Here is a 71,579-nt window from a genome sequence, read left to right as displayed (position 1 = left end):
GATTGCACTACATTTCACTACATGCTCGCCATCAAACTGGGGTTAGATAAATTATGCAGCTCAGTGGTTAATATTGTAGAGCAGATAACAAGACAGCTATTTGATAGAGACCAAAACAGAGTGAGAAACTGAATTAATCATTCATCAGTTCTTGCCCCATGTTTGTACTGAGATCAACTTTAAAGTTACAATATGTCAATTTGTAGTGCTTTGTGTGTTGTTACAGTGCAAATGATTTAAAGACAGCACAAGTCAACTTATGTGCATGCACGGAGTAAAGTGCTGAAAAAGTCATTGTCAGACCCGATGCTGCTGCATGATGCATCGAACACTTAATAGGTAGAACCATCCAGCCGTCCATTTTTCTCACACTTATCCAATTCAGGGTCGTGGATGCGTGGAGTCTATCTCAGCTGTCACGGTGCGAGAGGCGGGGTACACCCTGGACAGGTCGGCAGTCTGTCCCGGGGGTTAATGGATGAATCACTCATGCAAATTATTTTTACAGCCTCAAACAAGGAATTTGAAGATACAGCACTAGTTCAGTTAAAGTGCTTTGCCTCGCCGTAGGCCGTAGCTGACCTCATTGTCTGGGCGTGCCATGATGCTGATAGGAAAATTCATAAGCGCATTTTTGCATGAGCAACAATTACGTTGAGCCATTTTACTCCGCAACTGCATTTTATTATTATATTCTGAAGCTACAGGTCAAAAGGACACCTAAGGTTTGCTCAAAACCTGCAAACAAACAAGTCAGAACAAAGCAGCTCAGTCAAAGCACAGGCTGCCTATTAGTCATGGTGAAAGACCTTTGTCAAGGCATTGTGTGTGCACCCTGCCAAGGGGGCAAAGTGTAAATGTTGTTAACACCACCATTAACCTGCGGAGGCTTTTCTGAATTTACAGGCAGCCCCGGTTTCCGTATTGCTGTTAATCATTTCTGTTTCGCTTCTGCATCAGTGACTAATAGCTAAGAGGGAACCGCAGAGAGCCGAGTGTATTTCTCTCATTAGCTTTAAAGGTTTCAGGCTGCACAGAGACATTTTGTACAGGCTGCTCCCCCTCCAGTCAGAGGGCCTTGGCAGCAGGACGGCGAACAGCCTCCTCTTGGAAGAAAGGAGGTTAGGATGATGAGTTGGCCCTCGCTGGAGTCAGCTCATCAGCAGCCGTTCCACACCCCGCTCTCTTTCTGATGCCAGCAAGACATACCCAGCTGAGACACACGCCGCTTCAGCTGCCTCGTACAACACGCTCTTTTATCCGTAGCCTTCATTTGAAATGCTAAGAGAGGCGCAACAGGAGGAAGCGTCTCGCCTCGGATCAAAGAGCTTCTTTGATTTGTCCTCTTCCCTTTTCTCTCTTCCTCTGTGTGTGTGTGTGTGTGTGTGTGTGTGTGTGTGTGTGTGTGTGTGTGTGTGTGTGTGTGTGTGTGCAGGAGTAAAGCAGGTGATCGCCATCCTGTACTCTAGATAAATTTGTGTCTTCGGTCTCCCGTCTCCTCCTCCTTACTCTAATTGCACTGCTTTCTTGTTCCGTATTGATCCCCTTCCTCCTCCCCCCTGTCGCTGTGGCGCTAAAACACAACTTTTTGTAAACCATAATATCGCAGAGGTGCAGCAATAAAGGCCTGCTCCGCAAATTTCATTCTTGTTGTCCGTGCTTCTCTGTTTAACATCTGTCTCGCTCACAACCTCCACCCTTTAGATAACAGGAGCTATCCTGCTGGCGGTGGGAGTATGGGGGAAGCTGATGTTGGGCCCGTACATCTCTCTGATAGCCGACAACTCCACCAACGCCCCGTACGTCCTCATCGGCACCGGGACAGTCATCATTGTTTTCGGGCTGTTTGGCTGCTTCGCCACCTGCAGAGGAAGCCCATGGATGCTGAAGCTGGTGAGAGGCTGTTGGAGGAGGAGGGGGAGGGTGGAGGGGGTGTTATGTTGCAGTGAATGGTGTCGATGCTGATTAATTAGCTTCAGGTCACATTATACAGGGAATAATGGTTGACCGCTATCCCACAGAGGGGTAGCTGCAGGGCACTTTGTTCCATTAATGACAGTCAAGTAAATGTGTTGGAGTGTGTGTGTGTGTGTGTGTGTGTGTGTGTGTGTGTGTGTGTGTGTGTGTGTGTTGTGTAGTAGTACAACCATAGGCAAATGATATTCATCTAAAGCAGAGGGTTTTCACACTAACTATGCAAATCTCCCTCCTCCTTCCCTTCCCTCGCTGCAGTATGCCATGTTTCTGTCACTCGTCTTCCTTGCTGAGTTAGTGGCGGGCATCTCTGGATTTGTGTTTCGCCACGAGGTCAGTATGCATGTACCAATTTTCTTTCTTTTTTAAGACTGTAGCTCAGTAAACAGCCTTTCTCTGTTAATGCCTGTGCTTCCGATCGTCCCTAAACCGCAGATCAAGGGAACCTTCCGCAGAACGTACACTGAAGCGGTGAAGCACTACAATGCCGAGGATGAGGCGAGCCGTGCCGTCGATAACTTGCAGCACAAGGTGAGCCCTCATCCTCAAGATTAAATAAATGAGACATCGTCACTTTAAAGTGGTATTTTTCTCCACCGCCACCGTTGGAGTCTACAGATGCTTATGACAGTGGAGCAAAGGGTTAAGGATGATTGTGGAGTTCTGGGGGGTAGGGTAGGACTACTCATGAGACCCACAGGCAGTGGAGTTAAAGAGGGTGGAGGAGGCTTACATCGATTTGACACTGCAATGACAGCTGACAGCAGCAGGGGAAGGAACAGTTTTAAAAAATCTTGACAGGACTGAAATGATTGGCTCGCACATAGGGACTGTGGCAAAATCAGATTGATTTAACTGTGGAAAGAACACCCTCTGCCAGCTGATGTGATGTGTTTGGAGCAGGAAAGAAGCAAGAGATGGGATGAGAAAGAGAGAGAGGATATGAAAAAAATGGTCTTAGCATAAGCTAATAAAGAATGAATGAACAGCTAAAGAATCCAACAGCAGAAAATCAAAACACGTGACTAAAGCTAAAGGTTCACAGATGTCAGTACACGTTTTATTTTTCTTATTGCCAACAAAGCCAATGAAACGATTGTCTTTTAAGCACTGTTTGTGCACAAAAAGCCACATCACATTATAATCAGATCCATGACTCGAAGCCCTTTACAGCACAACCCACATTTGCCTGGCTTCAAAGAACCGAGGGTCAAACCGTTGCCACCCCAGTTAGTGGATGTCATGCAGTGAGAAATTAATTTCCTGTAGACCGATAAATCTTTCTAGAAAGATTTACAAAGTGTCTAAATCAGGCATAAGACTATTAACAATGGGCACTGTTGCTTAGCTGCCATACACGGCTCATGCGTTTGAAGTGTGTCGGTCTGATGCTGAACAGATGCTGAATTCACTCCTTTTTAAGCAACGTTTGCTGAAAACGAAATGACACTGCGCTGCGTGGTGGTGTGGTGGTTAACACCCATTGTCTTACAACATTACAGTGTGTATGTTCTTCCTGTGTCAGGGTGGGTATTCTGGCTTCCTCCCACAGTCCAAAAAAATGCTTGCTAGGCTAATTGGTTACACTGAAGTGGGTGTAGGTGTGAATGGTTGATGTACATAAGAAGATGTGGGAAATTGTTGAACAAAGGAAACTCGCCGTTTGACTCGCCGTTAAAGATGTACTTCTTCAATGTGGATTTATCGACGGATAATTCTGATCTTTCTCTGTTTCCGCCTCTCTTCAGCTGCGTTGCTGTGGTGTTTATAACTACACGAGTTGGATTGAGAGCGTTTATTATCCCTCAAATGGCATTCCTGCCAGCTGCTGCTTCAACTCCTCTGACTGCCACCCACAAGACCTTCGCAACGCGACTGTAGCCCCGAGCAAGGTGTACCACCAGGTCAGTTTTTGTATTCTGTTTTCCTGCTTCTCATTTGTCTGCTGTCAGATAGTCGATAAATCTCACAGGTTAGAAGGTAGCCGTGTTTACATCAGACGTCCTCACGTGCCTTTTCAAATCCCTGCCTTCTCCATATACTAACACCTGCCTCAGATACGTTCCCACATACCCTTCTTGCCTTTGATTTGCTCATATAACATGTCCCCGTACCCTCTGCGGACTAACCTGCCCCCTGTGTTTCAGGGCTGCTTCGAGTTGGTCACTTCTTTCATGGAGACCAACATGGCCATTATCGCAGGAGTGACGTTTGGGATTGCGTTCTCACAGGTAGGAGTTGAGGTTTTTGCAGGTGACGGCGTGCGTGTTTGGTGTTTGGTGTATAAATAAATCCTCAACGCACCGATTTTTCTGTCTTTCAGCTGATTGGCATGCTGCTGGCCTGCTGTCTGTCCAGGATCATCACAGCCAATCAGTATGAGATGGTGTAGCTGATGTGAGGTGGCAGGTAAGAGCCATTAAAAACCAAAGATCACCTCTCCAAATAAGTTTAAAGAAAAATGTTGTTCTCTCTATCCTACAGCGTGAACTCTTCTTTATCTTTCAGAGAGGGAGTTGAAGAGAATTAGAGACGAAGACTCTTGACACACGACCAGAGTAAATTCCTGAAACTCTACCCAACATCCGAATTGGAATTTACGTCCCTCCGTCTCTCTGCCTGTGATCTTAATGTAATATCTTAATGTATCTTACTGTAAAGCACCATTCCATGACTCACTTGCACCACAGCTTTCTATACCACACGTTCCATCGCGGCTCGATGTAGAAGTTGCTCACCGGCACATATCTCGGATCAGGACGGCCCACGGCAAGCAGGTAGACCAGAGTTGTCTTGAGTGGACAGCGGTGTTGGTCTCGGGTAGATGAGCGGGCTCAAACTTGGTTTCTCAGTTGGCTGCAGCATGCTTAAAAAAACACTGCACATGTTTGTACTAAATGACTTTACTAAAGCTTGAGAGCAATCCTTTTACTAGATAGGTTCATTTGTTGCATTTGACTTTGCTGTCGCTCATCCTTGTGTATTCCTTTGGTTGTGACACTTTGTGAATTAATTACATGCACTGAGGAGGATGTTTTGGGTTTATATGAAAAGTGAGGAAGCCGAAAAAGAAGGGGAAAGATTATTTTAACCTTAAGACAAAGCATGATATATTTTTCTTGTCTGAAATAATGTATTTAGGTAGTTTAAAAATGAATGGCACAGGTTTAATTGTATTTTGAAACTTTAGTGTGGGATACAAATACCAAACTACAAAATAACGGTCAACTTTGCGCACATTTTACAGTCTGTCATTAGTTTTGCATGGAATGAAATGCAGTTCGTTCAGCGAGTCACACCTTTGAGGTCAGTCTAAAAGGCCTGGTCACACCAATTGCCAATTAGCATATTAGTGTAGATGGCATCTCTGCATCTAAAGGACAGAGGGCACTCTTTCGAGGATGCCAGTGTTCACATGTCGGACAGAGAAGAACGACGGTTTGAAAGAGGATTTAAGGAAGCAATTTATGTCCACTGTGAACGACCAGCTTTGAACAGAGGTGGTGGTTTACGACACCAACTGTCTATAGTCCAGTTTTGAGATCCCTTCCCAGACGCCTTAACGCCCACTCACAACCTGGGCCTAGGTTTCACAGTGGGTTCACCTGAAACCTTGGCCCACACCTGTTTTCACACCTTGGCTCGTGTGATTAGGTAGAGGATCAATAGAGGTTCCATGACCTTCTTGGGGACACTCTGATAGGACTCTCTACTAGATGCTCTTAAAAGTGAAGAAGCTTCTCGGATGAGAGGTGAAACGTCTTCAAGGAAACTTAAAGACGTCCAGATGCTTGTCATTCCAAGCTCCTTAGATTAGTGTAGATGCTAACTCAATCAGTTTCTACAAAACACAGATTATACCATTGAATGCTGTCTAATAACTGTATCTACATTTTTTTGGTTGGTAGAGGAGGGTTATAGATAAATATTAAAGAAAAAAATTGGACTATCCAGTTTAAAATTAAAAAAAAAAAACCCAGAAAAACATGCAAACATCAACTAAACATCTTTTCACTACTGCAAGTTCATTTAAATGTACTGATTTTGCTTCAATACCGGTGTGACCGGGTTTTTTCAGGCTCTGAATTAGACCTCTAGTAATCAGTAATCGTTAAGGTTACTGCTCTTCAGCTTCCTTTGAGGAGCAATCAAAGGCCACATGTGCTTCAGCTGGGGTTTTTTGAGGGTCATACTTGTAAACCTGAATATGAATTAAATACAAAAAAAAGGGCCAGACTTTTACACAGTCTCTGCAAGCGCATTTAGAGTGTTGCTGATATAGAGAACAGATGGAAAACAGGATGAAAGTTGCCTGCAAGGGGAAACAAGCACTTATATGACGCATACTGACACTTTAGTGATGTTTTAGTACTCGTGTTCGTGTTATTATATGTAGAAAATGTAGAAATTACTGGCAGATTTTAGCTTTAAAGAGACCCATCTTACTTTTTGCTTCGTTCTAGTGGTTAAGAGCTCGCAGAGCAGCGCTTTACAGCTTGCAAGTGTCATGTCGAATCATTAGGGTCGCCAATTGTTTTCTGCTGGTTTGAGCTAACGTCAGCGGTCTGCTACGGCAAAGGATGTCAGATTTAGCAGGAAGACACGTGTTCATCTACTGTATTGTGTGTGGTGCCATGCAACATGCTTAATCATCGTCATCATCAGCTGTAGATATGTATCGGAAATGTAATTTATATGACATACCGTTTCTCATTCTAATATGCTAATCAGTATAAATGTTGTGTCACAGTTTTGAATCCACACTTTGTGCTGTATTTGTTTAATAGTTTATAGGAAGACCCCGCACTGAAAAAAAGAATTGTGGCCGATGTTTCGTTGAGAGTAACGCGCAGTTTAGCTGTGTATTTATTAGAGTTCGGTTGGCATTCAGTTTACACTTTCACCAAGTGGTTTTTTATCTCTCTTTCGGTATGCGTGTGCGTGTGAGACTTTGTTCCTCTGTAGCTGACTATCTCTGTAACCTTGAGCGTGCGTGTAAGCGAGAGAGTGCGAGCGTCTAGACTCTGTGGATCCTGTTGTTATTCGGTTTTGGTCAGTATTTGGTTGTGGCTTTTCAAAGCTTGTTGCTTTTGAAACTGTATATTTATTTAGTGAATGTATGTTTTCCAGCACTCTTAAACTTACTTTACCTTTCTCTGAACTGATATTTTCCTGTAAATACTAAATTGTAATACCATCCTGCTTACACATGGGGTCACTAGACACCCATAGAAGAACTGCACCATGCCGTCTACTATCGACTAAGTCACCATCAGTGGTCTTATTATCAATAAATATACAGAATAACACTTTTGTTTGCACTGTGGTCATTTTTGCTTCAACAGAAACGTAACTGGGAATTTGTTTCATTTACAGTACTGTGCAAAAGTTTTGAACCAGCCCTCATTTATTTATATGCTGCTGGGAAAATGGCAACATACATTGACAGCCACTCTTTCATTGACACCGTTTCTGATGAGTCTTCAGTAAACAACTGAAGAATAAGGTGCATCTCTAAGGTTTCTTTTGGACATTTTCCAAATTTCTTAATGTGACATGACTTTCAAATACCGTTTGCCTGCTGTAGATATTATTTGTTTTGTGACATGCTGCTTGTAACAAAATGCCTAAAGGTACGATTTACAATTTGTTCTGGTTCATCCCAATTCAGGGTGTCTTTTTTAAGCTTGAATGAGTCATGGGTCGGTGTTAAGTGGAAAGAAACATTCCTTTGAAAACGCTCAGGTGCAATGACTGCACTGGAAATGAGTGAAAAAGCAGCCAATGTCCAAAGAAAAACTTTGAAATACCTTCAGAAAGAACTGTTCCTCAAGACCACTTCAAAAAAGAAAAACTACAATAAAGTCTATTTTAGTTTTTATTGCTTTTGACTTTTAAGACTTTTGCACAGCATTGTAGCCAGTTCTGCATCATGATTTCCTGTTGTTTCCATAAGACTTCTTCTAACACGAAAAAATCCTCACTTGGTTCACTAAAAATATTCATTTTAAATTGGGAAATTATATCTAATCCATATTTGATTCACTAGATAGCTCATAATTTGACCAGTGTATAGGGTCTCGGTTTAAACGAGAAGTAGAGAAAAGATCAGATTAAAAGTAACAACATGTTAAACGTAGGCTAAATAGACGACAAGCACCTATATGGTGTTATAATAAAATACCCCCTAAAAAGTAAAATAAAAATAAAATAAATGAACAAAAATGTAAATTTCCATTAAAAGTGATCTCATCCTATAAATAATTTCGCTTATGTTCTTCCAGTCCTTTCAAAAGCTCGCTCTTCCCGCATCGCTGCACACTCGCTAACGGCGCAGGCAGGTGGCCGTTTCTTTTATCTTATCACGCCGTGCTCGTCCACATGATGGCGCCTGGTTATCAGCTCAAAACGGAACTGTGGAGAGATTTCACCGAGAGAGAGAGAGAGAGCGTGCGGAGGGAGGGGGGAGAAAACACGGAGGGGAAACCGCATTTGTCAAAGCGCCGCACACACATCCCCCGGTCTCTGTGTGTCTGTTTTCCTCCCCTGCTGCAGCTGCTGCTGCTGCGGGCTGCATCGGAAACAAGGCCGGAAAAAGCGGTGCGACGATAGGGGAAGGGAGGCTGGTACTCGCGGGGAGACCGCGCCGACCGACTGGGCTCGCTCCAATCTCGTTACGCAAATTACCGGCAGAGCGGCGCGGCAGTGGGTCCGCTAATGGAGCGTGCGTGCCGCTGCCTCCCGCGCCCTGCCTCGCCCTCGCCTCCGCCTCCCGACTGCACATAATGGGTTATAGGCTAGAGGGAGGCATACACTGGGGAAGCGCTATTACTCACACGCACAGCAGACACACAAAGCGCCGCTCCAGAGCGCGTCGGTGTGTGCGCAGTGCAGCGGGTCTAATTATGAGGAGATAAGTCTGCTTATCGTCAGTCCACTTTAAAAAAAAGAAAGAAAGAAAAGAAAAAAGAAAACACAGAACATAAGGAGAATTTAGAGTCTCTGCCTTCTGAAATGAGCCAGCAGACGGAAATGTGACCGCTCTGAGTGCGCGGTGGATCAGCAGGGCGGTCAGAGAAAACTACTGAGGTCAGGAGTTGTGGGGGCCCCCTCTCCACCCACGCCCCTCCCCCCATCACCCCCAGACTGCAAATTATAACCAGACTCTGTGGGAAAGCCTCAAGTCTCTTTTAATATCCTTTAAAGCCCGTTTGTTGGGCTGTGTTAATTAGGTCAGAGTATTGCAATAAAGTTCAATACCTGCAGCCTCAAAATGACCATACAGTTGAATCAATGTCCCTCTTAAACAGTTTAGAGCAATAACGATCATGGAAAAAAAAAGTTAACTGCTACGACTGCGTTCATTTTAGCTTAGTATAACCACGCCGCATCCTATTTTCCCCCTAAATTCGATGGTGTGCACCAGGCTCTTTCCCTATGAAATTGCATCTACCTCACTTTAAGCCTTCGTTTAAGCAGCTTGACTTGACCTAGTTATTGTAGTTTGGCAGAGACTTTTCTCAAAAGCATCGGGACACTGCCAAAGTCGGTAAAGCACAGTGACATATTTAAAACTGAGGACGGCTTTCCTCCGATGAGCTTTAGCGGTTGCATTGTCCTGTGCCGGGGACATACGTCATTGTTTTCATGGGTTTCATGTTCAGTTTACTCTGCAGAGTTTAGAGAGTTCATTGCACAACAAACAGTCATCAGTAAGATGTTTTATTCAATAAGTCAAAGACGCAGAAATCTGAAAAGAAAACCAAAAACCAATCTTAACCAAGGTCGCTGTGGCAAGGTGTTGATACATTCAGCAATCCCGAAATTCTCCCCCCTGACGCTCAAACAGCTTCATTATTTTTAGGCCTTTTAAAAACACAAAAGTCCACAGCTTTGAAATGCGTGTTAACGTAATTCTTTTGGGGTAAATAAATAGTCCAAATGTGCTTAAAATTTACAAATAAGTTACAATATTACATGAAATCCAACAACTGTACAAAAACAGGTAAATCACTCACTGCAGTATCGTTGTAAAGTTTTCAAACCCCTGTCGTGGTATCCCAAGTATCTGAAGTCCTTCTTACCTGAAAACATTATGTCATTAGAAGGTTCCCATTTATTGTCGTAAATGCTAATGTGCTACATTGGACGCTGCTCCTGATTTGTCTCAGTGATGGCTGCCAGCCTTAAGCGGCGCACGAGGTTCAGTATGAAAGACAAGTTGCATTTTTTTAAATGGCTGATTAAAAATCGTATTAAATCCACGACAGGAATTACTTTGACTGCTTTAATATGATCTTATTATGAATTTCATTTCCAAAACTTGCAGGGGGAGCACTTAAGCTTCCTCGCCTTCCTCTCACACACACAAACAGACACACACCCACACCCTACCGTCTGCACCCCACAGTGATGCCTTATTTACTGTCTTATAAAGTAAAATAGGAGGCCTGCCCCATTCCACCTGTCTGTTTGTGATGGGAGCTGTTGTCGCTGTTGTTCTCGCAGCTGTTGTTGTTCTAATTGCTGTTGCTGCTTCGCCTCAAGCTTCCCCGCTTAACTCAGACACCCCTGCCTCACACTTTTCAGCAACATGCAGTTGTGATGACAAGTACTAGAGTTCCCACTCAAGCTGCCTGTTCCTATAGCTCAGCACACCACTCCAACCCTCTCTCCCCACCACCTCCACCACCTCCCCCTCCTCCTCTATCTCCTCTCTCTCCCTTACTCTTTGAAGCCTCGGGGATGATGATGACACCCGCCGTAATCGGTGGATGCTCAGCTCCTGACATGACACACAATCGAGAAACTCTCCCGAACTGATCCGGGTTTGGTTGTTGCATTCAGACGCGGTACGTCCTCTGACAAGTGGAAAGGCCTTTCACGGGAGAATAGAGGAATTCAGTGAGGTGGGGCCCATGACTGACAGGTCTGTTGAGAAAGCAAAGCCAGCTCCAGTTTCACATCTCTCCTCTGCAGTGGTGCACATTTGCTCTGCTGACCTGCTTCTTTTTTTTCTTAACTAGATCTGGGATCAGCTAATCTTCAAAGCAGCACTAAGATTAGTTCATTTGTTTTCATGAGGCTTTGCAGTTTTGGGACAGGAGGGATGTGGGACAGGGACAAGGCTCCAAGCACATTTGCTTTTATCCAGAAAAGGTCCTTTGTTTAAGCATTCACATTTTTACTTCTTCGATATTTTGCCTTCACTCTACAGCACAGTACTGTGCAAAAATCTTGAGCCACTCTCCTTTCTTTATAGTTTCCTTCCAAGGTGCTAGACTTTCTTTTAATTTGTGATAGTGATAGTTCTCCAGGCTTCTCCAGGGTTTTTTTTTATGCCATTTAACACTGACCTATGAATCATCCATCCATCCATCCATTCACTGCCGCTTATCCTTTTCAGGGTCACGGGGGGCGCTGGAGCCTATACCAGCTGTCATAGGGCGAGAGGCGGGGTACACCCTGGACAGGTCGCCAGTCTGTCGCAGGGCTAACACACAGGGACAGACAACATTCACACTCACATTCACTCGCACATTCACACCTAGTGGCAATTTGGATTTTCCAATTAACCTATCCCCACAAGCTGCATGTCTTTGGACGGTGGGAGGAAGCCTATGAATCATTCAAGCACAAAAATTGCACCTAACTCAAGGGATGAACCAGTGTTGAGGCAACTTAGCAAAGAAATGGCGTATCATCAGGCACTTTGTTACTAGTCGCATGTTGTAAAAAGAAATCATTTGTCCCCATGTCTTTAGTTGAATCTATGAAAAACACAGTTTTACACATATCGGCATGCTGTGCAGAGTGTCCTTAAAAGATTTTCGAGGAAACTGGAAAACTGAAAGGAAAAAGAAGAAATGTCAGGCTTAAAACACAACAGATAAACAATGACAAGAATGACAATGATCCCAAACACACTGAGAATGCAGTAAAGGGCATAGATGAATAGAAAAACACACAAAGAAACACTATCAGCCATGGATTGGCCTCCCCAGAACACAGGCCTCAACATTACTGAAACAGTGTGGATCATTTTAACAGAGAACAGAACAAAAGGATTGTTAAAGAATCTCAGAGATCTCTACCTGAAGACTACTGTGTTGAAGAATAAAGGTGGTCAAACTATTGATTTTCAAGCTTGTCCGAGCTGCACAGACTCTCTCTTGGCCTTGTGTACTGTATTTCTATACCTGTTTGCACGTTTCAATAAATCTCTGCGCCTAGTTCTCATTTTCCTAGCAAAATATAAAGAAATGAAGGCTGGCTTGAGACTTTTGCATATTGCTGTCTTTAAATATGTTTAGGGCACTGAAACAGATGATAAAACACAGACTACAGTGAAAGTCAACAAAAATATACAAAAGCAGCATTAAATTAATGCTTATATGCTACTTTTTGCTCATACTGCATTTCACAGGGAAATATTGTAGTTTTGTCATGCTAACCTTTGCATTATAATTTAAAAAAGTACAAATTAGTAGTGAGTAGTTTGATTCTTATACTTTAAGTATGTTTCATTAATAACGCATACATTTTTTTCTTTACATTGCCCTATTGAAACCCTACTTAAATAGGAATACTTCCTCCACCACTGGGTGTGCAGTGAGGAACTGTGATGGAAACGATATGACAAGGGACATAACAAAGAGAAGCTGTAGGTAGATTACAAAACACAGAGAGACAGAAACCCAGCAAACAGGTTTTTGTCTTCACATTCTCACAATTCTTGCTGAGTGAGACTTCTTGAATGCTGATGCATTTACAAAGAATCTAGAACAAACCGTGCCCGCATACATCATCTCCAAGACACACAGCATGATTCAGGCCACCCCTTTATCCGTGCTTTAACTTCCGACTCATCCTAATATCGTTGATATGAGCTTATCCCTGTTTTGATTTAACACATTTTGATTTAACGCCTGTCAACATGGCGGAATTTTATTTTTGCTGATGGTGGTATGTGGAAAACGTGTTTGTACAGTTTCACCTTGGCCAGAAGTGTTTACCAAAGCTCAGATTTCAGACTCCCACCGGGTGCACCTAGTGTATCAAGTACTAATGCTGGGCTATTTCTGATGCAGGGGCTGTGTGGGAGTTCCCCTGTTTACCAGCAGCTGAAGGGCAGACGAAAATCAGCTACCCACCACCACTGCTGGAAACCGGCTGGTGCAACAGTTCAGATTTTAAGTGTAATCTCACAAACCTTGACAGCGCTGCACCTGGTTTATGGACTAAATTACCCCGAGAGGAGTTCAGCAGGCCTGTTATATTTCTGTTAGTGTGAGACTGGTACTCAGTAACGAGTAAACTTGTACTCTAATCACATTTTTTGTTACTTTAATTGCATTTTTGTTGCCATAGATACACAGTATCCATGGTATTTCTGCCTGTTATGGGTATTTTGTACACAAAATACACCAAAAAAAGAAACTGCTTTATGAAAAAACAAGTTGACAGTATTATAGACTGTAAGCAAACTGTATATGATTAGCATAAGAGGACACCAAGCAACTTCCCTGTGCTATCAAACCAAATAAAACCTGATCCACAAAGAGAAAAAGGAATTAAAATTCAAAGATAATTGAGCGATAGATGTTGCAGGACATTACTTTCCCCTCTTCCCTCTTTCTTAAAGCATTAATTGTGTAATGACTTTGCAGGTGACACACCCCAACGTTGAAACTCAGGAATAAAACACCCAACTTTATAAAGTATTTAACACGGGCTACACCCCCTCCACCTGCAACAGTAAACACTTATACTAACGTTTAATACAGATAAAGAACCACTGAATACTTCTATTATACTGCTGCTTATAATTTGCTGATGTCACTGCTGTAGACTTGCTGCCTGTGCTTTTTTTTACTCCAGATCATGAACCCAGTGACTCTACATTAGTACCAGTTTTACCCGAGTGTCTTTCACATACAGAAAACAGGCACTACGTGGTCGAGCTCTCAAGGATTCCAATAACTATACTATAAATATACATCGTTGGAAAGACTTCATCCACGTGTTGCTTCTGTGCTCTTTGCACGACTACCGTCTCCTCATTGGTCAAACTCGGACTTGTCCCGCCTCCGGGTCATGATTGGTTTGCCTGGAAACCAAAGTGATGGGCTGATGGCTTGGATAATGAATATTCATAATACCGGTCCGCACGCTACAGCCTCACCCTACGTGCCTCAGCTGTGTGCTTCATCGGAACAGAATGTGGGATGTGGTGATGTAATCTCAGCGACTTTTTTACCGGAAGACAGCGGTACACTGTAGGTTTACAGGACGGCACGTTGCACAGTAAGTGAAGTTTGGGATGAAATTGTTACGCGTAAATACGCACGGTGAAACATCGCGTGTAGTCGGCTTTAATTGACGTCTGAGCTCGATTTTGAGCTTTTTCTCGAGCTTTGCATCGGTGTTTGAGGTTTACTGTGGAATGTGTTCTAGTCTACCTGTCAACGTAAAGCCACGCCTTTTCTAGAAAAAGTGCCAAACCTCTGTTCTCTGCTCTGTGCTATTTCAGGTCATTTGGGTCCAATTACTCTTGGTAGAACTCGACAAACAGGTTGTGGCACCGCCTTGAAACTACCTGTGTGTATATATATATCCCAGCGCTTTCGACACGTTTCAGAACGATCGAGAAGAGCAAGCAACTGAGCGATAAAGCTCAAGAACCGAGCACGACTACCAGAGCAAGTCGCGTGATTGCTTGAGGGCAGCCAATCTTCGCTGGAGCATTAACAGAAAAGCAGCCTCTGCGTAAAGCCGATCAGCGCGGTATTACAGCTGGGCACACACAGAAGAGACCAAAGCGAGACAAGACATTCGGATCATTGCTTTCACGTTTGGAGGAAAAAAACAACTACCGCCAAGATGATGATGCAGTTGCAAGAAACCACAACCCAGAAAAACTCCCTCTTCAACGCCATGAACAGCTTCATCGGGGCCGTAAAGAACATGGACCAGACCATCCTGTTGCCCAGCCTGCTGCGGGACGTCCCGCTGGATGAGGACAGCCAGATGAGCTCCCTGAAATCAGAGGAGGACGAGGGGGACATGTACAGCTACTACCAGCTGCTTAAATCTATCCGCGGGGAGATCGAGTGGGGAGTCAGGCACGGCACCTCCGACGAGACGCGCAAAGAGAGCATGAAAGTCACTCGCTCTCACTCCTCGATGTCGATGTCCTCCCTCTCTTCAGCCTCATCATCCGAGGAGGAAGATGAGATTGAAGACGAGAATCTGCAGAGCCAGTTCCAGTACCATCTCACCGGGCTGCAAATGGTGCTGTCCAAGCTCACGGACCAGGCTAACTCTCTCACCAAGCGCTACAAGAAGGAGCTTGGCATCGGAGGTTGGGGCCAGTAGAATCCCAGAGCCCACATAAACTTTGACGCACAGACTCTTTTCGTTAACTGAATGACAAAAGTGTCTTCTTTGAATAGGCCTTCATGCTGCTGCTGCTGTTACTACTGATGAAATTCATGGACAAACATTTGAATGGTAGAAAAGAAAGCAGCTATTTTTATCTACAGGCCTAAATGGTGTTGGTCTACTCTGTGGTCTTGACTGTAGATGTGTTGATCTTGGAGAAAGCATTTGCGTGCTCATCACACTTGACTATATTTTTGCACTCCAAAGTGTCACACGCAGAATGCTTTCAGTTCAAGTGATCCACAGATGAAACGTATTTAAGCCTTTTATTTAATGTGTAATTTAATACCTCACTCTGTATGTTTAAGAGCCAGATTTTATTTCAAAGTTGGAGAAGAAGTGGTCTGTTGGATCTTAGACTGTTCTTCTGAACCGCCTCACTGACAGGGATACTGACAAAAGACTTAGCGTCCTATCTGCGATGCTGATGATGTTAGTGTGTTCAGATGAACTGTATGTATTGACTGTTGTTTTAGTCTAATGTGTCTCATGTAAAGTTCTTTGGAAGGAGGCAGATGCTTATTGTAGCTGCCCATGATCGCCTCATGTCCTAAATGGTCAATGAACTGGAAACGATGGATAATTCTTCTGGATGGAGAATAATGAGGTTTTCCATGAGATGCATTAGTTATTGTAATTTTACCCTGTTATGTCCATCTGTCAATTTAAGCCAATGCTTTTGTATGCACCTTATGCCCCATTTTTGTACTTGGTAATATTTGTCTTTAAAATAAACTTTTATAGAAACTTATTGCACTTGTTGTGTTTTGTTTTTTCTTTTTGTAAAATCACTGCAGTTTTACATTTTAGATAAAAAGTGGGAGATTATTATAGTGTATTATTTTGTTCTGTCTCCCTCCCCTCACTCCCAACCTTTGTGGCAGATGGTCGCCCTGCCTTGAGCCTGGTTCTGCTGCCAGTTTCTTCCTGTTAAAAGGGAGTTTTTCCTTCCCACTGTCGCCAGGCACTTGCTGATTGTGTGATTGTTGTGGTTTCTCTATATTATTGTAGAGTCTTTACCTTACAATCTAAAGTTCCTTGAGTTGACTTTTGTGACCGGATACTATACAAATTGAATAACTATTGAGTAAAGAAGGCAAAAAAAGGAGTTATTTCTTGATTTTTACTTGTGATTTGCTTTAAAGCTAAACACCTAACACAACTGATCTTTCCTCTTTTGATCACAATGAAAGCCTGTAGGCTATTCTTAAACATTCAGAGTGTTGGTAATGTTAAGAGTTGCCACGAATTATGCATTATAAACTTGAACCATCTTTTTAAAAGAATATGCAACATGAACATGCATCCAGAGATGGAAAGAGCCAGGTTATACATTACAAAACAGAGAGAATGGAAACATCCAGACTTCCTGGTTGCATTCAGCTTCAACCCTTGACTTTTAAAAACAAATGGTTATCTCACAGTTTCATTTGTGATGATGGTTGTGTAAAGTCATTGTTCTGAGCTCTTATCAGCTGGTGACAGATAAAGTATGAGTTTTGTTCTAGTTATTTTATCATAACACCCAAATATTTTGTTGCTCAATTGCACTTTTGTTTTGTTTCTTTTTCTTTTTTGATCATTTGTGTTGCTGTTGAATAAAAAAACAGGTTATGACACTGTAGCATTGTCTGCATTTTCTAAAGACAATCTCCGGGGAAAGGTGGATCTCAAAACCAGCAAGGGAATTAGTTGATCTTTTTGTATTTGCAGTCAATAGACAGCCAAAATACGCAGCCTGACCCAACAATACTGCAGTTTTGTCCGTGCTATGATAACCTCTGAGGTTAAAAACCAAAAGATTCACAGAAAGGCATTCTCACCTTCAGATTTACCATAATTGCATTCAGCCATTTGGAATTTAAAAACATATTATAGAGTAGAAGTAGAAGGAATGCTACCTGTCAGTTAAGTTTCGAGTGACAACACCTTAACCCAACTGGGCTCTGAAACTAGTTAGCGTGTGAGAAAAGGCTGATAATATTACATGTCTTTGAATGCATTGAAAAAGACTTGTTACTTCCTTTTCTTAAAATCTCATCGTTTCCTCTGGATATTTCCAACTAACTAAGTGTATGACACAGAAAGAAAATATGTAAAATATTTTAAATTACACTGTTCAATCAGCATTTTCCTGCAGTCTGGGAATACATGTGGCAGTTAAGTGTGCTCTGTAACTACTTTCATCAAACTAACATTTTATAGTATGTAAGCATTTTGGAACGCATGAAAAGGAGTGCCAAGTCTGTTGTGAATATACACGTGTTACACATTGTTACACACTTATGTAACACCCAGAAAACACCCAGAAAACAGATTTCCTTCACTGAGGCAGTGACAACCTTAAAGACCAGCAGGTACAGCTGGAATTCCAGTGTAACCATAGGTCAACAAAAATGCACACACCCACTTTCCACTTTGATTCTCTTTCTCATTCACACTTGTGTAGAACTGCAGAAAACAAAAAGCCACAATCATCGGCAAATTTCTCAGCTAATAAGGCAATTTCAAAGGAAAGGTGACATTGGAGGAATATGATGCAGCCAAGCTCTCTACAGCTAACTGAAATAAAGATGTTTTCTTTTGACTTTTGTTTAACTTGTATATTTAATTATACCCAATGCAATGCATGAACAAAATCTACAATAACTAATAGAAAGCTACTAATGGCTACCACACTGGGTATCTCTGCCTGTTTGATATGGCAGATGTTCTTCCTGATGCAGTCCCAAAAGGAAAAATTCCTCCTACGAATGAACTGGGAATCATTAGGTTGTTAAGTGAATGTGTAAACCACTCCAATATTGAGACACAAAACTTAGAATGAAATGAAAACATTGCTTAATTTTCTCTTGCCTGTCTTGTTTCAGAGAAACATTAAATTTACACATCCTTAAAAATGTATATAAATAGAGCCTAGTACACAAAAAAATCTTCAAACAGACACACCTTGAAAATACATCTCAGAGTTTTGGCACAAAATCTAAACCCTGCCCATGCGAAGGACAAAGGTAACATGCTTTGCTACATTTATCGGTAGTCTAAATGAGCTGGCAGTTTGTAAAAACATCCGCTGAGATAGTACAATCTTATCTTAATCTCAACCTTAAAATGGCTACCAGAAACTACCAGAAAGGCTTTTGTCATCAGTCACCAGACAGTAATGCTGCAACATGCTTTAATGGAATCACAAGGTCATGTTTTGTGGGGTGTGCTTGTTTATGTTTGTTTAATTGTTTGTGCCTATAATCACGTTAGACATGGGGGACTTTGAGACCTCTTAGTTGTATACTACAGGTTAACTGGTATGAGATATCTTGCTTAAATAAACATAACAATGCAAAACTTTGTTCATGTGAACATTCACTAGCTTACTTAGCGTAAAGGTTCTTTTAATTTTGGGGAGATGTTATGCTATAATAAAAACAATCTTGTTATTTCATCATATTTTTATGGTCATATAAACCTTACACATTTCACCATAACACATCAGGACAGGTAATGTTTCTGCTTTATTGTCCCTTTGTCAAACTGGAGAACAGAGGTATTGTATTGTATTGTATTGTATATTTATTTTGAACATATTAAAATATTACAACAACAGAGAAAAAAAGAGACACAAAAACTGAGCAAAACAAAACGGAAACCCCCCCCCCCCAATAATACTTATAAATAACTTGCATGTTCAAAAGGGAGTAGGAGGAAGCATAAGCTCATTTAATCCCACCCCTTTCCAGTATTTGATAACTAATCGTCAACACTTTTTCTTTCTGTTTATGCCCCATCCATCATAAATTCTTCCTTTGTTGCATGTATTTGCATTTATAACCCCACTAACACGCCAAAAGATATACAAATTTACAGATATATACATATATAAACATACTCCTGCACACACACACACACACACACACACACACACACACATATACAATCCCTAATTTGAAAATAGTGGGTCAGAACACCTGATCAAAACCTTACCTCATCACTGTACTTTTCAAAAACCATATTTTTGTATGGCTTTCAGAAACATGGGCTACAAAACCTCTGCACTCGATTTTTTCGCAAACAGTATCTATCAGTTTTGTCCCCTTGCGCACACGGTAGAAACAGGAAGTCCATGGAAAGCGACAGCAAAATAAAAGCAAATCGAAGCGAAATTGGCTGAAAATCGCTGCGAATCAAAAATGGCCAGTCCAGATCCAAAGTCAATAAGTAACGATTCACGCTGCATATTTTTTAACACTCATTCAGGAGACTATCAATGCGTAAGTAGTTGACGTCAGTTAAACTTCAGCTTTTGGCTAATTAGCTAGTTAGCCGCGAAACGTTTTTTCTCTTCTGGGGGACTCTGCTGATTAAAAGAGAGTAAAAGAAATGACCCATCCTGTTTTTAGTTAATGATTAGTTGATAAACAGAGACCTAACCCCTGCTTGGTTCCCGCTGCTAAGCTTTGGCACTTCACCCGATTTCATAGGCATCTCCCATGCTAGCTGCGGCTAATCAACGTTAACGTCATTTCAGAAACCTACCTACTGTGAGGTCCACTGGCTCATTAAACGATAACTGCACTCACCCACACTTAACCATCCTTACACTGTGAAACACTACTGTCAATACGTATTGTTAACATATCTTAGTTTATATCTAAGCCGTAGGCTTGGAAAGAGTACGTTCATATGTTGGTCTATATAAAAAAATAATACGTGAGCCAATTTAGTAATTTTAGATGTTAATTAGAATTTAAATTCATTCAACTCATTTAAATTTTCTTTTTCAAATGAGTGCCACCACTCATAGATTTCTGAGGAAGCTCTGGATCGTTCGTGGAAAACAATTTAGGCCTAAAAAACGTCTATTTAATTCATCAATTTATGGTATATGTTTAAGGGAAACAAATAAGAAAACAGTTAAAAAGATTTGTCCAGTTGGGGCCTCAAAAGTACAGTTTTTAATGCGATATTTTAATTTTTGTGTGCTATCATTGGGCTGCTCGTTTACTAAAACCAAGTTTGTTTACTTTACCAAAACTAGAAAAAGTCGATTTTGAAAAATATTCCTTAAATAATCCTGACCACCAAGTTAATGTAAGTAAAAGATAGTCATCATTATGCTGAATACTCATTCAAATTCAATGCAAATTCAGACAAGGCTTAATTTATATTATTGTAAGCAACTTTTCAAATTGTCACACCTTTTATTCTTTCTTTCAGATTTTCACAATGTATACACAAGTCTTTGTTCAAATACATTTTATAATTCAAACTATACAGAGGCAATAGATTAAACGCTTTTGAGATTTGAGATAAACTATTGTTATTAATTAAAATAATATAACAAGGTTTAAATATACTGAATTTTTAACATTTATTTGCAGTGAGTTTTTGTTTTTGTTTTTTTAGATTTACGGTAGTGCTAGACCTAGAATTAGTGCTTTCTGAGGAAAGGATGCCAGCTAAATGGAGTTACCTAAACAAAGGAAGGAAACTGAAATTAATTTGTCTTGTTTTGGTTATTTTGGTAACGGAGTTGCATTGGTTAGAGCGACAGTCTCGATCTGATCAGGACAGAAACACAAAAGACTGACTGACCTTTGTGTTACCCGTGGTGTTCGCACATGATCCGATCATATCACATTCTGTTTGTTATGTCATATCACTGTTTGTTCTCTTCCTTTTAAACGCTAAATAGGTTTTGGTAGCAGGGTTGCACATGGGGTCATGCATAACTACTGTTCTTTAAAATAGGTTGGTGTCAAATAAAATTGTTTAACAATTATAAGAGACATGTATGAAGAAATCAAAGCCACATAAAAATTGGATTTATAACAAATTTTACCTCTTGACATGCAGTTTGGGCATCAAGAAGTTGGGACAAGACAACAGGTCATTTTTGGGGTTCTCAAGAGCTATTTTGTATTTTAAATAATATTTTGGAACCCCTTTATAAAGCTAACTTTACATTTTGTTGGAGAGCAAGTGTAGTTTACACAGCAAATGCATGTTTTAGTATTTTGTGCATGGAATATTTTCAAGTTCCTGGGTGGGACCAGAAGTGTCCTTGTAGAATGGCTCAGTAGCTTTTACTCCACAATATTAATTTATTAGCAGCGGCTGTTTATCCTCCTATAAATGAAAGTACCCAGTCTGTTTGAAGCAGTTAATGTTTGTACAACATGAAGGTAGTGCTAACATGTTAATACATCAGTAGTGATTATGCAGTGATAGAATAATGTAACAGAGTTTTATGCAGATATTGGCAGCATATCTGTGGTCAGTGATCCAGTTTTATATTCTGAATGTCTGATTGTTGTTCATTGCCCTCACAAAACCCACCACCTCTTTGAATATTATGGTGTTTGTATAGTGTCAAAATGTGTCAGAGAGTTGTGGGGGGTTTTTTTGTTTTGTTTTTTCTATGGCAACAGCAGTTGCTTCAGGAAGATCAGTCTCTTCCTCAGCAGGGGGTTGGCAAAGGGCGTCATCTGTCTGAACTGCTGAATCTCCTCTGCCTGCCACCAGTCCTTTGAAGCTAATTAAGAATACTGCTGGTGTTTAACCTCCTCAAATTTCCCCATATCACTTCACATCTTTGTTCCTGTTGCTGGCCCTCTGTTCTTTGCTTAATCTGGATTGAAAGCCTGATGGTAGGCTACATAGAAACTTCTCCTCTTATCTCTAATCCAAGGCCAAACCCTGCACTCTGGCGGCTCAAACTCTGTGTCATTCCTCTGCTGCTTTGGGGCTGTAGTGGTGTTGAACTGCCTTATGACATAGACAGAAAGTGCAACTGTTAAGACAGCATCTATCAGCCCTGTGCTAATATTTACAACAAAAAAAAGAGACAGAGAGACATGGCAAACAATGACCCTAAATTTAAAGCGGCTTGAGGGTTCAATCAGCACCTCTCTGCAAATTCAAGTGCCAAACCTGGATACTATAAGGCACTAAACATACAGGTAGTATGGAGTGTGCACTCTTTAAAAGGTCATTGATAAATAAATTTATCAGGCGTAGCTTTCTGCCTAAACCAAAGTTGACATGAGCTTGGGAGATTAGATTGGAAAGACAAAATCAGTACTTTTTCTGGTACACTGAACTTGCTTGTGTGAGAAGGTGTGGGTCTTGCGTGCCAGCAGTATCAGGCTGCAGGTTATCATCAGTTCTTGCAGCAGCTCAGCTGCGCTTGATAAAGTGTGCTGCAGTAGGGCTGTCTTGTGCGGTGCCCAGATCAGTAATGATGCAAAGGTAGCTGCAATTTCCGGGGAAATAGCTGACTAACCCACATACAGATGTTCCTGAGTGAAGAAGGCAGCTATCTGAGTTTTCGGACAGTTTTTATTCATCGATTTCTTACTTTATCCTCTCATTATTAAAGATTGTGGGAAAGATGTTAATGCACATGTTTTTGTTGGCTCAGCAACACCTTGACTCATCATCTACCATGCTGCCCCATCTTGACTTTTTTTTTTTGCGTATTTTGTCTCACACAAATGTTTCAGATCAAATTATAATGTCAGACAAAAATAACCCAGCTACATGCAAAATACAGTTTTTAAAGTTAGCTAAACCTGCCTATCCCTGTGTGGAAAAAATATTTGCTCAATAAACCTGCTTGCTGCAGCACGAACTGCAGTCAAGCATTTGCAATGACTGGCAATGTTTTCACTGAAAGTTCATTACTTTGTCAGCTTTTAGTAGGAATGAGACTCAGAGGTAAAGCTCACAACTATGATATGAGGAGAAAAAAAAATAAAAAAAATGGAATTATGAACTTTTGTACCCTGAGCGTTGTTAACATTCCTGCAGTGCTACATTGGAAGTCCTTCACATGAAACGAAGACAACAGGAAGGCCACACAGACAAAAAAGAATGTTTGAAGAATATGCCTTTAAGTAAATGAAACCTTTGAAAGCCTTAACTTCTAAGTTATGCATTAAAGGAAGACTTAATTTTTTGCAGTAAATTTCCTTCTTTTTTTGAAAGGGCCGGATATGACGCAGCATTTGTTTTTTGCAGAAGTGATTATCAGACTGATCGAAGGAGCTCCTTGTTATTGTTGATGTGTCCCTTCCGAGAATACACGTGTTGGACGTGTGGAAAGGGCCAGTGCAGCGATGTTGCACGTTGGATTGTGCGGACGTGCCGTTGTCTGTTTTGTATGCAAGGCTTCTGCTGCTGGCTCCTTCATCTACCCAGAAGCTTACAGGACTGACTCGCATATAATTCATTCTCATCATTCTTTCGCTTTCTGAGATCAGTTTCAGGTTGCACACAGCTTTTAGCAGAAAATGTAGAGTGTCAGGTTCTAGCTGTGTCTGTGTTTCATTTCCCAAAGCTTCCTCAGAAGCCCTTTCTTTATAGTGCATTAAAATAGGTTGAATAGGTTCATGGACACTGTAGATGTGTCAGGTGCCTACAGTTTTGATGCCCAGGTTGCCTTAAGTGTATGCAAATCCTGTTCTTTTTTTTTTTTTTTAGCTTGCACGTTTGCATTTATGTACACAAACACAGAGAACACATGCTAGAACAAATGGCAGATGTGTAGCCTGAGCTTATCAGGCACAGCGTTTGTACATCTGATGCTGTACGTGCTTCTAGTGCTTTCCAGTGCTTCCAGTAGATCATACAGAGTACACTACAAGGAGTATGCATAAGTCAGCTGAAGATGTTTATATGTTGTTTTTATGATTAGTGCACGTGACCTGGACACTAATAGATTCATTTTTTTTGTTTTGCAGGGGGTGATTTTAACAGTAAAGCGAGCCACAGGAACCTTCTCCTTAGTAGGATGGTGAATATATTTTGACTTATATCTTCCTCCAAATATTCTTTGTGTTCAGAGGTTGATTTTTTTTCTACATTGCTAAGTATTTAAGATATACAGCCTGAGTGATGTGAGAATTTTGAAGACCGTTACCAATATTGGTGTTTGGCAATATAAAAAAGAAATTTGATTTTATTTTTCTCTTTCAGACACAAAAAAATATTTCTTATGTGTCGTTTATTTACTTGTTTACACCCTGCCTGATTTGCACGGATCAGCTGGTTGCTTTGTATTTGGTGTTCCAAAGGTGTGACAAGGAAGTTGCAGTGTGCCCTCTGATGGATAAATTATGCAATGTCAATACTCAAAACATGGTTGAAGGGTGTTTCTCAAATTAAGGATGACAAAAAGATGATGTATGCATCGCATTTGCACTGCTCACACTGATCTAAAATGTGTGCTTTTAACCAGAGCCACAGAGTTGAAGAAGGACTTGATGACTTGATGAAAATTAAAAAAAGAAAAGAAAAACAAAACAAAACAGGCAACACATGGGGCAGATTCCATAACACGAGGGATGACTGCAGTATTTTGAGCTACTTTGACAATGAAAATGAAATTGCAGTGCTTGTGTTCTCAGACTTAGCAAACTTGTAGATCAAACCCAAAAATCACCCTTCTGCGTCCTGTTTGCTTGACATTTCTTTAAGAGTATTACTTACTCATCTATGAATAGATAAATTAAGGTAATCAAGTGGCCATCAGTGCATTATGTAGTACAGTCAGTGATATTTTCCAACACAGTATGTAGGTGTTAGTGGTATTTGATGTTGGTGATAATTTGCTTAATAGGTCAGTGACCTTTCCACAGTGTTACATATTTGGCTAAGCTGCTAATTAGATATCCAGTCATATAACATTTATAGAATATAATTAAGAGTGCTTGATGATCTTTTTTGCAATCATTATTGGAGATGTGGGTTGTGTTGGGGTGGATGACATTATAACAGCAAAAAATTCAGTCACCTTTTATAGGAATAATACTAATAATGAACACTGTCCATGTAAAGCTTTCAGTGAGCCTTGAGGTTGCTTACGTAGGTAGAAAAAAAAATCATTGAAAATAGTAATGAAACTAAATAATTTATATCAAATTTTCTGAACCCCCCAGGCTGGTAGCATTAAGAGTTTAAGTGGACAATTATTTTAGTTAGCAGTTCATATATTGGACTCTAGCATTCATACTGCTTTGACTTTACAACATTTAACCCTGGTGGTCCTTTGTTGACACGGATTAGGCCCTCCACACGACTCTAAGCAAGCCTGGGCGGTTTAGTTTTTATTAATTTCAGCCTAAACAAGCTTTCATGCTTAGTGATCTTACTACAAGCTAAACAGTATTAGCAGTTAAGGGTACAAGAGAGCCCGCAGGGTTACGTGCTGGAGTTGTGATGATGTATAGAGCAGTAATTGGTCTGTAATGCTCAAACCGGTGCCCTTGTAATTAGCCAGTCTCACTGATGTTTTTCTTCTCTCTCCTCAGCGTTTTCATGCTGTTTGTAATCTGGCTGCTTCGCAGGTATCACTCTTTGGCGCAGGTAAATTTGTACCTACGGTGTTCAGTATGTGTTTGACACTTCTTTTCCATTCCTGTTTGCTTCATTGCCAGCAGAAAGATGTTTAATTAGCCATGGCAAATCTTGGCATAATTGAATCCAATTAAAATGCACCAGATTAATGAAATGTGGAGTTAATTGACTTAATGGTCATTCTGCGATAGTGGTTGCCGTCTTGGTTTTTTTTTCTTTATATTTGTTTTTTCTCTCTCCAAATGAAGAAATTTAAATATATATAAAAAATGTTGGCTAGCTTTTTCTCCACTTTTTGATTCGTCGAGTCACAGGGATTTAGTTTTTCTGCAGTATGCTGTTCTTTCTGTTTTGTGTTTTTGAGACCATGTGGAATTTTTTGTGTTTTTTAAAGCCGGTCCAGCAGGAATGCCAGGTTTAGAAGCTGTGCATATTATCCTCTTAATCTGAAGTAAATGACAGCTTAGTGTTGGGCTCTGATGGATCCTATTACCTCTGGAGCAGGTTGCAGGGAGCGACCTCACATCCCTAATGCTCTTCCTCCTCCTCATCCTCCTCCTCTGCTCCTCTTATGCCACATAAACCTTCTCCTGTAGTCCATCCACTTTCAAAGGTTATCTGTCAGTCAATAGTCTTTAGTGCTCTCAAGGCCCTCCTGCACTCTTTTCCTGTCTCCACCTCTCTCTGTTCACCCCCATCCTCCCCACCCCTCCTCCTGCTCTGTAGCCTTGGCCGGGTCACTGTGGGACGCAAATTGATAAAATACTCTGTGTGTGTGTGTGTGTGTGTGTGTGTGTGTTTGTTCATTTGTCTTTTTGTGTGCAGCCACTTCCACACTGCGTTACCACCTTTACAGGCAGAATTTAACTAACATCTGGCGAGCACCACCTTCCCTCTGGAAATTCTGCAGCGTACAGATTATTGATTCATTTCATATAAAATACAATGATTTTGCTCTAAAGCGAGTGGAAATACAGAGACTCTCTCGTATCTGATATTTTCACTGAGTTGTCACCAGGGATCCCAGTCTGTCAGTTACATCAGTGATCATTCGAACAATAATTTGCCCCTTCTCTCTAAGTGAATATAAATACGCAGTCTTTTTTTTCCACCTTGGATGTTTTCTTAGAGAATAATCCTTTGTCTTTTTTTAAATTTCCACTGTACAGAAGATGATTCTTAGCCTGACTGTAGCCGCCGCCTTTGACAGCGTAGCATATGTCATGGTGAGTTACTCTTGTGTCTTCCACTAAACACACACGCAGGCTTTTTTTGTTTTCAGCGGTTGTAAAAATGTAAAACCGTGCTGCTTTTCTTTCTCTGCCCAGGGTGAGTCCCAACCAGATGGATCACTTTGTGATTTCCAAGCCTGGTGGCTAACGTATTTTGGTAAGAACAGTTTAATTGAGTGTTTATTGGTGCAGTTTGCATGACAAGCATGTGTAACAATAGACATCGAGCAAAGACATCAGATAATCTCCTGATATATAAATATAAGGGGAGTTGTTTGTGCATTCAAGTGAGCTTTCCACTGTTGATCAAATAACTGCTACAACCCTGCTTTTCTGTATTAAAATAGATCCTTAAATCAGAAGTATTCATTACTCAGAAATGCTTACTCATATGTTGGTAATCAGTCTGTTTTTTCTCAATCATAATATGAATGGATATGTGCTTTTGTTGCATTTGGCATTGTGATTGTGGTTATTCTGTTTTATGCTATGGATTTAAAATTAATTCAGGGACTGTGTCATAGATAGCCAGATAATATTCCGTTAATTTCCACCCAGCGTGTCCTACCCTGAGTTCTCCAAAAAAGGCAATGATCATTGTTGCTAACAAAGTGGTTAGGCCGGCTCAGCTTTTACAAGTATTCACACACAAATATGTGCCAAGTATGGGTGTGTAATATTTGTGACTGTGTTTTGTAGTCATTGGCCTGTTGCTACCTTTTTAGTGTACCTCCTTCAAACCAGAGGGCGGTACATTAAGAAGTGTATGAGGAGACGATTCTCCGCCAATGACAATACAGGACTTCTGATTTCATTTGTGACAACCGGGCACACCTCAAGGTTCTTAGTGTTCATTTGCTTCAGGATTCTCGGGTGTATTTGCTTTGCTTGCATTTGTTGCAATTAGCGTTGATTAGTTTAAAGATTCTTAGTTAGGACTGGCTGTTAATACGACGCTACACCAGGCTCGTTTTATTGGTCTCGCTGGCAGACACTCACCTACACGAACACACACACGCGCGCAAACACACACACACTCAGATTGATGCAGGGTAATGGGCGGTGAGTTAGTGCTGCAGGGTTGGTGTGTGTCACCTTGGTTTATCATGAGGATCCTCGCGCTGAGGACAAACGGGCGCACATAAACACCAGCTGAACCGGCACTTTGTTCTGTAGCACAGCGTCGAGTCTGGCGGGAGCCGCAGAGCACAGCTCCGCTTTTAACTCCCACCAATAAAATTTTATGAAATGTGTTTGAAATAGAGGAAGGCGGTAGCAGGGGCAGCAGCAGGACAGGAGGTGAAGCCGAGCTGTATGTTGTCCAGCTCGAGAAAACCTTTGGCTGCCTTCTGCTTATGTAAAATGCATTAGCTATTGCAGTGATAGTAATTTATTAAAATAATGACATAAACAGCCATTCTTCTTCTTTCTTGGCAATTGCACAGCAATCCCAAAGGTTCCCTAAATATAAGAGGAGCATGCGTAGTGGAAAATATATTTGTGTAAATGCGAAGCTGTCCTTCTAGACTCTTCCTCGTCTCTGTGTACACCCATTTTCCCGTGCTGCTGACTGTGCCTTCCTTCTCCTTTCTTTATATCTTCTTTTCATTGTTTTAACACTCGCCGTAGTCCACTCCGCCACCTCCACCCTGATTACCCTGCCCCTCACTTTACTGCTCTTTTTTTTCTCCCTCCCTCTCTAGTCTTATCTCCCTTCTGCTTTTCTACAGTTCATCATTATCTCTCTTTGAGCTCCCACCTCTCATCCATCACCCTAAGCTACAGGTTTCCCTCATATTACTGCTGAATGGGCCTTCATTTATCAAAAAGTGGAACACATGCACACACGCGCGCACACACACACGCACTCTCTCGCTCTCTTTCATACACAGGTGTATGTTTGGACACACGTTTGCAGGTGCATGCTGTGTGGCAGCGAGCTGTGTTGTAATTTGACCTTGGTGTTTTTCTGTGTGTGCGTGTGTCTGTAGACTGGAGTGCCTTGGCTTGGGTTTGCCTCATCACACTAAACCTCTACCTCAACCTGGTCAGAGAAATAAGCACCAACAGATATGAAATGTAAGTAGGGAACTACTTAAGGATCTTTTTAAATTTTATTTTATTTGTATAACTTCTTTTGATTTATCGTTTGGTTTGTTGTGTCTTTAAATGTCCTTTTTTCTAACCTGCTTCACAAAATGTAAATGTATTCAAATTGTAGTGTTTCAAGAGAGCAACGACAATTCCTCATATTGGAGAGGATGCAATCACTTGTTTATCACTTATCAAAGATGTCACTGATTGTATTTTTTTCTAATCTAGCCAGTTATTAATAATTTGATCAATTATTTAAATTTAACATAATCCGTTTATCCCTCGTGTGCATGAACAGTTTTTTTTTTCTTTCTCTCTGTGTCCACATTTGAATGTTTATTTGTGTCTTGTTTTGGGCTCTTCCTCCTTCGCGTGTGTCTTGTATGTCCATATGCATGTTTGGTCTGCCAGAGCATGTGTCTCCCCACAGAGCATTGACAGACCCCTCCTCCTCCTCCTTTTATGTTCCAGCCAGCCGACACTCTAATTGAAAAGGGAGTGAGTGTCAGCCGTTAAGTGCGTTCTAGTGTTGTGTGTCTCTGTGTGTGTGTGGGCGCGCATACCCATCTTCACGCTTTGTGGCTCTATGTCTCTATGTTGCTGTCGCTCAAACTCCCATGAGCACTTTCCATGGCGCAAGTGTGAATTTGCCTGTGTGTGTGTAATATTTTTGCATTTTTAATGCCTAATGAAAGCTTTGTGAGAGAAATGCACAATCTGAAGGGGGGAAAAAAAGACGCAACTATGTGTGCTACGTCAAGCCAAATTGTTAATGGGCGTATCCTGTTGATGTGTCTTGGTGGTCCAGAAAAAAAAGTCCCACCCTTGTGTGCGAGAGGGTGGGCCATTAAGATGTGTACGCCACCCACCACCACCCCCATGGGAGTTTTCCTGCATTGATTAGCAATACGCCAGACAATATAATGGTGGTATAACTCAAAAGGTGACGGTTTTATGGGTGCTGGCAAGGGGCAAACTTGGAGGCCAAAATGAGCTTGCTTCAGAGCCTTATCTGCTGCATACCTCTTATAAGTCCAGGGGGAGCAAAGTGGGAGGAGGATATATCTGTATATTTGCGGCTGGTCGCACATGATGTGAAGAGGGGGAAAAACACAGCGCTTTAATAGTAAGAGCGAAGCAAAGACGGCGTGTCAGTGGGGCTCTCGTGTGTTGACTCTGCGGAGAGAAGCTGCATGTGTTTAGGAGGCAGTATGTGGCTTTGCATGCATACGCAATTACGTCTCAGCCCCCTAACCCAACCTCCCACCCTCTCGCTCTCGCACTCACATTCACGGGGACAGCACAGCGTGATGGTTTATGAATGAACAAACTGCTAGAGGAGATGGAGAACGGAGGCCGGATGATCTAAGAATGATTGAAGTGGATGCAAGAGAGGATAGGAAGTGTGCACACGCGCTCATGTGTGTGTGTTTGTGTGTGTGTATGTGTGTGTGAATGTTTATGAGGATTTGAAGTAAGAATTCATGCAAACCGAATGTGCTGGGCGATAGAAGCTAAAGGGGTGGGGGCGGTAGAGGAGTGGTGTGAGGCAGTGAGAAATGAGATTGAGCCTCGAGAGAGATTTCTATATGAGCTCGTGCGTGTGCGTGTGTGTGTCTGCACACGTATGGGTGTGTATGCAGGTGTGTGAAATGCGGCACGCATAGCAGTCCTGCTGTGCCTCATTAAGCCCATGTTGAGCGCAGCTCCGGACCTCGTCATCTCCCTCTCAAAGCACTGCAAGTGTGTGATGCGTGTGTTGCAGCGTGCATGCTGGTGCATGTGTGTTTGGGAGGGTTTGGGGAGTGAGGGCTCTGTGAGCTCTCAGCATTGATTTCCTGACAAGCCCCCCCACATATGCACCAGTTGTCATGCCATGCACTGGCAGCACCGATTTCACCGTTTGTATCCTCCCGCCTTGTCTTTCTTTGTTTTGTTGTTTTCTTTCTGGCCTCTTGCTTGCTTGTTTTCATCTTTCTCACACACTTCCTTCTCATGTTCGATCTAAAGACTAACTCTGTCTGGATCCATATATTTACTATGTCTCTCTCCCGCCTACTTTTCTGTTCTATTTAAACCAGCAGCCTTCTCTTTCTTCCTGCTCCTCCCACACACTCAGGGCTGTCCATCAGCAAGAGGGTCGGGGAGAGGGGAGCGTACAGTGCGCCCCAGTGAAATAGAGTGATAAAGTGTGTGTGTGTGTGTGTGTGGGTGTGTGTGTCACAACTGGAGTGGGATTGAGCGTGTGTCAGCTGTGTCACCACTGCTCGATTGACCGTACTCGGAACAAGTCAGGGCAGGACTTCCACTCTATTGACCAGGCGACGCTGTACGCTCTATGAAGTATCGACTCCCACACAGACGCCGAAGACACTGGCGCACACACCTCGTCTGGCACACACACTCTCAAAAGGCCGTCACCGTCACTGTTATCATTTTTCATCGATAGCCTGTATGAGGCTCTCCAGCCTCCTTAACCTCCTCCCTTTGAAAGTAGACTGTTTTTATAGTGCACAAACATATTTTAGGTACACAGTTACACTTAAATTGTCCATCCACTAGGATCCGCTTGAGTGAGAATCTGCATCCTGCTTGTGGTTTTGATGCAGGGATTTCCACTGAAAATCATCTTTTCCCCAACAGTTAAGCTAATTATGGTTTATATTACCATGAGTAATTGGCTGTCTGGCTGTTATAGACATTCGTCTGGACCTGAAAAATGACCCTAGTGCGAGTGCCAACAAAGGGATGAAGTGAAGAAGAAAAGAATTGATTTATTTATAAGCTTTTTTTTTTCCAGGGAAAAACCTGCCGAACCCTCTGTGCTCATAATGAAATAAATGTGTTCCTTTTATCAGGTTTTACCATCTGATGGCGTGGGGGGTACCTTTGGTCATGGCCTCGCTGCCGCTGTTCAAGGGTTACTATGGCCCCGCAGGAGCCTGGTGGTGAGTACGCCCCAGCTAGAGTGTAGTTTTTGTGTTTTGTCAGCTAGTGACCGTGTGTTTTCCATTAAATGTCTTTTCTTTCAAGGGAGGCCACAGCACTGGCCTCATTCCAACTCTAGATTTGCTTCAACCATTATAGGAGTTTATGTGCTTAAAATTGGCAATTATCAGCACATCTGATCACAGTGCAACACCTCCTCGTGCTCTCCGGTTCTTGTGGTAAATGGGAAAGGCATTATTTGTTTGGAGGGTTGTTAAAGGGGGTGAGGAAAAGTGGAAGAGGCCGAGGAGAGGAGGCGGTGGAATGAGAATTGGGACAGAGCCTTAATCTCCGGGCTCGGCTCTCTCTTTCCACTCTTGGCTTATTAATAGCTACAGCTGCACAGCTTCTCCCCTCTGCAGTCACACAAGTCTCTCTTCCGCTCACGCTCTCCCTTTTCCTTTGTAACCCCCTCATCGCTCTCTCTCTCTCTCTCTCTCTCTCTCTCTCTTCCCCCAGCTGGATCACAGACGATCACGTAGCCTGGAGATTTGGGATGTAAGTAGACCCTTTCAGCACCGCCATCAAAGCTTCCCCCACTGGGGGAGATGGGGAGGAGGAGGGAGGAGAAGGGCTGTCTCTGCGGGGAAATGTGAAGGGTTGCATGTCAGGGGAGCCTGCAGGGTTTTTTCCCCCTTGGTGCAAGGCCAAGAAGTGTGTGTGTGTGTGTGTGTGTGTGTGCATGTGTGGATGTTCCTGTGTCTGCCTCTGCCTTGTCAGATTTAGGGGAGTTGCTACACTGTGTATTTAAGTGTTTAGGACGGCTATGAAGGATTATGCCTGTCTACTGCTTTCTGCAACTGGCCCTAAGTCTGCAAGGGCTCTGCCAATCTGCCGGTGCAGACACTTAAACACACACACACACACATACACACAACAACACTTTGCTATGAGCCAAGGTAATCGCGTTGCTGCTCGCAGCATCAGCAGGGAATCAATCTTTTTAAACAAATAAGCACACACACGTATACACACACAGAGGCAGACTCACTCAGACAAACACACACACGCACACATATATAGAGAACAACACATAGCTATCAGCTGTGCTAAACGAGCCCGTGTCTCTTTTATCAGTGCTCCTCTGCTCCCCGGGTCTTTCTAGTTTTCCACGCTGTCGTGGCCCAGGGGGACGAGCCGCTCAGAGGATCAGGGAATCTTCATTAGCCCTAATTACATCAAACCAGACGAGAGATTAGAAGCCAAGGCAGCACCCGTCAACGGACAAAAACACATGCACTCAAACACACACACAGCCTGCTGACACCCTGTGGGGGGCAGAGGCTGTAGCATTAAAGGTGAAAAGTGGAAAAGGCGGGAGGGGTAACATACAGAGTCTAGTTGGACGGAGACAGGGAATTATTCAGCACGAGAAGGAAAGAGGATCGACATTGCAGGACGGGAAGGAGAAGGGAGTCAGAGAAATAGATTGTCCTCGTGTCTGCCCACGCCCTGTAGTGTGTCTTCATCAGAGTTCAGCGAAGCGCGCAGGCAGAACAGAGGAGGCAGGGAAGGTTTGACGGAGGAGGGGGTGTGCGAAAGGGGATGAAAAAGGAAGGAGAAAGCAAAGCGGAGGACAGGGCTGTGTGATGAAGGTGCAGAGTTTCAGGGCTTGAGTCAGCAATTGGAAGCACTCGAGCTTAGCTGAGTCAACGTTCTTAGAGGTCCCCCATCGGTGTGTGCCACGGGCCCCACTCAAGCATACGGCTGAGAAATAACAGTGAAAATAACTTTGCAAGTGGAAGTTAATGGTTATGTGGTTGTTTTAGCTGCATTGCTTTATAGATGTTACAGAAGTCTGTGGATCTGATCAGTACTTTGGTCCAGATTTAAATACACAAAAATGCGTGCAGATTTTACAGAATGCATTTTTATACCTGTGATGGTTGTTACATTCTTTTGCAGCACTGACTTTCTTTACAGCAGCAGTGCAAGACTTTTTTATAATGCCCATGTTTACTTACCATTTTGTCCATACCTGAGAAGGTGTGCATAAGGGCACAAAGAGTTAGCTTGGGCTGGATACCTCATTTCTTTCTTTTAGGTCATCATTTGTTCCCAGTTATTTTTTTATTAGACATGCCCCTAAATTTGAACTTAGTCTATGCAGTAACTTCAATAAATCTCCTATTATTATAAATTGCTGTCACTTTCTCTTTTATATTGCAGTCTATGAGTTTGGATGCAACATAATTGGGGGCTTGTCCGGGATTTGACCCATACCCCTAGATCTCCTGATTGATTGATCTCCTGACTCTTTACCTCAGTTCTAACACGAGGCTACCATTTGTGGTTTAAAATAACAATATTTTAGCACTCACACGTAGATCTTATGCTTACTACAAGTATGTAAAGGTCCAGTTGGGACAGAGCGATGTTAATTTGATGATCAGTGGTAAATATGAGGCTCCATTTGAATTCATTTTGCTGTCTGTTGCTGTTGTGTTCACCCAATGATGCTGCACGCTTGTGCTGGCTTTAAGTCAAAGCACCTCTAGCTAGGCTGTAGATACCTTATGGCTTTTCCATTAGTGCGTCAAGTGAGACCCGACCTTCGCCTTGCACACACTTCTCCTCCTTCCCTGCTTCTAAGTCTCCACCTCTCTTTCTGTCTCTCAGGCCGTCCTTCCTTGCGTAAGTGGTTGATCGTGATCTTTCACTGTGTGCTAGGATCTCCCGGGTCAAAGCTGACGGCTGCAGTTGATTGTTAACCTGCATAGACAGGTCTCTGCCATGCTCTCATCTTCTAGCAGGCACTTCAATTAAGACTTCTTTCAGCCGAGCCTCATTCTTCACTTCAGAGCCATACTGGAGGGAAGGCCAGGCTAAGGCCGAGTGATTGAATTTGTGCACATCTGCGATGATCTTTCTTTCTGCCACTTTCAGGCAATCCACTCTTGCTCACTGTTGTCCTCTGAAAACCCCACTGTGGTTATCCGTATTTCTATCCATCTTTCCCTAGTCGATCTATCGGGTGCAACGAATTTCTGCTGTTCCTTTCATTCTCGCTGCGACCTTATCCCTCTGCTTGCCTTTTAATCACCCAGAGCTTCTTTCTTATTTCTGCTCTTTCTGGTCCTGAGCCGCAATCTGCAGTCATCTATCCACCTTTGCATCCTCTTCTCTATTCATCTCATCACTTTTATCATCCTCTGCCCACTCTGAATCTTCTCTCCCTCTGCTTTTACTTCTTTCTCTGTCTCTCGCCGTCTCCCTCCTGCTCTGACTCTCTCTCTCTCCGGGTAGTGCTCAGCTGTAGAGCACAGCGGACTCTAATGGCAGATCATTATCATGCTAATTAGAGCACTTTGTAGCTGCCGCCCGTCATTCTCTCCTCCTCACAGCCCCCCACACTATCGTTAAAAAGGCCATCCCTCCTTTTCCCCTCTCCACCAACCCACCCACCCCCCAAGCTCGTCTTTCCATCATTAACAGGACGTGCGCTGGCGTAATTGGACGCTGTTTATTCCGGAGAGCGGGTTATTAAATCACACCGGGGTGACGCTCGCACAGGTCTCCCCCTGAAACGCTTTCATCAGTGTCCCATGCTGTTATTGAACCTGCACGGATGCACACATGCAGATGCAGTCGTACCAGTTTTCAAAGACAGGCAGTATCCTTTGTCGGCCAGTGTTCCCTACAAGACATAAAGGAGCCTTTCCCTGAGCCTGTTTCCTGCATTGAAATAAATGCCTACTGTATCGGATTCCTCCTCCAATAAAAAGTTTAATTTAATAATGTTCAGTGAGTTTCTTTCAGTCCTCGGGCATGGAGGACAACCATGGGTGAGCACAAAATAGACAGACAAGTCAGTGTTTCCTTTTGGAGTTTGCATGTTCGTCCAGTGTCTGCGTGAGTTCCGTCCGAGTAATCTGGCTTCCTCCCACAGTGCAAAAACATACACATTAGGTTAATTTTTGATTCTAAATTGCCCATAGGTGTCATTGTGAGTGTGAATGGTCATCTGTATCTATGTGTTAGAACTGGTATAGATTGCTAGCCTGTCCAGGGTGTACCCTGCCTCTCACTCTGTGACAGCTGGGGTTGTCTCCAGCCTTTCCACCACACTGAATTGGATAAGCATAGGAAAATGCATGGATGGGTGAATTGGTGGATGGATGGATTCTGCATTTGCCTATGCCAAGGACTTTGATGATCTCTGTTGGACATTCATCCATTTTATAAGTGTGTGTCTGTAGATTTAAGGGTCTGAGACAGACTCTCTTTGTTTTAATAGTCAGCTGAACCATTTTGTCCTATCATGAGTGCTATAATTATTCTTGGTGGCCTTGTTCAATACTGTCCAGTATGTTTTGCCTGTGTCAAGTGCAGGTGCAAGCCAGAAAGTCGTATTGAAAGACTGTTTTGCATGCATAGGACAACACAGGTGGGGGATTGGCCAGTCATATTTCATGTCTGCCCTTGAGACTTCTTTAGACATGAGGTAGGTGACAAACACAACAGTTGTGACTGCTCAGGGTTACCTAGGCTGAAAAGACAAGTTGTGACCAGGAACCTGTATATCAAAGTGAGACAAAGACCTGTTTCACAATTACAGGGAGAGGTTGAAACTCCTCTGAGCTTCCCTCCCAAGAGGTTGCATAACATAAGGCTGCCATTCCACCAAAAGTAATCACCTTCATTTCCCTTGCTCGTCTTGCTCGCTTTCATCCGGCCAGAAATACCTGACATATTATTCTCTCACACCTCCCCTTTATAAAGGCAACCCTTGTCCCATAGGAATGCCATGCATTTCCAGCATTGTGACTTTGCTGGAATGATCTTTTGTTCTTCATCTACCTCTTGACTCAGTATGTAAAACTATATGGAGTGAGGTCCAGAGTTGCCTCGTCAGGTTTTTTTACACTCTTTGGTGACTGTGTACATACTGTGTGCCCTTTACGCATCAGCTGTTTAGAATAATGCTTTCTAGTGTCAGCCAGCGAAACAGTCTCACCTGAACTGGTTATGGAAAAAGTACTGATAAACCCTAACCTTTAGTTTCTGGGTTTTTTTAGCTTAATTTTTTACCTGTTAAGTTAATATAATCATCTTCTTAACAAACAACTGCCTATTTAAATTCCTTCTTATAGGGGCCTACATTATTAAGAGTAAGAGTAATAAGAGTAATGTGCCTGTCTGCTTGGTGGATGCATGTCGTATATTCACGGCCCTTTGTTTTTTCTTGGTCTTTTCCCATCCTCTGAGAGAAATAGCTGGCTCCTCAGCTTGTAAATGCTCTTAAGTGTTTACCAGCAAGTTTTTAACTATATTTCCTTTTGGTGCTGAGGAAGTAGCACGCAGTGGACTTCAAGACATTTTTGTCCGAAAATGCAACACTGCTGCAAATGAAACTGGTGGCCAGACAGCTAAAAATTGAACTGCAGAGCTCTGTAAAGCTAAGGAAAGCAGCACAGAGGTGGTCATTTGCTGTAGCTTCTTTCCTCCAAGTGATGTCGTTTACTTTATCGTAATGTTTTTACATAGTCATGTCATAAATGTATGTTATATAAATTTGTAAGTTGGTGTATACACTCATATTGATAACGCTGCCTAGAATGAAATATAATGTATCTGTAGGCAGATCATGAGCAATAATTTTATGCGACACGCCAGCTAAAAATAAGCTTTTATTCAAGTCTGGACTAAATCCTATAGCAACAGGACACGTGGCTTGCTTTTGTGTTTTCCTAAGGTGTGAATTCCTTAAGAATGCATAAGAGTATATCACAGTAATCATAACTTTTGATATTGTTCATGTGATTTCATGTCACACTTTCTACAACTGAAGCAAGGATGCTAAAGGAACAACCTCCACCGACAAAACAGCAAAAATGATCTTTTAATAATGTTTCTCATTTGGAGTTTTGTTATTGATCTGTTACACCTGTGCTTTGCAGATGGTACGTGCCTCTTTTCGGCCTCATCTTCCTGATGATCTTCTGCTACGCCAGAATCATCTGCGTGGCCAATAAGAGAGTGAGTACTCAATATACGTCTATTTCAAGACAACTTAGCCGAACGTGACGGCGCTGTGAGCTTTTAAAAGCTGACATTAGTGGAAGCTCAGAGAGGACTGCTTTGTGGGTGTACAGATGGGGTGGGGGGTAAATGTTCTCACTGAAGTACAGATATAAGATAAAATTCCCCAAAACACTATGCACTATGAAACGATCCTATCCTGTTGATCAAAAGTCATTTAAAGGATAAATGTGGTTTGTGGAGATTTGAGAACGTGTGGCATATATTTAGCAAAAGTACATGAATTCAGACAACTAGACACATTTAAACAATTGTGATAATTTCATAGTTTGCTTTCGTTTTCATTTTCGCTTCCAGTGCATTTGGAAAAGGTAATAATGGCTGTTTGAATGTCAAGCAGCTCTTTAAGGAAGAGAAATGACTACAGGTCAAAACTGCTGAGATACAGTTCTCAAGAAGCTTGCAATATTGTTTAAAGGTAGCAAGGAATAATCTCATCTAACTTTTTGAGTGTAGAAATGTGTTTCGAGATGCATTTCTGGGGACTTTTTTCATACTAGAGTAACAGTGTCATAAAATGTCATCCTGGTTCTATACAGTCACTTAAACTAATTTATCAAGCAAGAATACCTTTCTTTCACTTGGTGCAGCTGCTACATTGTGCCAATTTCTGCTTTTTTATTCATTTTAAATTGGTTTTTAAACTGATGCTTGGACAAAACATAAAATATAATGGCTTTAATTTATTAATTATGCTAACATTTACTTGGTCCAACTACTAGAATATGAGGGTTTCATGCTTCTCTAATTTTTATGTGACTCTAAATTGTCTACTTTGGCTAATTGGAATTGATGTTTGGGCAAATAAACTGTCTGAATTGATATAATTGTGGACTTTCAGTTCTTGTGTGATGGGCATTTTTTACCGTATTCAATATTTTGTACTGCAATCCATTAAATGGTGCAGGAAATCAGATAAGTTCATTTACCACTTAGTTGATGTGCTCACCATGGTAGCTTGTTTTGCGTGGCTCTTCATCGTGCTCGGTGCTGTAGGAGCCCAGGGGCAGCATTCCACAAAGTTCGCATAGCTGCCATTCCCCTGATCTGACGACACCCCACACTGCGGCCGCTGGAACAGCGACGGTAGACTTGCGTTGCCACAGTATGCTCGTGAGCTTTTGACGTGAAGGGAGAACGAGGCCAAAGCCTCATCAGACTCACAGTCGTTGTGTTGCTGTTGAATGTTAGCATTCATTGCTTGGGCTGCACAGGGAACGGTGGAGTGAGAGAGATTCTGCAGATAGCCAGGCTGCAGGAAGACGACAACGGAGACAGACAGCAGGTAGCTGAGAGGCAGGGAACGGGAAAGAGACTACACTCTTTATCACGCCTGCGATAAAGAGAATGAATGAATGTCGCTGGTTTTCAACCTGCATCTCATAACTCATTCAGCTCACAGTATTCAGCTATCACTCCCTCTACCTCTTGTCTCTATATCTGTTTCCCACCTTCCTTATTCTGAATCCCTTTTTTGCATTCATTTGTCACTCTCTCTCTCTCTTTCTCTGTGTTCCCGCTCATTTTCTCTCCCCCCCCCCTTTTCCTTTCCCCCTCCATGTCTGTCTCCCCCTTTCACTCTGCCGTTTTGCTTTCTCTGTCGTATTTATGAAGAGCTCAAGCCTTATCTCTTTTCAGCTGCAGGCTGTCTCACTTGAAAGAATTTCAAAAGCTTTGAAAGCAGGGTAGGTGGCGACGCTATGGAGAAAAGGATAGAGACGAGGAGGCTGAGTGAGGAGAGGTGGGATGTTAGCTGGACGGAGAAGTTTTTCCACCTTCCGATTTCCCCGAGACAGATGGGCGTGGCGAGGGAGGGGGTTCCAAGTCCTTTACACCCAGATTGTTTAAAAAAACAAAACAAAACAAAAAAAAAGAAACAGGACACATTCTGAGTGGCTGTGCGAGCTCATAATAACTGGAGGGATTTGAAGGCTAATGAGTCATTTCGGGCCACACAGAGAGCTCTGGGAGTGTGTTTGTTTTACAGATGCAATTTGTACATGTCCACTCCCTTCCTTCCAGCCCTCACCCCTCAACACGCCACTAGCATAACCGCTTCCCTTTCAGTAGCGTGGCTTAAGAGAGACTGCAACGAAAGCCGGGTACGTGGAGACCTGGCCAAAGCCTAATGATATTGCCACTTATTATCAGCGTTTGTTGATTTTGATGGATAGCGGTGCTCAGCTGGGCAGCAGAGGGCTGCTGTGGAAACAAGTTGAATCTAATGACCAAACGGCTGTCCTTTTTTTTTTTTTTCTTTTTTTTTTATCCCCGCACTGCACAAACACCACGGTCATGCATAGATTTACAATGACAATCACGTCAGCACCGAGAAACCATGGCAACATTGAGTTAATAAATAGCAGAATAGAAGAGCTGTTAGTGCATGTTGTTCATGCTGCCTTTTTGTGCATGCGTATGAAGCTCGCACAGGGCCTCCAGAGATTTGTCTCTGATGTCTTGGGTTACATAAACCTTCTGGCTTCATACAGCCCCCTCCCTCCTATCCCACCATCGCCAATCCCCAGTCCTGTGCATGGTTGTGTGCATGTGTGTTCCTGCGCCTGCCTGTTGACATTTTCCATTCATTCCCCCGAGAGAGGACGCAGAGGAAGAGCGAAAACTATTCCCACGTTCTTTCCAAAGGCCTCGTGTCTGCCATGTTTGCTCCACTTCTTTTTTTTCCCGACACTTTTTTCTAAACAAAATTCTCTTTTTTTTTCTCCCCCACGCAACCCCCTCACACACACCCCTACCCTCCGCCTTGTTTTCTTCTTCCTCTGTCAAATTGTGTGCACTGAAGCTGATCAGGGGTTTTTTTGCGAGATGCTGGGAGCTGTTTAAGAGCTCCCTTCTGCCTCTAAGCTGTGCGCTCGGTTGTGAATTGGGCAATTTTGCTGAGGCGTGTAAGAAGGTGGTGGGATTTTGCATTGATGTGGTAGTCAGTGTGATATTTGTTCAGGTTTCTCACTGCAGGCAATGACCTCTAAGCACAATATCACTCCTCACTAGGAAAACCCATCCGATTAAAATCGTAAAATCACTGCAATTTTTCTTTTTTTTTTTCTGTTTTTTAGCTGCCCTGACCTCTTTCTTCCTATTTTGTGTCTTTTCTGCACAGATGCAGTCATGGCTGGGAACTTTCAACCCAGAGCGAGAGAGGCGCAAGGTAATGGTCTGACCATCAAATTTCTTAGCACATACACGCACATGTACACGTATAAACACAGAACGTGAGGATTAGCGTGTCTGTAGGATTAGCTCTTGCCTTCACGCTGGGTAGGTGTCAAACACAGCAGGGAGCAATTTGACCTCTCAAATCTATTCCTGTGTGAGCTCTTGTGTATGTGTATATAAATGTGTGCATGCACGTAAAGGTGTGTTTAAGCTTCATTTTTAAACGGAGCAGGAGATAGGTGTAAATCAAGACAGATTGAGAAGTGCGACATGAGGAGGAGGAGAAATAAGGGGAATAGAAAAAAGGAAAATTAATTGGGGAGAGGGTTAACCTAGTCTAGTCTGAAGGGGCACTTCACTGATTTTACACATTAGTGCTGGGTTATGCGTGAACAGAACTATCTCGCGAAAGTAATTTTTCCGATCGCAGCAGGACTCACTGAAAGGCAGATTTAAAAGCCAGCCTTCTCAAAGTGACTGGAGACATAACTTTATTTAAATGTGTAAACCACTACACAATGGAGCCACTGTTTAAATGTGAGGCAGTCAGTTCTGCAAGCTTCTCATAGTGTTGCCACAACACACAAAATATTGCAGAAATTAAATAAAGGATGTAGGCAGGAAGGGTTTATGAAATAGCTGGTTGCATGATGGAAATCTAAGATGCTTGACCTGCACTTGAAAATTAAAAGCCTCTTGTCTCCGCTGCTTTGATTTTTAACAATTTTCTCATCTCTTGTGAGACACAGAGTTTGGAAAAGCTGAACAAAAGTAGATTTCTTGAAAATCCTGGTACTAGAAAGTGGATCGTTAAACAGGTTTTTGCCACGTCTTTTTACCTGGTTCATTGACTGCTCATGATGCATTGTTCACCAGGAAGACTATAAAGCCTTACTTCTCCCTAACCAGGTGCTATTGAAACAATATGACTAATGCATAGTAGGAAAAACTAGCAGCAGCAATCCCTCGCACTCCCTCCGTCCTCCTCCCTCCTCCTTGTTTGGTGTTGCCTCTCCGCCCAGCAGGGTGAGGTGTCGGAGGGCAGGTTAGGGTTAAGGTTATGTAGATGCTGCCCCTAAGTGGCAGACATAATTACTGCACGGTGAACTGGCGTAACCCTAAGCGGAGTCGCGTGTGCATGAATGTGTGACCACACACACATAAATGCACACACACACGGTCTTCATGTGGGCTAATTGCTATGTGTAGCACAGAGTGTAAATAAGTCAGCAGTGGTTTTTATCACACTCTCTTTCCTCGTATTTCTCTTTCCCGGTCACTCTGCTCATTTCCATCTGTTTTTTTTCCTCTCTCTCTCTGCCTTTCACTTCACGCTCTCTCTCTCTTTTTCTCCCTGTCTTTCTCTTTCTGTCTTTCTCACCCCCTCTCTCGCTGTCTCTCTCACTGTTGTGCTCATACCCAGCATGAATAAAGCAGCAAGCCAGGTTCATGGACATGAATATTTATGAGAGTTTATGCACGCGCTGCGATGCTTTAAAACAACAACAACAGCCTCCCAGATTGTGCTTGCCAAACCAGTGAGCTCCTGCTCATGTGTGTACGAGTGTGTAGCAGCAGGTGTAAACTAGAGAAAGCGATTCCTGCTGGGTGTCTGAAGACCGCTGGCTCTGGTGATTTCCATTCACTCTGCCACGTCTCCCTCCTTCTGTGCCTCACACATTCTCTGTTACTGTCACATGCACACATACACTCAAACCCCTAATGCCCTGTGTCCACACGCAGTTCCCAACCCTTTTTTTTTTCCCTCCCTGACTCAGCGCAGCATCATCCCCCCTCCCGCTCTCTGAGTGCATGTGCGTATGCATCTGGCTGGAGTGGTGACGTACATAACTAGTGCTGGCAGTTATCAGTGCTGTAAGTCACATGTTGTGACCCATCTGTGTGTGTGTGTGCGCGCGTGTATTTCTTGAGCGATTTGTTTGTGTTCATGCATGAGCACACATGATTGCCACAAGGTTTTGAAGCGGCACAGGTCAACGAGAGGATATTCGGAAGACGGTTTTTCAGGCACCCCTCACACATGCGCGCGTGCGCACCTTTAAATACATTTGCACAACTGCACACACAGCAGCTCAGTCCCGTCGGGTAGCAACAAAACTGGCTGAGCAAACAGCAAGTCGCTTGTTCGTTATCTTCTCAAGATGTTTGTTTACCGATCCACACAAGCTTTGCCTTGAGTAACAATGCAGTGGCCTCTACTTTTATGTCTATACAAGTGTGTGTGCGTGTGTGCGCATGCATGCACAACCTTGCAAACCACTGAGGGTACCCTCTGTGTGTGTGTATTCTAATTGGCCTATCAACTTTTTATTTTATTCTTGGCCAGCAAAGGGGAATAGTATGCGGTTTTTCTCTCAAGGGCTCTCAGTAGGACGTTTGACTTTGACAAAACACACATGCCTCCTTTTTTTAAGGGATCAGCTGTCCAGCTGTTAAACGATCAGCAGTGATATAACAATATATGGCTGGAACACAATATTACTAAGGCAGTTCTTCCTCTTGTGTTACGTTATCGATGCCCTGCCGTCAGACATCTGTATATTTATTTAAACACACAGGGTGTCTAAAAGGATTCCCCACCAGCTTCACTTACCAAAGTCGCTATTTAATAAGTCAGGCTTATCAAATTAATGGTAGTAAAATGAATATAAGTGAAATAACTTTCAAAGAAGATGAAGCCGTTCACAGAAGAGGGAAAAAGCAGACAGTGGCACAAGTCAAATCATAGAGCTAATTAATTTAATTTACTTATTTTTAAAATGTATAATAAAGTTCATACATAGACAATGACAGCATACATACTAATGCATGCTAATCTAACACAGATATCATAATGTATTGTCGACGACTGCCTTGCAATAGCCTAAATATTGCAGAATCACTGTATCGTGGTATGTTAGATATGGTGAGCATCATACGTGACGCAGCATGCAAAAGCCGACCAAAGACAGACCGAGAATCCCCACTGTGCTCAAAAGCAACCAAGCAATGACACAGACATTAACAACCGGGCTTTCCAACTTCCACTGCTCTATTTTAAATGTTAGTTATCTCAAAAGTATGTCCTGTCTTGAACGTTTTTTTTTATGCACAAGCTGCAAATAAATGATGCAATATTTTGACCCAAACCCTCATCCAGCAAACCTCTCAGCTGCGAGGGGAAAACCCAGAGCTCAGCACAGCCACACACACACACACACCTGAGGGTTTGAGCTGGCCAGTTCTCCAGCAAAATTTACCCCATAGTGATGCTGGTGACTTTTCTGTGTTCAGCCTACGGCGATAAAGCTGTGTGGATTGTAATCAGTCGCCGTTTTCTTGTAAACCTAGCCAAGTTTTTGTTTTGTTTTTTATCAGAAGTGTAATCAGTTACGAATGAATGCACAACAAAGGAGTGTCTGTTTGCATCATTACTAAACCACAGTAATTCAAAGAATCGGCAACGTTTGACATCTTCAAGGTAAAAATAATCAGCAAAAGAGCACTTTCAGGACTTCTCAGCCATGTTGGCTTAAAAGTTGTAACTGAAAGTCTGAAATACTGCAGCAGATGCTGCTGCTGCGCCTCCTGTAGTACAGCTTTTTAAGGAGAAACATTTTCCATCTATTATGTTATTCAGTTTTAGTTCCTGATTTTTACTCCCAAAAATCCTTTAAAAAGTCCTTGAATTTAGTGCTAAAGTGCCCTCAGTTAAAACCCGATCCTGTTATTTTTAGAGGAAGTTTTTCCTGAGACGAGCGCAAGCCCGGGTGAGTGCTGTGCTTGGTGGTGGAGGGGATGGGTCGCTCCCGATTGCTGTCTGTAATCTAGCGTGTGTCATTAACGTTGGGACCGCTGCGCCCTCTTCATATAATTACGGTTTCATTCCCCCCTCTGCTTCCCGAGCAGCGCAGGGGCCTCTGACACTGGAGGACTGTGATTAAAAACACGAGGCAGCGGAGGCACTTTACCCACACTCTTCCTGTTTCCCTTCAACCCTTCTGTACCCTTTCCTTGGCTCACTGAAATTCCTCAAATGCCTGTTTCTACGCCTCACCGAAATCTGATCTGAGATTACTTGGCTCCAAGCAGTCTTTGAAGTTGTTTTTTTTTCTGGATTTATTTTTTTCCCCCCAAAATATACACACACATGCTCACACAGCCACAAATTGCCTTTTCCATGCAGCATCCTTCAGGCTGTCCTTTTCCTCTTCCTCATTGCAAAATTCTTCGCAGTATACGTACACTCAAGCGCCCAACCATACACACACCATACACACAAGTTAGCAATTGGCAGATCTTGACACGGCCAGTGACGTCAGGGCTTCCCGTGATAATAGATGCTAATCGGGCTGAGCTTGGTTTTTGCCTTGGGGTTGTGCTGTTAAAGACAGTGATGTGGAAATACGACTGGTCTCTGTTCAGTAGATCACATACAGCCAACCTTTCTCACACGGTGAAACACCGCCTCTTGCATTCGGTACCCCCCACAAGAACACACACGCATATATGCCTAAGATAAAATACCACTGGATTTCATCTGAATTGTTTAAAATGCTTGCGTTAGAGCCCGACTGCCTCAGGGTTTTTCTGGTGAGTAATTAATTTCCTCCATGTGGGGGTAGAGACCAGAGCTTGTGGGCCTGCCTCCTGGATCCGACTGTGTGTGTGTGTGTGTGTGTGTGTGTGTGTGTGTGTGTGTGTATGAGAGAGGGAGAAAGAAAGAGAAGGAAGCTCTGCGCTGGCTCCGCTGCTGCGACCTAGCCTTGAGGAGGAGGAGGGGGGCGAAAAAACAGCACAGCGCAGAAAATCAATCCAGGGGCCGCGCTTCTCAGCCTCTTCCGGACGCAAGAGTCCTCCTCTCCCGGGAATTAGATAACGGCTTGTAAAAGCTCTCCACCACCAGCCTCTCGCCCCCCTCCTCGACTTTTAGCTGCTGCTGCAGCATGTCTCTGTCTTCCTCTCAGCTTGTCCACGAGATATTGAATTCATCCCCTTCACATTTGCTGCAAAGTATTTGCTTCTCGTTTAATTGAAATCCCCGTTTTCTTCTCATAACTGTGTGGATATTGCGTATTATCAGCAGGTTAATATTTTATTAGGTTTTAATTGGCCTTTGTTTCTCGCCCCTGCGCTCTGATCTTCCAGTGAAGACACTGACGCTGCGCGTGCACGTGTGTGTGCGCGACGCACAGGCGAGACGAGAGCATTAACGTGAGCATTTGAGTTTCTCTACATGGGTGAGCAGCCAATTTTCTCTCATCTAGGTTTCCTTGGCAGAGGAGATCAAGCCGTTGAAGTGGTATCCCTCCGTTTACCTGCTCGTGTCCATCTTTCCCCTCATCAACAGGTAACACACAGACACACACCTGTGCAGCTATAAACTCTGTTGTTTTATTTGCATGGGGCTTCACTCTGCTATCTTATCTCCTCCCACCCTCCAAGCCCTGATGTGCCTTTCCCGTTCTTTAGCTCTCTCTGTTATCTGAACTCTCGGAAAGCACTGCTCTCCCTCTTTCCGTCCGTAGCAGTTGAACGCTAAAGGAGGGCGTGTGTGTGTGTGTGTGTGTGTGTGAGAGAGAGAGAGATGGAGGTATAGAGCGTTTTATTGGCTTTTATAAAACCCAAGCTTCGTCGGCTGAGGGTTGGGTGGGAGGAGGCGGGTGGTCCAGTAAATGATAACCCCAGCGCTGTTATTACTCCTTCCCTCCCTTTCCTTTCCTTTCCTTTCCTTACTCCTCATCTCCCTCCCTCTCCTTCTTCATTCATTTGCCCCCCCTCCCCATCTCAACACAGCACTGGTGTGATTGACAGGTCAGGGTTACTAAGTGATTAGCTGCAGCGGCTCTGCTTGTCGCCACGGCGATGTAGGCGGAGACACAGGTCAATTACAGGGTCAACGTCTTTCAAAGGCTCTGCTCAAACACTGCCCATCACCCCCCCCCCCCCACCCTCCCCCCCCCCCCCCCCCTCCATTCACCTCTCCATCCATTCCAGACCCTTTCCTCCTTTCCTCCCGTGCCCCGGCTGTCGGCTGATGAAGATGACAAACTGCATCCTGCGCTAACGCTGCCCCCCCCACCCCGACTTACACACACCACCCCCTTTCCCTCCCTTAATGCCACTTTCCCTTCCTCTCGCCTTCTTTTACGCTCAAAAAGTCTTTGTTATTGTCCTCTTATTTTCACTCTTCCTCGCTCAGGCGCTCCATCTTTCTGCTGCTGTGTTTTTATGTCACCCCACTCCACCCCCTCCCTTTTTCCTCCTCCTCCACTTTTCCTCTCCTCAGCGACACAAAGCCCCCCTCTCTCTCTCTCCCCTCTCTTGAGCAAATACGCTCTCGCTCAGCTCAGCTCTGCCTTTCTCCAGAGAGCGAACGAGTAGAAAACGGGAATGAATTGCTCTCTCGTCGTCGTCGTCCTCCTCCTCCTCCTCCCCCGTTCAGCAGCGCTGGCTGTATATATCTCCGGCTCCTATTAATTTGTTAGCCCCCCCTCCCCTTCCCCTACTCACTCGCCTCCCTCCCCTTGCCTCATATCCTCCACCTCTTCCTCCTCCCCTCTTTCTCCATCTCTCCCTCCTTCCTTCCCTCCCCTCTGCTGAGTGCTGGAGTGTGTAAAGTGTTTGTCACGGTGTCGTGCCGATGTCGCTGTGCTCTGCTTCCGCACGGCAGACAGCCTTAGTGTGTGTGTTTTGTTGTATATGAGAGCGTGCGTGCGCGTGGGTGGGTGGTTGGTTTCATGTCGAGGCGAATGTGCTGTCTCTGCTTGTTCCCCTGTGTGTGTGTGTGTGTGTGTGTGTGTGTGTCGGCGTGAATGCGTGCGCACTTGTTTGTCCGCCTCAACCGGAGTGTGTGCTTCTTCGCGTCTGCCCGCGACAGCTCCTATGTGTTTGCGTGCGTGCGTTTTTTATTTTGTGTGTGCATGCCTAGCGCGTGTGTGTGTGTGTGTGTGTGTCTGAGTGGGGGATTATTTCTATCTGAGCTCCAAAGCCTCCTAAACAGGGCTTAGAGAGACGGCCCAGGGCAGCAGCTAAAGCCGTCGGGTAGAGCTCTCTCTTTCTCGCTCGCTCGCTGTGCAACCCTCTCTGCTGCTCTCTCTCTCTCTGTGCCATTTCTCCCTGCCCTGATCCATTGCGTTAATACACAGACACTCCCACACACAAACACACTCTTGTTTTGGCCCTCATCTGCTGCTGCCACACACACACAAACACACACACACATACACGCACATAGTCACACGCCACACGCAATTTTAATCTGTTCCAAATGCACACTGGTAAATGTGTTAATTCGACACCAGCTGTTGCGAATTGAAATGGGAAAACGCTCCTATTTCGTGTCGCCCGCGCTTGCACACACTCGCACGGACAAGCCATTATACGTCATTTCACCGTACACATCCATCTCTCTCACACGCTCGCTCTCTCTCTCTCTCGCACTCACTCATTCGCTTGCCCTCATTTGGCAACACAAAAGTAGCACCAGACACTCGCACCTTCGCACTCATCCCTCCTCCTTCTCCTCCCCTTTCTCCTTCTCCTTCTTTCTCTCGCGCTCTCCCACTTCAGTCTCTCTCAGCTCTTTGTGTGCGTCTGTGTGTGTGTGTGTGTGCGTCTGTGTGTGTGTGTAAGCACTGCCTGGGCACGACTAGAGTTTTCACAGTCTGCTTCTCACATCGCCTCCCCTGTGTGCTTTATGGTGTGGGTGTGTGTTTGTTTACAAGGCTTGTCTAGATTCCTACTGTGCGCGCTTGTACGCTTGTTTGCATAAATAAGCCCTCTCTTCGGAACCTAGCTGCCGATTTCTGTGGCGCGTCGCAGCTCGATGTGCAAGTGCTCCTCCCGGACAGCCTGCTCGTCTTTTGCCAAGACTTCTTGCTCTCCTCAAAAGCATCCCGATCCCCTTTTAAACACCAAAGCGCACCACCAAATCGGCCTTACCATTCAGTGCTTTTTTTTTCTCCTCCCCTTCTTTTTCTTTACGGCTTTGTCTTGAAGCTGTAGCTCCAGTTTTCAAAGCCGCTTGGCTTTGAGCAATCAGGGTTACGCGCCTTGTGCAGGGGGGCGCTTCAGCATGGATAGATTGGCCCTGGCGGCAGGGCTTGAACCGGTGATGTGTCTGTAACCTTGAGTTCACCCTGCCGCTCCAGGAGGTAGCTTGCATCCTCCTAGTTATTCTTGGTTTCACTCAGTGCTGTCTGTGTGGTTTTCGTGGTGTGTGCATAGGCCTATACGGTGCTAGCACAAGATTTTTATTTTTTTATTTTTTATTTTTTTGTATGGGCTCCCTACAGCGCCTAGCCCCCCTACACCCCCACTCGTCTTTCTCTGGAGGAGATCTGATTTCCCTGCTCCAGGCGAGCAGCGAGAACAAGACAGTGTGCGCACGCATCTGTGTGTGCTTCAGTGCGTGTCTGCACTTTTGTGTGTGTGCGCACACGCGCAACCCGGGCCAGGCAGACCTTCCCCATCTCCGCTCTGCGCTTTGAAAAACGAGGGAGGAAATCTCAGAGCAGCAGTTATTATTCATCCCTCAAAGAGAACGGGGAGGAGGCGGGGGAGGAGGAGAGAGGGAGGGAGGGAGGGAGGGATGGATGGATGGAGGGAGGAAGAAAGAGAGAGCCAAACGGGAGGGATGGAGGGAGGGGCGGGGGGGGGGGATACATTAACTCTTATCACACTGTATTCGGCATTCTGCATCCCAGGATGCGCTCTTGCTCTCCCTCTCCCTTTCTCACTACTGCTTTCTCTTCCCTTTCTACAGTCCCCTCCTTCCGTTCCTTGCCTCTACGCTTCTCGGAATATCTTGCATTCAGCGCATATGGACGTGTGTTTGTGACTCCCCGTGTGTGCATGTGTGTCTAGTCTGGTGTGTGGTTCGTACTGTATACCCTTACTATCTTTTGTGGTGTATTTTGTTTACTTGAACAAGTAAGCTGATGCTGAAAGGCAGTATGTGAGGTTCCAAACTCTCATCTTTTTTTGTCTGCAAGCCTTCTTTATTTAACCATCGCCTCACTTTCAATTTACAGCGTAAGAGTGGCAGCGTTGTCCTGTTTGCTAAAATAAGTTTTGAACTTGATATAACTTGCAGATAAGTGGTGTTTTGTTTTGTTTTTCAGATCTAGAGGCAAAATGAACCATTCTTGTCTTTTTTGGGATGCTTTGATTTGCGGTTTCGCAGGAGTGACATGACAGTCTATAGGGATTTGCCACTAAAGTTGAGATTAGCTTGGTTTAAACTGTAATTGCGCAGAGTGAAAGTTAACATTTTAAGAAAGCACATACTATAGAGTGAAACCTCTAATACTTTAATTTTGACATTTTATTTTAACTTATTTACACACAGAGAACATCAATGTTTGCAAATCTGACCTGTCTATAGCATCAGACGTCATGCTCTTTGAGCAACCCGATTGCCTGTGCGATAGCGTAGCCACAGACAGCTGTTCGACCCACATAATATTTGGTGGTTATGTGACCATGCCTACTGTGCGCGCCTGCATGCGCACGCTTGTGTTTGCATCACGGGCAGTGATTGGTGTGCAGCTGGAGACAGAGAGCCACACAGCCATTCGTCTCCCATTGAGCAGCAGTGACTCTCCGCTATTCATCCCCATTTAGCGAGACGGCGAGATGGCCTACAGGGCTGTGTGTAGTGCACACACACACACACACACACACACACACACATAGGGGCCACCCATATCAAGGCTGGACACACACACACACACACCAAGGCTGAATTTTCAGTTTTGAAGTAGAAACATAGTTGTAACATGTATCTCTTTGCATACATGTAAATGAAACCTGCAGAACACACAAACAATTTGCATGACCCCAACACATTGCACTGTACTGACCTGACTGTTCTTACATACATGTAGGTCATGTAGACAAGTATCCATATATAGGCATACAGGGTCATGCTGGTGTATATGTACATGAACACATATGCATATGGTATACACATGCAAAACCTAAAGGAGATACTGGATAACCTCCCTCACACTCTGCCGTATGCAAACATAAACACATACACACGCACCCACACATACCCTGTTCCCCCTCCCTCTGCTCTTTCAGGCACGTCTTTAAATATTCATCACTCTGGCTGCTCTGTGAGTGCCGTAAACGCTGCCTCACACTCCAGGGAATAGCTAAAGCCTACTCTATCATCTGCTCTCCCTCCCTCCCTCCTCTCTCTCACAGACACACACACACGCACCCCTACACACACGGACACACTTCTAGCCACAGCCGCTCACAAGGACGAACTGACTCGCACAAACACTCTGAGGCACAGCCAGTGGCATCACTGGACGCACAGACACATGCAGGTACATGAATCAGGTGCAGGGAAACACGTATGCTTCGATGCACGTTGAAGAGATTTTGTTTATGTGTGTGTGTGTGTGTCTCTGTGCGTGTGTGTGTGTGTGCGTTTACTGGCTCCCAGCACAGTGCGTTGTGCGGTGTTGTGTTCCAGGAAACAGGATGTCTCTTTGTTTGGGTTTTATTCTGTTGGTGAACGTTAGCCGCTTTAGTCCCTGGGGTCTGTGTATGCCGCTTTGTCTGTTACCGTGTGTGTGCGCATCCCATGCAGGTGTGCCTGTTTGTGTGTTTCAGGATTATTCCAGAAATTCTGGCAAAAATGCACGTGTTTGGACCAAGCATGCCATCCTTTAGTGGCAAGGTTGTCTGTAATGGGAGTCATACCCCGAGCATTTACACCCATATTGACCTTATGCTCAAAGTAGATCATCTTCCAGTTTTCAGTTGTAGTACACACGCGCGCAGACACACAAGCACAACGCGCATGCAAACCGTGGTTTCATCTACGTGTCGTTACACCCAGGAGAAAGAAGATAAAGCGCACCAACCTCTAGCAGATACTTCCCAAGCATTAGAGCTGAACACACGTTTGCGCGGTTGATCACATGTTGTCACTGTACAAAGAAAAGCCTGTCCTGGGTTTTTGCTGCCCTAAAGGCCACCACACATGTATCAAAGAGACGCAAGCAACCAACGGATCAACAGGTCAAGTTTTAATTTAAATGAATTTCAGGCACTGAGTTTAAAAAACCCAGTGTGGAGTGCTTAAAAAAGTCTTCTTTATTGCTTTGTCTGTTGAGATTATTGAGAGGAAAAACCACAAAGATTAGAGCTTTTACGTGTGAAGAATCTGGATTCAACAAGTGGATTCTACCATATTTTGAGTCCTTTAAAAGGCTATCATGGCTCGAAGCACTGTGAAGAATAATTAGACGAAAATAAACTGTGACAATGTCTAGTTCATTTTTCATCCTCTCTGTTTGAGATTAGTGTTTGTCTTTTTAAATGTTTTAGAAATATAGATATAATAGAAACCTTTGAGCTGGATTTAGTTTTAGGGGCTTAAAAGCTAAAACCTTTCTGAAACCTACAGGAAAGGCAGTAGAATATCAAGTGAGCTTGGCATACATTTAAAAAATTATATATAAATCTCCTTCTTTACTGTCCCATAGTTGCATTGATTTTGTCCCACCTATAATTTATCTTGGATATCAAATTCAATTTTACCGAATTAGACTTTCTAGTCAAAGAAAAGTTCCGACTCGCTGTCAGCAGCGGCACCGCAGGCAGAATGAGAGCCTTGTTTGGGCACTGCGAAGCATGTGATTTGTCTGGAGGGAGGAAAAAAAAAGAAGTAAGGCAGTCAGTCACAGAGCGGAGGAAGTGCAATCGGGTTCAGGATGACTTCTCTGTCTGGCTGCCCTCCACTCTGGGGAAGGAGTTCTCGTCCAAGCTGTTAAAGTGCGTTTCACCCACAGCTCTGAGGATGTTCGGCACAACAATTAGAGGCAGAAAAAAAAAGAGAAAAGGTGAACGCTGATAGAAGGAGGAGAGGGAAACGGAGGGAAGGAAAGTGGTATAGACTGGCAGGGTGGGATATTGGAGGAGATAGGGAGAGGCAGTAAATGAGGGATTTTGCAGAGAATGCGGAGGGTGAGATAGACGGGTTCAAAGAGTGAGTGACAGCATGATAGATGGAAGGTCTGAATAAGTGAGCGAGGCTTCGGAGACGCTGTGCGAGTACTAATGATTGACTGCATGCTTACAGGTGGTAGCAGGCTGAGACTTAAGGCTACATGCGCCCGCAAGTGTGAGCGCAGAAGCGTGTCTTCGTGTTTATTGTTGTTGACCATTTGCTCCTGATATTGTGTACACAGCATCATCCCTTTTGTGAGACTTGCTCGACTACGCCGCACACACAAAACCCCGACACGCGCGCACACAGCAGCTCAGCCAGGCATCGCCCGCAGCCACACTCTCCTTCTCACCACTGCCTCCCTCATTCATCTTTCATTAGCCTGGCTCACACAGGAGAAACAGCCTACCACCCCCTACCATCCTCCCCCATCCTCCGCACGCCTCCACCAGCCTCTCCATCTCTCCCTTCTCTCTATCTAACCTCCTTGCCCCCCCCCCCCCCCCAAGTCTTATCTTGGTTTCTCTCGCACGTAATCTCTTTTGTTTGTCTCACTCATGTCTTGCAATCTGTCTTTTTAGATATCTCTCCTACTCCTCCTTTTCCTCTTTCCCTTCCCTTCTCTCTCTCTCTCTCTCTCTCTTTGCCTCCTCGGCTTCTTTTTTAGTCTTTTTCATTCAGCCTCGCTCCTTCACCCCTTTGCCCTCTTCTCTGCTCCTCCTCCTCCATCGCTCTCGGCCCCTCGTTCCCTTCCATGGCCTCACTCTTCCACGTTTTCACCTCTTTTATCGTCTTCTCCGTTTTCGCTCCCGCTCTCCCTTCTCTCCTTCCTGTGCAGCGCCGTTTCTCTGACACTCGTCTCTGCCCAGCCTCCCCCCTCCCCCCACCTTCCTGTCTCCCTTTCTCTCCCCCTCGCCTGCTCTTTTTCTTCCTTTCATTTTGCTCTCCGTCTCTCCCTCGATGGAGGGGAAAGGCTCTTCGCCTCTAATTGCGGCTGTTCCGTTGCCATGGCGCGTGTTGCTCAGCGCTGCGAGGTGCTGTCTGTGTGTGTGTCTGTGTGTGTGTGTGTGTGTCTGTGTGTGTGCGCACGCATGTGTGTGTGCGCCTGTGTGTGTGTGTGTGCGTGTTTGTGTGTGGCAGGCAGATGATTGCTTGCTGCCAGCTCTCGTTTCCCGGACGCCGATCGTGTTTCTTTGCGGCAGCAGGAAAAAAAAAATGAGACGCCAGAAATAGCCCCCCTTCACACAGACCCACTCACTCTCACCGCTGTGCTGTCAGAGAGACACACATACGCAGGCAGGCGCACACACACAGCCGCTCACACAAACACACATCCACTGCATTTCCTCTCCTTCTGACATTCTCGGCGCATGTGACCCAGGTTAGACTGAATGTAGACACCTATTTTGCACATGCACGGGCAGTGATGTGTGTTTATGTGTATTCATGTGTCTCCAACTTCCTCTTCATGCGTGTCCGTGTATGTGTCTTTGTGTGTGTGTTTCCTGCGTCTCTTAGGAGGTTGTGTGGGGACTCCTGATTTATTTCACCTTTAATGGGAAGTGAAATGAATGTGACTAGCAGCTGGTCTGGTCCTCGGAGATATCGCGGTAGGCTAACCCAGAAAACAGTTCTGAAATGGTCCCTACTCTGACAAGCACCAGGATACGCCACTCTACGCTCCACTGGCTGCACTGTTGGTTTTATTTTAAGCTTCGTTTAGACGTTTAGTCGACACCTTTATCCAGAATTACGGCAGGTAGATTCTTGTTGCCGGTTTATATTCGACCTCTGGCCAACTCAACTTGTGGTTTTCTTTCTGTCACAACTTTTTAAAGGGTTGTTGGAAGGTAAATGGAGACAGATTAATGGCAAATAAACCTTGCAACCTCACGCTGCAAAAGAGGATAAGAGAGGATTATAACCAGATTTGTGGATGAATCTCCATAATCATCTTCTGTGCTTTTCTCCTGCAGTTCTCACTGGGCTTTTAAGGGAAAAAAACAACAGCCTGTTTATGTGCCTGCTTGGTTTTGACAAAGTTTGCGTAACTTAAATCTAAAAGTTTTAGGAGCTGTTTGTAAGACTGCTAAAATATGAACAAAATGTGCACAAATGACAAGAAAAAATACACTAAAATCTCTTTAATCATCCGTCCATCCTTCCATCCGTTCATTCATCCATCCATCCGTTTTTCTACTGCTCTGGATTCCAGATCGTGGGGGTAGCAGTTTAAGCAGAGAAGCGCAGACCTCCTTTTCCCTTCTCCAGCTCATCCGGCGGGAATTAGGTCTTCCTGATAGAACATGCCCGAAACATCTTACCTAGGAGGCATCCAGGAGGCGTCTTAGTCAGATATCTGATCTATTTCAGTTAGTTTTGTTCGATGTGGCAAAGTAGTGGGTCCTGCCAAACGACAGAACTCACCCTATCACTAAGCCATCCTTTAGTGGAAACTGATTTCTGCAGCTTGTATTCTCAGTCTCATTCTTTAGGTCACTATCTAGAGCAGGGGTGTCGAACTCCAGGCCTCAAGGGCCAGCGTCCTGCAGGTTTTGGATAACATCCTGGGTCAACACACCTGAATCAAATGATTAGTTCATTACCAGACTTCTGGAGAACTGCAAGGCACGTTGAGGAGGTAATTTAGCAATTTAAATCAGCTGTGTTGGATCGAGGACACATCTAAAACCTGCAGGACACCGGCCCTCGAGGCCTGGAGTTTGACACCTGTGATCTAGAGCTTGTGGTCTTAAAGATGAGGGTGGGAACATAGATTGGCAAGTAAATTGACAGCTTCGCTTTCACACTGAGCTCTCTCTTCCCTACAGTACAACATCTCTCCGGTCGCTTTTGGTGACCGTTTATTCCCTGTCACATGCACCGCTGTTTTAGTTTTTCTTTGACCTCTTGACTTTTGTTACTTGGCACATCGTACCACTGCTATTGCAGCTGGGTTGAGGTACGACCATGATGGTTTTTACTGCCATAATAATGATATAAAAGTTACCGATCAGACAGAGGGAGATGGTGCAACAGTTTCTGTGAGACTGGAAAAAACCTCTTTTCTTCCTATATCAATACTGATATGATGGTATGGTTTGAGTGGTGCTACCTATCGTTCAGGAGAATATTAGAAGAAGTCTAACCTCTTGTGAACTGTTTGGAGTTGAGGTGAACCAAGCACTCTTCCCACGCTTAAGCTTACTGTCACACTGTTTACAATATGCCCTAACCCAGCCCGTGGCATCAGGTGATGCTATACTGTCTGCATTTCCCTCTGTATGCAAGTAAAAATAAAAATGCCTGAATGTGGCAAAACCATATGGGCACAGTGGTACAAAGGTATAGCGATCCTCAAAGCTTAGATGGCGACATGTATCCTTTATATCTTTATGTAGTCTTTTTTTGTTAGGAAACAGTCTGGTTTTTAACCAGCGCCGACTGTTTAATTCACTTGTTAGAAAAGAGTTCTGTCAGCGCATAATTTAAGCTTTCACTAATTAATTAATACATTTTGTGAGTAATTATTAATTCTCTGAGCAACTCGATGGTAAAGCAGAGGGGAACCCTCAGGACCATTTAGACTTTCTCAGAAGGATTTGTTGCATTTAACTTCTTTGGTTTAATAATAATAATTCTGTTCTAATTTGAATTTCAGTCTAATTTTCTATCAGGTTTCCTTCATAAAATGACATTGATACCATCCTTTCTCAGCCGGCTGCAGGTACCATAGCTGGATCACTCACTGATTAGGACTTCATAATGGGGCCAAAGACCATAGCCGTGTGTGTGTTTGTTTAGAAAGTGACAGGTACATGAAACAGTCGCATTTCCTTAGGCCTTTCCAAATGGCCAGGCCTACCTTGCTTGTAGCATAGATGGAGTGAAGGCAGGGCATGACGTCTGTAGCCACTACGACTCTTTCCCCTTTTCCTTTTATTTTGGTGTGTGTGGCTAAGTTTTGACAGAGCTGAAGCCTCCGCTCTCATAGTTACGGTCCTCCACTGTGGCATGCCAATTTAAAACATTTGTAATAACAACCATAAACCACGAGGAGACTGAGCTTCTCTGTCACCCCAACTCAAACAGAGTGAGACACTTTTCGCAGTTCTCAATTTCTGGAGTTGCATTTGCCCAAAGAAGCTTAAAATCTATTCCATATTGGCAATTAAAGATCATTTGTTCTTGAATCTGGACCTTCAGTGTTTGAGTCAGAAAGGTGCGCCAAACAGATACACATTTAAAAGACTCGGGATCAGTATCAAGGCAAAAAATAGAAATAAACACTGAATCGTGCATCCCTGTTTTCTATAAATGAAAGATTTTGGCAGACATTTTAGTAGGTTCATTTATACTAGAAAAGGGAATTTGGCATCATTAAACTTCATGGTTTCTGTTAAATTAGCAATGAGCAGACAGCAGTCAAATTCTATGGCGTGTAAAGATTTAAATTAACAAAAAAAGAACTGGACTGTTGTTCAAGCAAAAGATGTTAGTGTATACAACAGCTGCTAGGAGCCTATGTCTTCATAGCCTCCATACATTTTATGTTGTCAGTGGGGCAGTTTGAACTCTTGTTGGCAGAGCTGGCAGCACATCTGAAGAGGTAGGGAAATCATTTCAAAGAGCTGATTGACCCGCAGCAGCATCTAGCTGTGTGTAAGAGGTAAAATAGTGTTATTTTACTATTTGTATATTCAATACTGGTGCACATTTTGAGCTACAGCACACTTGTTGCCAAATGCAGCGGTCTGATTGGTCAGATATGCTTATTTGAATCATAAAAATTAAGCTTGATTTGATATTTGCAAATATTATGTTTACGTGTCCAGTGACCGAAGGCCTTTATTGACGCATTTAAGGATCAGAGTTTGGTTTCACTTAAACGTTGAGATTATTGAGTGTGGTTACATCAGGAAAAAATAATCATTTATGTATTATTGCTGCAAGAGACCACAATTAAAATGATAGATAGCCTCTGTTGCAAGTTTTATCTTTTTCTTTTCATATTTAAGAGTGGCTTGCAGGTTGGGAATTTATCTGTATGAAAATGAAGCAGAAAGCAGATTTAGCAAAACCGTGTCTGCAAATGCACTACAATAAAAAAACATTCACGGTCATTATTGTAGTATCGGGTTGGAATTTGCTGTAAATAAACACACACTGTAATGACACAAAAGTGCGAGTGGCCAGGCTAGGTTAAGTTTAAGAATAACAAATGGATCCGTAAACGTATAACCTTAAAACATTTTGAAAATGTTGGGGTTTTTTTGGGTAACATAAATCAACGCTGTGTTTTTAGTTGTCACGTTGGCGAGAGCAAGGTGGAAGAAAAAGCTGGCTAATTTGGAAGCTATCAGACATTAGAAAAAAAGCATGTACAGCGCCTCGTTTATATTTTCATCAAGCAGAAACTCAGGCTCTGCTATCACTGCTGCTGGTAGTGTAAGAGGCTGCTGTTGACAGCACACCTGAAGCAGCTGTGTGTACCAAAGGAGCTGCACCAGCTATTAGTTTCATACAGCTGCGACATCCCAACTGGAGCTCCATCTTATCTCCAGGAACAAAATCTTCCCGTCTAAAAATGGGTGGTGCACACAGCCTTTTTCAAGACCGTGATGCAGAAGCAGAAGAAGTCTACCTACACAAAAGCACTCAAGCACAAAAATGAGCTCAGTAGTTCTTTTTTTTTTCTGGACATGATGTCCTGACAGACTGGGCAGAAAATTGTGAAATGCAGGTGAAAACTAGCAAAAGACTCACTACTCAGACTCTCTGCTATTTACTCCTCAGGCCTGATTTAGACTGAATCGAGCCGACAGTTTGGCCCGTGTACGTGGCTGATGTCGCCGCAAGTGTTTATGCTTGTGCTGGTGGACTTGTGTGTTAATTGCTCCATGGTTTTTGTGGGGGAAAACATTTTTGTTGCTCAAGTTTTCCAATTCCTTTTTCTGATAGACAGGAATTTGCTGATATCCTTATATTGATGCTTATATTGATTATTACCCCTCACATTGAGGTGACAAATTTCCTGCTGAAGCATAAATCCCCAGTAAGAAAGAGAGGACTCCTGTATGGGATATATAGTGGGGTTTTTTGTTTTTTTTATTTTCTTTATGTCTCTAGAAATCTAAAACATTGCATTAACTTTTTAGTCATTTCCAAAAATAACAACAAATATTAAATATAAATCAAGTTGCTCAGATTTTAGTTGATTCTCACGACAAGTAACAGTCGCTCCTCTCCACTTCCTGGCACCTGGGTGCCTTTCATTGCTTGCTTTGTGCTTAAATGTGTTAAAATGGATTTATCCATTGCCTTTTCAGTGCTTAAACCATCTGTCATCAAATGAAACTCCTCTCAAGGATAACCCTGCCAATGTAAGTTTATGTGTTTCCTATTGGAAATAAATCCTGTTGCAAGCCCTGAACCTACTTTGGACGTCTCCAGTAGCACTACACAAAGCTTTTTGTTTATTTTTGATCTGGCCTTCAGTGTCCTGTTGTTGTAAATAGAAAGTTTCCAGTCTTTTGAGTAGTATTCTCTAAATCATTATCCCCTTCCTGTGCGACTAGAAAGTGACAGTGATGTAATAGCTTCACGACATTTAACATTGTTTTTATAAAACACATTTGGTTAGTCACCAGGAGTTATTTTTATTAGCCTGGCTGATGTCACTACAGCCACAAAGACTCGTCATGTTCATGTGCAGGGTGCAGTGATGGCTGAGTATTTGTGGTGCTATTGTGAAGTGATTGCTACAGAGAGTGATTTAAAGCACAGCGGTGTTAAAATTGCTAAAGATTTCCCCAATATAATTGTCATTTCAAAAACTAATGAAAAAAATCTCTCTGAGTCAGACAGTCACATAGGAATAGGTGACTGGAGAGTCCCACGTAACTCTGTGCAACCACAAGAGTGGCCCACCCTCCCCCAAGACACAGATGACTTTGGCGACCCTGAGGTCAACCACTGTGGCCACTTAGTTCGTGCTGCACACCAGACCCAAGAACACAACACATGCAGAAAATGCCATGAGCCGCGCGGCGGTTTGATTCTCACGCTAATAGATCAATAAAAGACATTAGTGGCGGGCTAGCCCAGCGAGCAGTGCTAATACAAGGTTAATCCAGGGTTAATGGCTGAGCAGCATCGTTCTCAGAGGCAGCCATTAGTTCTCAGCCGCACCATACAATATCAGGTTCTTCTCCTAGTCGTGCCCCAGGTTTCCAGGCGCGGGGAAGGAAATTGAAAAGAAAGGAATAGCGGCTCACTCTCACGAGTCAAGATGAAAATGAGATATCCAGATAGATGAAACTGAATGCAAAGAAATGGGGGTGATATCTGAGTGAGGCCGAGCAGCGTGCGGGGGAAACGTGCGCGGAATGAAAAAGAAGGGAAAGATGGGACGGCGAAATTGTGGTCAGGAGAAGTAGGAAACTGAGATGAGAGAAAGGGGGTGAGAAGGAGAGGAAGGGAGTTGAGCGCTACACATCTCCCTGTCCTTGTAAAGTGCTGCGTGCTGTCGAAGCGGCAGCCAAGAATGTGTCAGCCCAGCCGTCTCACGCTGCCTAATGGGCTCTTAAACGCTGATATAAAGCTCACTCGCTCTTTCGCCCTCCCCTTTTCCTCTCTCTCTCCTTTTTCTGCCTCTGCCACTCACTCTCATTACTTCTCGTTCTCACCCTGTCCCTCACTCTGTCACTCACTTGTCCTCTGCCTCTCTTTCACTCTCTTCCTGCTGCTCTATCAACCTCTCGCTCTCTGCCGTTCCCCTTTCCCCCGTTGCCGTCTTCTCCCTCTGATTTCTCCCTGAATTACTCCATCGTCACGTCTAAAGCTCTGCTCCTAGTTGTCTCTGTATTTACAACTTTTTTACGGGAGAACTTAAAACTTCTCTGTCTTCTCTTTTTTTTCTCCTCCTCCAGGCTCCATAACGCCTTCTACCCTAAGGCACCGTCCTTCTCCCTCACACTTCTGCACGTCCTGTCAGCACCACTCCACGGCTTGGCCAATGCCTTTGTGTTTGGCCTGGATAGGGATTGGTGGAGCCTCCTGAGCCCAACTGGCATGCAGGTAAACTTCACACACACCTGTGAGAACCGCATCGTTATTTAAATCTGGAGGCTATTTATACACAGTGGTTACGCTTGAATAGACACTCAGTCATCTTTCATGTGATTGCATACAGTAGTCTGTTCAAAGACTTGCACTGATGCGAATCAACCCTGGGTGACAAAAAATAAAGGTAAATACATGTCCGTGTCACTTGAAAATATTTAACCCAACACCCGAGGAACCAATCAGGCTGTTGCACTGACACGAGCTCTCAATCGAGGCTTATACTGGTTGAAACTGTGCATTTGGTTAAATGCTTACAGGTCAGCACTAAGTATGCAAACATTGTCACAATGTGTGCATTTACATGGACAGAGTATCCCAGGTTACCTAAGCTTATCCTGGTTTTAACCATATTCAGGATATGACATTTATATACATTTGATTAGGCATGCAAATAGTTCCTCACAGTTCATCTTCATAGCTACTAAACTTAAGCCCAGGTGGCTTTGACCTGACTTGTTTCACTCTACGTGTTGAGAAACAGGCATTCTGCAAACTGTCTTCTGTAGACTTGAATGTCTTGCTCCCACCATTATTTGTGTTTCTATGAGGTAACTTGGCTGGAGGATTCAGACACCTGGATATACTGTATAAGGGTACTTCAACATGTTCAGAAGCATATCCAGGTTTCTTAACACCTAGAACAAAGGCCCATTCAAGTGTCAGAAATAAAGACGCAAAGACAAAAACAGAGTACTTCTAAAAGCTGATCATAACCAGGATACGCAGGTCCATGTAGACACACTCAGCAACCATCCAATATGCAGTTGGTTAGCAGGTATAATTCAGTTTAACTGTAAAGTAATAGACACGTGAACTAAATGGGCAAATTTAAATCTGTGGTGACAGATTAAAAGTCTGGGATCGCCAAAGTTTTCCAATACATTTTAGTCCTAAGAAAAAAACATCAGCTTTGCTGTAACATTGAGCAAAAATGATCGCTGGGATTACTCATTTGAATTATGTAAATTTCAGATTGACCATCATTGTTATTCCTGCTGTTAGCGTAATTTAAAATCCATTCCTTCAGCAGATCTATTCAGTCGGCAATGTCACAGATTCCACGTCTGAAAGGAGCTTTATAAAGCTCTGAATGCCATCTGTCCTCTGCAGTGTACCTTTGCTTACTCCTTTCAGGGTCTCAGGTGGCTGAAGCCCATCCCAGCAAAGACATACGAATTGAAGGGCATCGAAATGAGTGGCTGAATTTTCTGTTTATACCAGTGTTGAAATGCTTACGTAAAGGGAGATGTTTAAGTTTAATGATGTGCTAATTCTACAAAAAGTCACTTTACTTTTTTTCCCTTCTTTTTTTGCAACATCTTCTTAGCCCTCTTCCCAGTGAGAAATAATTGCTTCAGGATTTGTAATTAGGCCATTTAACTTCCCACACTGACTGTTACCATCTGTTACAGGTGTTCACACGCCACCTGTACGGAAAATACTTGTTGGGTTTTGGTACAAACCCCCCCCCCTTTTTTTAAAGTGTAAAATGGCAAATCAGATTCTGTACTGTCTCATCCTCAAATTCAGGGCTTAGGAACATGTAATGAAGACAAGCTTTTCCCAAAAATTTACGTGTATATATTATTTTATTTAATTTCTCTCTCTTTATTTGTTTTAATTTGAACCACAAACCTGCTTGGTTGCATTTCAGTAAACACCACAATCAATAGGGTTCTCCACAGATTTGTCTCAATCTGCAAACATTGACTGTATCTGCAGATACGAGCCAGAGCAGATATTGAACCGCAAACACAGAAAATTCTTTGTGGTCTTAGCTCACGTGTACACAAACGCGCACGCACGCACACACACATATTGTCACCTAGTCAGTACCACCAACCACGCTGATAACGGGTCATGAGCGCAGTGTGGAAGACTGGAATGCGCGGTGTGACCTTCAGCCCAAATGTCAATGTTGCACTGTGGTGAGCGGAGAGAGAGAGACAGAGAAGTGAAACGGAATCTCAATGTGTTCGTAAATCACAGAGAAAACGCTGTTTGCGCGTCTCACGGAGAACGAGAGAGAAGGTGAGAAAGAAGATGACAGAGCGAGAGCGAGTGAAAGAGGGAGAGAGAAAGAGAGAGAGAGAGAGGCGGCGTGTGTTCGTGCGCTATCGTGACTAACAGCCGGTTGTTATTCATCTTGGCATGCGGCTCCCAGCAGCCCCCACACATCAGGTGTGAGATTGGCGGGGAAGAGAAGCGGGCGCGGGGGGGAGGTTTGGGAGAGAAGGAGGTGGGGATGGTGGTGGTGGTGTGGAGGGTTTTGCAACAGCGTCAAAACATTCCTCTCTCAAAGCGACGAATCTGCGCTTTCAACCCTACCCCCCCACCCCCACCCCGGCCCTCCTAACCCTGTCTCCTCGTGCTCACTCACCAGCGCTCTCTCCCTCTCTGCCTCTGTTGCTGCTTGCCTGCAGTACATTTGCATGATTTAAAGGGTAGGCTCCTTTTTTCCTTCTCCCTAGGCTGTCTTCACTCTGCTCTCTCGTGCCATACGTACTTTGGAAAAGTTGTTGGTGGCTGTTGCTTTGGGTAGGCGGAGAAAATCAGTTTAATTAAAGGTGACCTGTTATGCTCGTTCCCACCTTCATGTTTTTATTCCTGGACTCTGCGATAGTAGTCTTGCGTGATTTACAGCTCATAACGATCCATCATTATTCCGATTCGCTGCTCCTCATAAACAGAGGCTTTAAACAGCAGGTGGATGGGACCTTTGTGCTCACAGGCAGAGCTGTGTGCCTGAGATGACTACATTAGGGACAGCCGCTTTCTTTGACGTCATACAGTACCAGGAGTTAAAATGAAAAACAACACTGTCAGGGTGCCCGTGCTGACCTCTGTCAACCGTCGAAAGCAGCATAAATGGGAACTCGAGCAGTAGAACCGCACCACAGACAAATGGTAGAAGGTGGCCTCGTCTGATAAATCACATTTTCTTTTACACCACGTGGATGGCCAGGTGTGTGTACACCGCTTATCTGGGGAGCACCTGGCACCAAGATGTGCTATAGGAAGAAGGCAAGCCAGCGGAGGCAGTGCGATGCTTTGGGCAATGTTCTGCTGGAAAACTTGGGTCGTGCCATCCATGTGGATTTTACTTTTGATGCTATGATTATTACCACCTACCCTAAGCACTGTTTCCCTGATGGCTCTGGCCTCTCTCAGCAGGATAATGCTTCCTGCCACCAAGCAAAAATGATTCAGGAATGGTTTGAGGAGCACAAGATTGAGGTGTTGACTTGCCCTCAAAATTCCTGATTGCAATCCAATCAAACATCTGTGGGATGTGCTTGACAAACAAGTCTGATCCATGGAGGCCCCACCTCGCAGCTTACAGGACTTGAAGGATCTGTTGCTAACATCTTGGCACCAGATACCACAGCACACCTTCGGGGCACCAGTGGAGTCCATGCGTCGACTGTAGTGTAATGCATTTGCTGTATCTGCATCTGCACCTGTAGTTTGGGTAGAGACCTCTTAAAATGTTAGTTCACCCACAGTTTTTAATCTAACTCCACCCCCACGTATTCAAAAAACAAAATGAGGAAAAAAGTGTGAGAAAGGGTGAGGAGAGGGCTGCTCACTCTCTTTTCCAGTCCAGAGAAAATGGAAAGAGACACATGTCTGCCACAGAGGGCTTATTTGAGGTGAAGAAATCCGTAATCAGCTGAAACAGACATTAATGTGGTGGAAGGTCATGCTGGTCCTGACCATCCTGGTCTCGTGCTGCATCAGTTCAAGCCTTTGGCTCCAGCGCGGATACTGCTTAAAGCTTCTGTGTGTCTTTGTCTCTCACTAAAAAGGGGGCATCTTGCCACCTTTATTGCTGAGCTATGTGAGGGTCTGGTGATGCTTTCGCAGCCCTCAAAAGCACAAGTCCAAACCACTGCACCAAAACTGAAAAACCCTAAGTAGAGCGTTTGCAGGAAATGGCAGACATTCATGTAAATGAGTTTCCATCATTCAAGTATGAAACACTAAGGGGTGGGAGGGGTTCTCCCACAGCTGATTTGAGCTGATCTGAGACATGTTGATGAGCCCTAAACAGTCTGACCTGTGGCAGTCTGGCTTTGCAAGGTTTAAAACAGTAGATTGCTTATTGAGCCATTTTCAAACAGTGACATTCAGGTTTTTATTATTTGCAAAGAAATGTCATTACCACCAGCACTGACGTGTTTCATCCCAGTAATAGTGACAGTAATATCATTAAGTTTATAGCTCAATAAACTCAACATTTAAGTGCGGAGTACCTTTTTAATATCCAATATGTTCAGTCATTCAAACATGCCTGGTACTGTGCCATTGGTATTTTTTAAACCTTGATACTGGACTCCAAGATTTTGAATTGTTCTCAGTTTATTAGGTTCCCTTTTGGCTTATGCAGCACATAGCAAAAAGGCATTATTATTGCTTTCCTTGGCCCTGCCAGTTTTGTTCTGCTCAGTGCATAGATAGCACATTAGGATGAGACAGTGCAGATAAAAGCACTTTTGTGAGTTCTAAGAAAGGCTCACGCATTTTATAGGGTATGGCAAAAATGTGCCATTTATTTGTTTCAGTGCTTGCAAATGGCCACTGGAGCAAATTGGCAGCAACGCTGAGTTTGGGCACCACATTTAGATCCCTCAAAACATCCACAATTTGTTCCACTCTCACTATGAAAAGTAGCTGCTTTGATTTGAATGGTGACGTGTGAAAGATCGTGATGCAGAGTTTGCTAAAAATAACAAATTTACATGTTTTTTAAAAAACCTTACAAAATAAATGATCTTGGCAGCCACTCGAGCAGCTCCCGTGTCAACTAAAAATAAAACTGCAGGATGGAAATGAGATTAAATTTAATGGCATTTCAGGCTGATTATTAGGCTAGCATGCATGATTGTGAATACCACTGGGTTTCCCCGAGTCTAGACTTGCAGTGGACATGGGTCCTCGTCACTAGAGACATAAAAGCACAGCACACTCTGACTGCACGATGTCTATCGGCCAGCTTCAGTTGAGAGATTGAGCAAAAACACAGGAAGCACGGTGGCTTTCAGTACACTATTTACTTTGAGCCATAGAAATTGTAGCTGTTAAATTTTTTAAATAGCCTTTGCTGCATACACCCACACATTTTCACTGCCATTCATTTTTTTCCCCTAAATTTAGTTAGACACTGACCTTTAAGGTGAGTAAGCCTACCTGCCAGTTATGTTTCGTACTGCAGTGCAGAGAATTACAAAGTTAAGTAAAAGACTCGGCACACACCAGATTAAGACTCAAATCATGACACCAAAAAACAAAAAAAGAAAAAAGATTTTAGCGGATATTTCCATTCCTCCTCGCTTCCTCTTGAAGCTAAATTTAAGCGTGAGGAGATTCGGTCTAACTAAAACTAAAACTAACGCACTTTCACTGAGAGGCCTCTTCTGGTTACAGATCTGATTCATGCATTCACACAACCAGGTTATTACTGTGAACAGAAGCGCATTTTTTGTTTTGTTTTGTTTTTTAAAACCCATTTTCTTCCATTAACCTGCTTCTTTGTCATGGCATCTCTTTCGTTATCTAGTCCTCAGTTTCCCCCACCCTCCTCCTCTTTCGCGGCAGTGAAGCCGCTCTTCTGTTTCTCCCTCTCTCTGCCCATCTCTGCCTCGCCGTACTCTTCTGCTGTCTCCTCTGTTCCCAGTACCCTGTTACAGCATCTCTGGCATTTATCTATCTTACATTATTTTTGCTGCTCTCCAGCATCTCCCTCCCACCTGTGTACTCTCCGTCTCGTTCCCTCTTCCTCTCGCTCCTACCCTGATATTGATCTGCATTCTAGCCATACAGCTGAACCGCCCGTGGCTCTGCAATGAGCTCACATCTCACTTCTCTTTCTCTGTGTTTATGAGTGTGCACGCAGGAAAGGAAGCTCTTCCAAAGCCCTACATGTCTTGGTATCGTGGCAATCTTAACGCAAAGCAGGCTGATTTTAAAACACGATTGTTGTTGTTGTTGGGTTTTTGGGGGGGTTTTTTTAGTGGAAACACCGCGTGCCCACACGAGCATGGCCCCCTTTTGTCCACCAATAACAGAAACTGCGCATCACAGCTGTCGTGTGTTAAGGAGAGGCAGACAAAGCCTTGTTACGCTGCTGAGGCTCAGCTGGTTAAACCTCTGTTCAGTCCTCCCCCTTGCTCTCTTATAGTTTATATGTACTGTATTCCCTTCTGGTAGGGCTGCCAGTGAAACCCCAGCAAAAAATATATATATAAATAAATAAATAAATCCAAACTGCAGCAGCACATCTGAGGTTCAACCAGCCAAAGACGGCACATGTCACTCTGCGTTTCTTTACTCTTCTCTGGGTATTTCAGCAGAGTAGCCATCAGCACATCTCCCACTTACATGAATAATCCCATGCAGGTTTGTGAGCAGTCCTATTCATATGATCTGCAATGGAACAAGAGCTAGTCTTGGTAGCAATGTGGATTTTAAAATCCCAGTCTAAACTGGTCTAAGCACCCTTCATCTTTCCATCCTACTGTAGCTCACATTGTCCTTCTGCAATGAAAAAACTGTGAACTGTGAGCTACTCTGGCTTGGCTCAGTAACAGTACTTTAAACAAAACATCTGCCAGTTGAATAAATGTAAATATAAAACAGCCAAACATCTGATTCAGTTTGCATAATCACACCATTCAAAAAGCATAAAAACAGTTGCTGTGCATTAATCACATTCCCGTTTCACAGTCACTAGCTCATCTGACAGAACCAAAGTCAGTGGAACCCAGAGACGAGATTTGTGCTGTGAATTTTTTAATGTTTGAGAGATTGAAAGGGGACAAAAGTCTCTCCCCCCCCCTCTCTCTCACCCAAACAAGCTTATGTAATTGTTCACTCTTGAGTTCCATAGGTAATTTTCTTTGTTAGATCGAAAACAGCCCCACACTGAGGGGATTTTCAAGTACCAGTGAAGCAATTAAATGCAATCAAGGAAGGGAAGGGTGGTTTGACTGCATTATGAATGATTTTCAGGGCTTAGCAGAAGCCAAAACACAAGACAAGGTGTTTTGGCAGCTTAAAAGTTAAAATGTGGACTGTTATTCCCACTTTCATTTGGAATGGTTACTGAGATAAACAGGAAAATTCCAGATTTCCAGATCCAGTGTAATCTACTAAACGTTTTCCCGGTTTCAGTATTGTCGGGTAGGGCACTGTGCATCGATATCCCTGCTCACACGTACAAACTCAAATGAGCAGAATCTCATTTGCCTCTCATGAGCCTGAAGTTTGTGAGCGCGTTTAGAAGCGTGCATATCATTTACATGCTCAGGCTTGACTGGACAGTTAGGCTATTTTCTCCCGCTACTCGCACACATCAAAGCAGTTCATGCTTAAGTGATGTAGGGCTGCACACTTTCTTCTTCAGATTTAGACGCTCATTAAAGTTTTATTGCACTGCCGTTGATTTTTTTTTCTTTTTTCATATTGTTTGAAGTACGCTGCTTTCATGGAATTTACAAAAGGTGGAATCTAGTGTTGTGCAGGATGACCAAAGATTCTAGCAGAGTCACAGTATTAGTTTTAAAATTAACTCTGCATAAGTGGGCCTTTATATGGGTTTACAGCGGCTCGTACTTCTGACACTAGTATGTAGAATTTTAAGCATTTTAATGTCACCATAACAAAAGTTTTACTGTTGCGTCCCGAGGCAGAACATTCAATGCTCAACGACCTCAGTTGTTCCTCATGCCATCCTATTCCAGCACACACTGCATTGAAAAGGCAGGATTTTGTTGGTCACACCACATCGACCTTCACTTCCCACTCAGTCTGCTCAGCAAATCTCCCTCTGTGCAGTCTCGTCTCTTAGCCAAAATGAATTTGAAGTTGAATGGCCAACGTTTTGACACATTAAAGATTGTAACATGGATGCTTTAAAAAATAGAAGACAGGGTTAAAGCGGTCCAGAGGTGCATGAGAAAATGAACTTGAAGGGGATTATTGGTTCTTATGGCCGGCGACCCACAGCTTCATGATGACACTTTGGATATGCAAATCTGGGGTTTAATATTTTCATTTTTATCTACCTGGGGCACTGTTTTTAATTTAATGGCCAAAAACATTTGAGTCTTGAGCTTTAGTGTGAACATCCTTTCTACACCAGTACAAGTGGTGTGTACTAATTCCAAACTGTATGTGTGTCTGTTTTCTAGCTGGCTCTGCAGTCACGGCTCTGTGACAGAACACGGATTGGAGAGTACTACCCCGGGGCGGTGCGCTACACGCAGGCTGACCTGGCCGACCTGGCCGACCTCAGCGATGACGATGACACCAATGTGCTCTTCTACTCTCCTGACATGACCCTGAAAGACCGAGGGCCCTGAGAGAGCGGGAGGGAGGGAGAGCGAGGGAGACAAAAGAGATGGAGGGAAGGAACACGAAGGAGGGTCAGAGCCAGAGAGAAACGCAGCGGATTAGAAACTGAGAGGGAGGAAAAAGAGGTAGGGAGGGAATGGAAGGGAAGATTGTGGGGGACAGTCAGGCAGATAGGAGCCGGAGATGAGCTGTCAGGTTCCATTATTAATCCCCATCCTTTACTATTTAATATCCTAAAGACACACACACCACACATACTGAACAGAGCTCCAGCTCAGCGTATTACTACAAGAGAAGGGGAAGGACTAGGGCGCTGTAAAGATCCTCTCGATGTTAAACGCATCTGCTTCTTCCCAAAAAGGTCTTGAAACGATTTCCCTCTCTGCATCGTATTCTGTACGTCTGCAGCATTTCGGCATGCCAGAACAATAAAATGGAGAAAAAAGAACCCATAAGGACCGCTGAAAGGCAATCATAACAAGGTGTTCCTTTAGCATTCTCTTTTCACGTCTCTGCAGGAGATTAGTTGAAAAGGAGGCCTTTAAGATGTATCCCGTGTGTCTGACGTGAAAGCATCTGCATCTACCCTGAGATTGATCCTGCTACTGAACAATTTTCTTGCCAACAGGGGGGATGTGGGTGCGGAGTTGAGCTACAGAAGTGGGAGGGGTTATAAACAGTCAGGATGCCTCAACAGGGCAACTAAATCCCAAAGCACCCATGTCACCTTCCTCACAGTATTTGTTTTCTGCCTGTTTTTTGTTACTGTTGATGCAGCTGCTGTACATGTATTCATTTCTGGAAGGTTATTTTGTATTTTTTTAAATGACAAATACTACACTTGTTTGTTATACACTATTTATAACAAATCAATGTACTGTACATATTTAACTGTACGCTCTATTTTTGTACTTTGCCTTGGACCGGGATGTGACGAAACTTCTTTTCTTGGTCCAGATCTGCTGCTCGCCGGTGTCAGTCAAGCAGAGCCGAATTCAACACGCACAGCCTTATGAACAACTACAGAGAGATGCTTTTAGTCAAATAAATCCCCTCGTAGACACACACACGGATACTTTTTTATTATTTTTTTTTATTTGTTTCTTTAAGGTGCCTCTGCCAGCCTGTTTTGAAGTAAGGAACAGTGTCGCTGATTGTCAGGCTAATAGCATGAACCACCTGCTATGCTCTTCCACAGCCCATTTGGTTTTTTCTGGTTTCAAGCCTTCATGACGGTGGGATCTCTCCCAGCCGTCAGCTCCGTCTTTGCCAAACTGAACTACGAAAACCAACTCTTGACCTTTTTGTTTTAAATCTTTTCTGCCGAGTGTCAGCCACACCTGGGTGAAACTTTGCAGTTCACAATCACACCACCGTATCACCCACACTGGCACCTTGCCCCCCCCCCCTCTTGGCACTGTTGCTCGCTTGATTTGACTGCGCACTCCATCAAATAAATGAGCAGGAGAGACATTTCATAACAAAGCTGAGACTAGGCCTGTTTATTTCATTTTCACATTGATGCCATTCCTCATTCCCACTTGCCTGCCTGCAAAGTGTTTGTCTGTTTACGTGTGTATGTACATTCAGACATGTTTTAGGCAGGGCCTGCTTAAATAATGGATATTAATTATTGGTCGGACTCTACCGGACCCTGCCCATCTCCAAACGTTGTTAACTGGATTTTGATTAATGGAACATGGGCAACGTGTCCTCCGGAAAACCAGATCTTTTTCCTCCACGTGCATAGACAACACAGCTTGCCCACAAACGTGTGAACACATCGAGCCCTGCGCCCCCACTTCATATAAAGATCC

The 71,579-nt window shown here is 43.6% G+C and overlaps 3 protein-coding genes across 3 annotated transcripts in view; all 3 read left to right on the top strand.

Annotated features, from left to right (window-relative positions):
• tspan7 (tetraspanin 7) overlaps positions 1-7,283 on the top strand; it is a 14,228-nt gene extending 6,945 nt beyond the window's left edge. Inside the window, exons 2-8 of the mRNA XM_063498745.1 lie at positions 1,705-1,893; positions 2,233-2,307; positions 2,410-2,505; positions 3,723-3,878; positions 4,122-4,205; positions 4,298-4,383; positions 4,483-7,283. Of these exons, the coding sequence (XP_063354815.1) occupies positions 1,705-1,893; positions 2,233-2,307; positions 2,410-2,505; positions 3,723-3,878; positions 4,122-4,205; positions 4,298-4,366 (669 nt within the window). The 3' untranslated portion in view covers positions 4,367-4,383; positions 4,483-7,283. The remainder of the gene's footprint in view (positions 1-1,704; positions 1,894-2,232; positions 2,308-2,409; positions 2,506-3,722; positions 3,879-4,121; positions 4,206-4,297; positions 4,384-4,482) is intronic.
• Positions 7,284-14,145: 6,862 nt separating this feature from the next.
• On the top strand, positions 14,146-16,168 carry mid1ip1a (MID1 interacting protein 1a). Its single transcript, XM_063498333.1, has 2 exons — positions 14,146-14,280; positions 14,507-16,168. Exon 2 carries the CDS (start codon positions 14,857-14,859, stop codon positions 15,349-15,351), a length of 495 nt encoding a protein of 164 aa, XP_063354403.1. The 5' UTR covers positions 14,146-14,280; positions 14,507-14,856; the 3' UTR covers positions 15,352-16,168.
• Positions 16,169-19,533: 3,365 nt separating this feature from the next.
• On the top strand, positions 19,534-70,827 carry si:dkey-100n23.5. Its single transcript, XM_063498280.1, has 13 exons — positions 19,534-19,685; positions 24,159-24,211; positions 25,728-25,782; positions 26,943-26,999; positions 27,102-27,162; positions 28,997-29,084; positions 31,958-32,047; positions 32,547-32,585; positions 37,988-38,066; positions 41,251-41,298; positions 46,574-46,656; positions 61,212-61,359; positions 69,600-70,827. The coding sequence occupies exons 1-13, from the start codon at positions 19,605-19,607 to the stop codon at positions 69,768-69,770; spliced, it is 1,053 nt and encodes a 350-aa protein (XP_063354350.1). The 5' UTR covers positions 19,534-19,604; the 3' UTR covers positions 69,771-70,827.
• Positions 70,828-71,579: the final 752 nt, after the last annotated feature.

The sequence above is a fragment of the Pelmatolapia mariae genome, linkage group LG16_19 (genome assembly GCF_036321145.2).
Source record: "Pelmatolapia mariae isolate MD_Pm_ZW linkage group LG16_19, Pm_UMD_F_2, whole genome shotgun sequence".
Classification (NCBI taxonomy): domain Eukaryota; kingdom Metazoa; phylum Chordata; class Actinopteri; order Cichliformes; family Cichlidae; genus Pelmatolapia; species Pelmatolapia mariae.
This window is presented reverse-complemented; position numbering and strand designations above follow the sequence as displayed.

What these genes read in the sequence shown, in the direction of transcription:
- mid1ip1a (XM_063498333.1), top strand. Translation starts at nt 14,857, where the DNA reads ATGATGATGCAGTTGCAAGAAACCACAACCCAGAAAAACTCCCTCTTC.
- si:dkey-100n23.5 (XM_063498280.1), top strand. Translation starts at nt 19,605, where the DNA reads ATGGCCAGTCCAGATCCAAAGTCAATAAGTAACGATTCACGCTGCATA. An exon ending in GGCCCCGCAGGAGCCTGGTG is followed by an intron (nt 32,048 to 32,546) that starts GTGAGTACGCCC and finishes CTCTTCCCCCAG; the next exon opens with CTGGATCACAGACGATCACG. An exon ending in CAGAGCGAGAGAGGCGCAAG is followed by an intron (nt 41,299 to 46,573) that starts GTAATGGTCTGA and finishes TCTCTCATCTAG; the next exon opens with GTTTCCTTGGCAGAGGAGAT.